General features: G+C 44.7%; 2 protein-coding genes across 2 annotated transcripts; both read right to left on the reverse strand.

Annotated features, from left to right (window-relative positions):
• Positions 1 to 6,764: 6,764 nt before the first annotated feature.
• On the reverse strand, positions 6,765 to 30,052 carry LOC149358136 (WD repeat domain phosphoinositide-interacting protein 3). Its single transcript, XM_089585070.1, has 10 exons — positions 29,817 to 30,052; positions 29,345 to 29,419; positions 26,175 to 26,276; positions 24,167 to 24,254; positions 22,787 to 22,881; positions 18,993 to 19,183; positions 16,800 to 16,885; positions 15,156 to 15,260; positions 11,934 to 12,055; positions 6,765 to 8,198 (listed from the first exon to the last, which is right to left on the reverse strand). Exons 1-10 carry the CDS (start codon positions 29,884 to 29,886, stop codon positions 8,086 to 8,088), a joined length of 1,047 nt encoding a protein of 348 aa, XP_089441196.1. The 5' UTR covers positions 29,887 to 30,052; the 3' UTR covers positions 6,765 to 8,085.
• Positions 30,053 to 32,132: 2,080 nt separating this feature from the next.
• TfIIB (transcription factor IIB) lies at positions 32,133 to 48,919 on the reverse strand. The gene is made up of 10 exons (XM_089585071.1): positions 48,774 to 48,919; positions 48,303 to 48,413; positions 43,727 to 43,808; positions 41,180 to 41,284; positions 39,940 to 40,026; positions 39,153 to 39,282; positions 38,178 to 38,287; positions 36,018 to 36,112; positions 34,185 to 34,261; positions 32,133 to 32,414 (listed from the first exon to the last, which is right to left on the reverse strand). Exons 1-10 carry the CDS (start codon positions 48,788 to 48,790, stop codon positions 32,281 to 32,283), a joined length of 948 nt encoding a protein of 315 aa, XP_089441197.1. The 5' UTR covers positions 48,791 to 48,919; the 3' UTR covers positions 32,133 to 32,280.
• Between the last annotated feature and the right edge of the window lie 3,038 nt (positions 48,920 to 51,957).

Raw genomic sequence — 51,957 nt, forward strand, 5'->3', positions numbered from 1 at the left:
TTCGGTCCTGGCACGTACCATATGCATGTACGAAGCTACACGCGGACACTGAACTCTGCACTCTCTCTCTCTATCCCGACTGTCTGCCTCGCTTGTACGCTTTCGCTCAATAAACAGTTTTGCCTCAGACTCCGACTGGAGAACACATCATCTGGACAAAAGCATTTTTCCGCGGGAAACCATGTATGAGCCAATTTTTTCATACAATGTAAGATTTTGCTATAACAATCACTATATCCGCAGATCACCCGACTGCAGTCCTGAATTTTTTTTCTGTTAATGTTTTTGCTGTCGTCAAAAGCGTTCCCCATTGGTTTTGCGATGGCAGTCGTAACTGTTCGATGCGATCGATGGAAACTATATAAAAGAAAGATTTTGCTACTTATAAGAAGAATGAACCATTGCCTTCAATATTTCCATAAGAGTGTCGTACAATTTTCCAGTAATTTTCTTTTTTGTCCGAGAATTTTGGACGCCAGGGTCTCTTTCTCAATTTTCGCATACATTTACGGCGCGTCAATGAGGAATCGTGACGATTATGCGACAACATCCCTGCCTTTAAGTAGGCCACAACTGGTTTGGTTTGGTTTGGTTTGGTTTATGGGGTTTAACGTCCCGAAGCGACTAAGGCTATGAGAGACGCCGTAGTGGAGGGCTCCGGAAATTTCGACCACCTGGGGTTCTTTAACGTGCACTGACATCGCACAGTACACGGGCCTCGAATTTCTCCTCCAAAGAAATTCAGCCGCCGCGACCGGGATCGAACCCGCGTCTTTCGGGCCAGCAGCCGAGCACCATAGCCACTGAGCCACCGCGGCGGCAAGTAGGCCACAACTGGAGCTTCTCTCAGGGCTTGTTGCGAAATTTCCGAAGCTCTTGGCGGCCAGACAGCTCCCACGCAACTCCCTCGCGCAGCATTTCTCTAAGAGCAGCAGTAATCTACGACATGTTCAGAATGAATTCTAACACAAAATACGCCATTCCAAGGAACATCTGCAATGACTTGAAGCTCGTCGGGACAGGGACTGCCAGAATGTCTTGTACAAGTTGCTAGTCAGTTTGAAGACCTCGAGCAGGGTATAAGGCTCTTCAACACCTTGATTCCGTAATGCCTACATGACTGCTGAAGTTTCGAGTAAGTCAAACGCTTTCTTGTAATCTGTGAAGGCTATATGTAAGGGTTGGCTATATTCTGCGCATTTCTCTATCGCCTGATTGATACGAGTGAATACGGCCTATCGTCGAGTATACCCTTTGCGAATGCCTGCCCGGTCATTTGGTTGACTGAAGTCTAAGGTTGTCCTCATTCTATTAAGAATTGCCTTAGTAAATACGTTGCAGGCAACAGAGATTAAGCCTAGCGGTTTGCCATTTTTAGAGCCCTTGATGTCCCCCCTTTCTTATGGATTAATATGATGTTAGCGTTCTTCAAAGATTCCGGCACGCTCGAGGGCATAAGGCTTTGCGTATACAGGTTGGCTAGTTTTCTTAGCACAATCACCTCACTGTCATCCAACGGCTGTTACCTGATCCTCACCGGCTGGTTTCCCGCTTTGCAATGTTCCTAAGGCTTTCTTTACTTTGATGCAACAGTAGCTTGGTTCGGGCTAGTTGGTAACGCTTCTTAGAAAACATAGCAAAATAAGGACAGAGACGACACAAAACTGGACGGGACAGGCACTGTCCCGTCCAGTTTGGTGTCGTCCCTGTCCTTTTTGCACTACGTTTTCTAAGATTTCTTTACTTCCTCTTTCGTTACTGGCGGGATGTACAATTGCTGTTCACTATACCTAGACCTCTCATTAACGTACTGATTACATTGGCTACTGTAGTTGTGTAGAAATGTTTGGCTACTAACTGTCTTGTCCAAATATTATGTATGACACTGCCCTGCTTGTCTCTTAGCGCATACATCTGATTTTCGCCCATGCCTAGTTTCCCCTTGACCGCTTTTAGGCTACTATTGTTCTTTAGAGCATTCTCGATTCTCTCCATGCCTTTTGTCGGTTACCTTGCGGTTACCTTGACGAACTTTACGAAGCAGCTATACCATTTACTGATGTGTTTCTTGGCCTGGAGGACCGCAATGGCCATGTAATATGAAGCTCAAACCGGGAGCACAAGCTGTGGTGAGAACTCTGAGAAGAATCCCTGTCGCCCTAAGGGTCAAAGCTGAGCTGGACCGCATGGAGTAAGATCGGGCTGCCACGAAAGTGACGGAACCTAAACAACATAGTCGTTTTTTCTGAAGCCGAACAAAATCAGATTTTGCCTTGACCCGACGCTCTGCTTCGCGAACGTTGCATAATGCCTGTGTTGGGGGACGTACTAAATGCCGGCTGGAGTAACGCGAAGTTCTGGACTCTGGATGCTTCGTCTGGATTCTGGCAAATAAATATGAACTGCAAGAGTGCGTACTTGTGTATCTTGAGCATCCCGTATGTGGCCGATACAAGTTACTCCGAATGCCATGCCCCCCGGTATTTCAAACTGCTCTGGACGTGTTCCAGCACGCAACACACGGAGTTCTGGAAGGTCGTAAGGGTGTGCCTGTGATCATGGATGACAGTGGTTGTAGTCGGGCTGATGACCGTTCGCCGCCAAGTTTTTCAGACACGGATCCACTATTTTTTTTTTAACTGCGACAGCGTGCCTCGTGGTCCTTAATAACGGAGTGGATTCCAAGAGTAGGCAAGCATATACCCGGGGAGGCAGAAAGTTATAGGTGGGCGGATGAGATTAAGAAGTTAGCGGGGATACGGTGGCCGCAAATGGCAAAGGACAGGGTTAAGTGGAGAGACATGGAGAGGCCTTTGTCCTGCAGTGGGCGTAGTCAGGTTGATGATGATGATGCCTTGTGGCATAAATTACATACTCAAAGCCGGTACGTCCATATAACTCACGATGAAACAATCTGTGCATATGCGGCCGTGAGATTGCAGTTTCAGTGCTATTTGCTCGCGAACACGTCGTGCGAGGCCAAGAAGTGTACTCGAAACCACTCCGCATATTTCACTGTCGGCTTGCTAGTCATAAGCTCGAGCGTACTCTTTAATATGAAACAGCAGTCAGCTGGGCTCTTGGACAAGTAAGAGCCACCGTTGAGGACCTTCTTTCATTTCGTGCTTCAAAATAAACTAGTTACCACCACCACCTCCGATGGCGGTTTTGCAACTGACAGGTACGTGCCGTCAGTTTGAATTTCGCGCACCCACATACACTTTCGATAGCGCCGCGTTTTAAATTCTGAAAAAGTATTCATATTCACTCTCGGCATAGATTTCGCGTAGGCGTTATTTTTTCTGGCAACTGCTTCTGCTGCTTAGCCGGATTCATGTAGTCTTCAGCGAAGTGATTGCCGCAGTTATTACAATGTTTGCCTTCAGCAGGGCACGCATACCTGGTTCTTGTGTGCCGCGAATCTACACCTCGCGCCCTCGCGCAAAGGGACATAATTTTAGCACAGCGCTTACCGCGACTCCGCTACCACGCCCCCACCGCGCACGCGCTGATTGTTTCCTACGAGACAGGCGGGCACGCTGATGATAGAAAAACCTTACTGTTGACTAGAGAGCCTACATGTACAAGGCGCGCGACATGTATGCTCATGTGGCGCCATCTGGGCGATCTGCGCATGCGCAGTCGTGGCCTCCACGATAGAGCAGAGCACGGGCGCCGCCGGAGCCGATCGCGGAGGCCACGGTTTGAGTCACTAGCGATAAGCACTTGGGTACTTTCTCCCCCTCCGTCCTAACTTCTGGATTCCGCTGCCTCTTATCTATGACTGTGACCGCATTCCGTGGGTTTACCTTGTTCCCCTTCTCTCCATAGCCTCCAGACTTCCTAGCCACCACCTGTGCATAGCTGTTCCTGTCCGAGCCTTCTTGACCTACTTTTCATCGCTGTCCATGTCAGTGCAGGCTGGCGCTGGAATGTCCATGCCAGTGCAGGCCCCATCCGCGTGCCTGGCGCTGGAATGTACGCTAATGTGGCTTCCGATGACGGTGTCAGCCATTTTCGCTTCCCTCATAGCCAGAGTCGCTTTGGGACGTTAAACCTCCATAAACCAAGGCATTTTTGCTTCCAACTGGCCAAGCTATGGTTGCTAGAAGCGTTCTAGTTTTCACTTCCAGCTAGGGAAGGAAAAGTAGAGTATTCGTAGCTGCCGAAAGCATTGGCACCCCGTGAAGTGCTGCTGCATAACCTGCACGAGGCAGGCAGAGCTTGCAGGTACTGCCTGTGGGCCTTTCCAGCTACGTTCGGCAGTTGGATCACGGATGCCTGGGCCAACATTCTCAAGCACAGTTGGTCGAGCTTACAAGAACTGCGAGGTATCGAACGCACTCGACAGTACTCAAGACGAGTTTCTATGGAAAGTTATCTCCGACAAGGAACTCTCAGAAGATAGCACATCCGACGACGATCACTAAAGCAAAGTACGAAATGCTGTGCACATAAATGTTTTTTGTGAGCTTTCCTTACTTGTATTATATGCGGACGAAACTTATTTTACATTCACCAATACTTCACAAACCATGTTTGATGAACCAAAAAACCTAAATGCATTCCTCCGCTTTATTGCCCCTTCCCTGAATCTTTTTATGAAGACATAAAAAATGGTTGTTATTCAGTAGTGGGCAGCAATTTTGCAAGATCCAAGGATAAAGCCTATGCTTGTATCACAGCAGTGCTTCTGGTGACTGCGGATGACATACCAGCAGGAAGCTGCAAGCGCCACAACTTTCAGAGCTTGCATTTGAGTAAGGAGCGCTCGTCCTGTATTTTATTCTGTATTTTCAATTAGTTTCCACTGCATATTTTACCATCAAACACAGTAATCCCCCCTCCTTCCCCTTCACTCCCTATATGTCCTGAAACTTGCACTATGACACTAATACAGTCAAACCCACTTATAACAATACCAGTTATAACAATATATTGGTTATAACAATGGTCAGTCGCGGCACCGTCAGCTTTTGCATGTGTTCTATGGTATTTTCGGCACAACCCTGTTATAACAATTATTGGTTATAACAATGGTATTTCCATGGCACGTCAGTATTTGTTATAAGTGGATTTGACTGTAATAATCTGTGGATTAACAGTGGCACTTTGTTAGATGACACAAAGTGCAGAGTTCATGACATAAGGCAAGCTTTTTGTCCATAAATATATGTATTTCCTGAAAGTACATGGTAACAAAAGGGACACTTCTTGTCAACATGTTGAATAAACGGAAATAGAGAAGCCACTCAAGGCGCTGAAACACCCCGCATACATGGGCCATTCATCTGCACATGCCTGAAAATCATTCAAACGTACAAAACTGCGAACACAGCATCTGATGCAAAATTGTGGTGGATAGGAGAACCTTAGGCACCCCTGCTACACTCAACTTGTCCACAACACCTCAAGAAAACTTGGCTGTACTGACATCATCCAACTATTCTTACATGACAGCTGACACATGGTCATGGTTAACAACATCAACTGCATAGCACACACACACACACACACCTCAAACCCTTTCTACAAAAGAGCACAAAGTTCCATGAAACACCCTTAGTGGCTTCACATGGTAGCAGTCATTCAGCATGTCACTGAGCACCGCCTTGCAAGCAATGAATTAAAAAAGAAATGGGAGCCAGTCTTTCAATGCTACTTCTCGCACAACCATTCCAGCAACATGCTTCAGTTGCACATGTGAACGCATATCAGACATTTGTTACTTCAGGCTGTGCCATAAGCCCAGTTCAACAACAAACTGGAATGAAAGAGTTGGTTGCCCAAAGAAAAACACCAGGCCTGAGGCCTTCACTGCATGTTCACTAAGCCAAAATGTTGCAAGATGACCATCATTCCCAGAGCTGGTTCTTTCTACAAGACATTGTTAAGTAAGAAAACATAGTAAGTCTTTTCAAGGTGGCAACTACAGCAGTGTTGTACCATATCTCGCGATTTGTCCAAGCGTGAACATCATGGATTGCATTTTAAAATCAAAAGGGCTGGTCAGGGGAACCGTCCGGTGCTCTGAGAGAGAGTTAATGCCTTTTGCCAGTCATTGCAAAACTGCGCTGGACAGCAGCATAATTTGGAACACTATAGGCTACAGGGGGTGGCTTAGTAACTATTGGCTGTATTCTCAATGTGCTTGGGTGCAACTGGCCCACTACAGCTAGCCTATACTTATCATCAAGCCTCACAGAACAAACAATAAGCCTGAATAAAAGTGATCCTTAAGGGGGGACACTGGTCTTGAAAAGAAAATTTTATTAATTTAGTCATAGTTATGAAATGTTCAGGGCACATGTATTTTTGTGCGCTGATTCTAGATATGTCATTTAATTTCATGCAAAACAATTCCTTGAGCACTTATGCACTTTTTATGCAAGTATTTTGCGGAGAGTTTTGAAGAAAATTTGCTGCAGGAAACTCGCTGAAATGTATGCCATTGGGTTCTCTTGACACCAAGGAATACAATAAGGGTAAAATTATCATCCTGGCTCTCATAGAACTTGAGTAATAGGGTATTGAAGCTGCCACTTCAGAAACAGGAATACACACTTTCCTTCTCATTTCTAAAGCAACAACTTCAAAACTATATAACTTAAGTTCTATGATAGGCAGGAAGACAATTTCACCCTCATTGTATTCCTTGGCGTCAAGAGAACCCAATGGCATACATTTCGGCGAGTTTCTCGCAGCAAATTTTCTTCAAAACTCTCCGCAAAATACTTGCATAAAAAGCGCATAAGTGCTCAAGAAATTGTTTTACATAAAATTAAATGACATATTTAGAATCAGCACACAAAAATACATATTCCCTGAAGATTTCGTAACTCTGACTTCATTAATAAAAATTTTTTTTTCAAGACCAGTGTCCCCCCTTAAGTTTCTTTTTTTCTAGAGGCAGCAGACATGGCAACAGCCACATAGCTAAATTCTAGCACTCAGTTCTAGCACAATCTAGCACAATGCCTTTTCCGTCATTTAAACTTCAGTGCCCCATAGGTGAGAGCCCAACAAGTAGCTGGCAGTCGCTATATTTCCTGTAACAAACAGAGAGATGTACTGCATAGCTTTCAAAATTCAAGCTGCAAGGTCACAGCAGTCCGCAAGCTTGCTCGTCCTCAACCGCCTCTGCTAACTATTACACAAACAAGCTCAGACCACAGACGAATAAATAGGAACAAACACAGAGGCCTGTGCTATCATGTGCACCCCTCGCTACAATTCACAAAACCAGTCTTTAGATACAAAGTGCATCATCGTTAACTACTGAGATTCCTAGAACTGATAATAGAACCAGGAACACATTTTTCTTTTTCACCTTGAAACAATGACCACCCTCGGCTAGTCAAGCCAACAAGGTTTCGCACCACAGCAGTTTCGTTAACTATCATAAGTGAAATGCATCGGATACTCCCCATGCAAGCGACACAAGCTACTCAGAACTCAGCAGTCAGAAAATGTTGCCTGCGAGGGACATTCGCCCACTGCAGAGTAATTCCACCGTCAGTGGTGCTTTCCAGGCACTCACGTGACCATCCTGGTAGAGGCATTAGATCCATTAACATTTTCGCGAGCCTAAGTTGCTCACTAAGGCGAAAACACGCAGTGCACATTTGCACAACAACCAACAGCTGCTTCTTGGCAGCAGAACAAGATGAAACAAACTCAATCTCTCACAACAGCGCCGCAGCCAGCCCTGCTTCAAGCACATACACCACAAAGCGGGCAGACAATGCTGATGGATCGCCCACAGCTAACAGGAATGCCAGAGCATCTATGGCTTGGTCAAACCACAGTCCCGTTCAATGTGAACAGCGACAGTCTCTCCTCTAGAACACTGCAAACACTAAGCGCTGACAAGCTACCGCGCGCGCACACGCACACTGAGGCACCGTTGTAATGCGGGCTTGCCACAGTGGTGCCATCGCCGTAGGCGGTGCTGCACAAATGGTAGTGCCGATGACGAGTTACACGACCACGCAGTCAGTTACTGTGGATCACCACACACACTGTCCTTGCCAGCAGAGTGACGAAACCTCTTCGTCAGAGAGTGCATAGAACCCCGGCGCCATCCTAAGAGCGGCCGTTGTCGTCCGACATGTCCAGGAACTGCGCGTACACGTCCCTCGTGCACTCGCCCTTGGTGTTGAACACGAACTTGTAGTAACTGCCGTCAGCACAGATGGCTGCAAGGGAAAAGTGAAACGTTTGTTGACGTGTTTGATGAGAGCTAAACAATTAGCGCCTCTAGAATGGCACATGGGAACTCCCAAGCACAAAGCCTGCAAGATTCACAATGTGTAACCTTTGCCCTAGCCATGTCAACTGCTGCACCCTTCAGACAGGATCAGGCTCTATTAGGCAGGAAAGGTCTACCTGTCAAGCTTCACAAAAGTGAGCACAGGTGCTCACTTTTTTGCAAATAGGAGGAACACGTAGGAGGAACACGTAGGAGGAACATGTAGGAGGGACACATAGGAGGAACACATAAGAGGAACATGTAGGAGGAACACGTAGGAGGAACATGTAGGAGGGACACATAGGAGGAACATGTAGGAGGAACACGCAGGAGGAACACATAGGAGGAACATAGAGGAGGAACACGTAGGAGGGACACATAGGAGGAACACGTAGGGGGGAGATGTAAGAGGGACACATAGGAGGAACACGTAGGAGGAACATATAGGAGGAACACATAGGAGGAACATAGAGGAACATATAGGAGGAACACGTAGGAGGAACATGTAGGAGGGACACATAGGAGGAACACATAAGAGGAACATGTAGGAGGAACACGTAGGAGGAACATGTAGGAGGGACACATAGGAGGAACACATAGGAGGAACATGTAGGAGGAACACATAGGAGGAACATGTAGGAGGGACACATAGGAGGAACACATAGGAGGAACACATAGGAGGAATACGCAGGAGGAACACATAGGAGGAACATAGAGGAACATATAGGAGGAACACGTAGGAGGAACATGTAGGAGGGACACATAGGAGGAACACATAAGAGGAACACGTAGGAGGAACACGTAGGAGGAACATGTAGGAGGGACACATAGGAGGAACACATAAGAGGAACATGTAGGAGGAACACGTAGGAGGAACATGTAGGAGGGACACATAGGAGGAACACATAGGAGGAACACGCAGGAGGAACACATAGGAGGAACATAGAGGAGGAACACGTAGGAGGGACACATAGGAGGAACACGTAGGGGGGAGATGTAAGAGGGACACATAGGAGGAACACGTAGGAGGAACATATAGGAGGAACACATAGGAGGAACATAGAGGAACATATAGGAGGAACACGTAGGAGGAACATGTAGGAGGGACACATAGGAGGAACACATAAGAGGAACATGTAGGAGGAACACGTAGGAGGAACATGTAGGAGGGACACATAGGAGGAACACATAGGAGGAACATGTAGGAGGAACACGCAGGAGGAACACATAGGAGGAACACGTAGGAGGAACACATAGGAGGAACACGTAGGGGGGAGATGTAAGAGGGACACATAGGAGGAACATATAGGAGGAACACATAGGAGGAACATAGAGGAGGAACACATAGGAGGAACATGTAGGAGGGACACATAGGAGGAACACATAAGAGGAACATGTAGGAGGAACACGTAGGAGGAACATGTAGGAGGGACACATAGGAGGAACATGTAGGAGGAACACGCAGGAGGAACACATAGGAGGAACATAGAGGAGGAACACGTAGGAGGGACACATAGGAGGAACACGTAGGGGGGAGATGTAAGAGGGACACATAGGAGGAACACGTAGGAGGAACACATAGGAGGAACACGTAGGAGGAACATGTAGGAGGGACACATAGGAGGAACATGCAGGAGGAACACGTAGGAGGAACATATAGAAGGAACAAAAAGCACAGGTGTCGTTTGCACAGTGCTGACATCTATGAATAACAAACAGCTGATGCACTCTATTACACTCCAAAATGATTCACCAATTAATTGAGCGACCCCCGTACCAATGCCATATACCTGTTCACCAAACTTCGTGGCTGCCCTAGCAAGACATCTCGCTTTGTTGACAAGCCAGGAAAATGAACAGTTCCGATAAATGTAACCCACCGTTTATTTAACATGCCAAATTGAATCTTTGAGAAGACAAAGTGATGTGATCAACTTCACTGGTTGGTTGAGAGATTTACTAACTGACCGACCTGCATGCACCAACACAATGCTGTGGGCTACAGCACAAACTAGTGCAGGACTCCAAATTAATTTCAAACCTCCCAGGGTTCTTCACAGTGCACCAGAATCTCGGTACAGAGCCGTTTCTGCCTTCAACCCTCCCACCGAAATAGGGCTAACCCAGCAGAAATTGAACTCACCAACTCGTGCTCAGCAGCTGATCATCACAGGCACTCAGACATGACGGCACACTTTAAGCTCAAAACGAGCCTTACCCATTACAAGGAAAGTAGACTGACATTTTAATATGGCTGCTTCCAATGGCTACAAGACAGTTACTTACATGCGGGCACTTTGGCGTGCACAACATTGTCGCCAAATGCAACACCATTTCTGATACAGTCGAACCCGGATATTCGAAGGGGATCGGGAAATAGTTCGATATAGCGAAAATTCGATATACAGATATAGGCTAAATATAGACTAAAACTGCACTCCCGATCATAACAAATTGTGGCTTACCGTTTGGAACAGCCGCGAATCACACAGTATGGGCACGCAGTGTGAAAGCGCTTTATTTTGCGGAAAAAAAATTAACTAATTTTGGGCTGCTTTTTCCTCTGGGAAATGAAGTTCAAAACACTGGTCTCGACCTTCTCGAGACTGTCCAGGTGCGAGAGCCCAGTGCCTTCCATTTCGCCGCAACAGCGCCAAATCAGGCTGAACGCTGACGCCAGTTCAGTGGCTGTGCACGGACGCGTTTCTTCGACAACACAGTTGCCTTCGTCATCGCTGGAATCGGCGTCTTGAACGCCAGCTATTCCGGCCACAATGTCCTCATCAGCGAGGTCGGCTACTGCTTGAACTTCGCTGTCAGCGTTAATAAAGACCTCAACAGTCACAGAACGGCGCCGGGAAAATTGGACAAGTCGCGAAACGCGTCGTCCAAGCACTCATCATCATCTAAATCTTCCGGACATTCATCTCCGGCCACTTGAAGACCTGCCTAGCCAAAACAGTTGGCTACTGTGGCCTGCTTCACGTCGCGCGTTGAAACACAGGCACACACAAGAAAAACACGCGAGGCGCAGATGGAGCGGTCCGAGCGAAGCCTATGTGAGCGGCAGTCAACGCGGCTGCTGAGGAACGACAGAGGGAAGAAGAAAGAGCAGGGAGAAAGATCAGTGATGTGGGCTTCGCTTTTTTTTTTCTTTTTTTCTGAGCTCTCTCTTCTCCCGAGACCCACAAGCGACCGTTTTCTCTCTTTTCCTTTCACCAGGAAGCATGGCTCGGAAACGTCGCCGCGCACTCCCTTCGCTGAGCTCCAATGACCTTGACCAAGCACACGCCAGCGGTACAGGAGGAGGGGGAAAGCTCGCGCCGGTGGGTCGCAAAGGGGGACAAAAAAAAAAGGCCCTGCGCCTGCTGACTGCGGAAATGCTCTCACTGAAGCGGCTGAGGACCGGACAGGAATGTCTTTGGGGAAAGCGTGCCTTCCAGGGGCGCGGCGCGGCGTTCGATATATCCAATGTCCGGCGAAAATGGAATTCGATATACAACGCAACTGTCCTATACTTTTGCATAGTATTTTCAAGGGGTTATCTGTGTGTTCGATATAGCCAATAATTCGAAATATGCGGGTTCGACTGTATGTTGCAAGTGTAAAGTGTTGGCTTCGGTTAGAAATTACCTCTGTGGAAAGAGTGAAAGCTGCCAGCAGCCTTTCCCAAGGTACGTACCAATGACAGAGTTCTGGTCCGATCCAAAGGCACAGATGCAATGGGCCCCCCCGGGCACCTGGAACTTTCCAAAGCTCCACTTGGAGCTGAAGTACTTGGGTAGAAAGCTCGCCGAAGCCCAGCTGCAGTCGAAATCGGCAATTGACACCGTTCAGCAAGAACTTGACTTGATTCACAAGTGTAATCACATCTCACAACCGTGGTTAATTCACCCTTTGTCCTGCCTAGGCCAGGCAACAGGAGCTCAGCAGAATCGCGGCACCAGGGTCGTTCTCTACAACAGTCATTTCTATTTAAAGGTGCACTGAAGAGGAATCTGAACTTGTCTTTTTGCCGCAGGAACTCGATCTACACGTTCCGAGCATTCTTAGAAACAGTGACTTATTGCCCTGTGTGGCCGATTTCCCCAATTAAAACGAATTAACGTCCGGCTCCCGCCTTTTTTTTTTTTAATTCTGCCTCGTACGGTGGGCGGAATCGACCAACGCGTGGAGCGCCTTTCAGCCAGTCCCGTGGAGGCTTTGCTTTCGCTTTATGTTCTTTTTAGGTTTCCATGAATAAATTGTTTCATTCGCAGATAATATAGCCGCAAAATAAGCCCGCAGAAATAAAAATACGCGCGGGCTATTTGCTACTACGGACTACTACGTATTACTCCGCCGATGGCACAGCGGCAAGCCGCCACGGGACTGGGTGAAAGGCACTCCACGCGTTGGTCGACTCCGCCCCCCGTACGAGGCAGAATTAAAAAAAAATGACGGGAGCCGGACGTTAATTCGATTTAATTAGGAAAATCGGCCACACAGGGCAATAAATCGCAGTTTCTAAGAAAGCTCGGAACGTGTAGATCGAGTTCCCGCGGCAAAAAGACAAGTTCATAATCCTCTTCAGTGCACCTTTAAGGGAAACGAGACATGAAATTTTTTGAGTACCAAAAACAATTTTACGACTACTCCCCCAAAATTTCACAGCTATTTCTCCAGAAGATTGTTTTCTAATACATATTTTTCATCCGACTCTTGTGACAAAAACTGCAGAGTTAAGAAAATGTGGCACGAGGCTGTTGTAACACTCACCGCGTTCCTACTGATGCGCTACAGGTCAGGACATTCTTAAGAATTTTTTTTTTCACTGAGCAAAAATTCTCGTCTGGAATTTTTGTGATGCAGTGATGAAAATTTGAAAGAAGAAATTTAAAATTTACACATTTTGACAAACAATGTCATCACCTGCACTATGGTCCTAGGAACGCAACAAAAGAAACTGGGTCAGAATAGATAAAATAGTCTTGAAGAAATCTGCTCCATAAGGAAAGTTTCTAAGCAGAGAAGCATAAATAAAAAAAAACACCCAATGTTCGAGTACTTCCCCACAATGCAGGGCCGCTGTGGTTCATTAAAGAATTTTTTTAGAGTACTTCATAGCAGATTTCAGCCATTAAACTTCGGGACGGCACAATAAAAGAAGACATGCAAGCAGATACAACAATTATCAAAAAATCAATTTTTCGGCCATTTCTGGGGATCTCAAAGCCGCGACCCCCCTTCAAGTGCTCATTACCTGAGGAAAAGAGAAAACGAATGCAAAGCAAGCTAAATTTACACACACAATCTCAATACAGTCCAACCTCGTTATAACGAAGTCGCATTTTGCGTGGAAATTCGTTCGTTATATCCAATATTCGTTATAAAAGTATGCACTCAAATTCCCGCAGAAAAGGTCGCTAATAAACCCAAGTAAAGAGTACTTTAAGATGGACAGCACAGGGTTGAAAAAATGCACTATTTTTTAATTTAACGCATGGTATAACTCGCCTTGCATTTCGTACTGGAAAGCAAGAGCGAACTCACAAATCGGCATGCATGGCCAGGTGCAAAAACTGATTTATTTAAAAACGACGTAATCTCCATTTGGCGGCACTTCACACTATTTGACAGGTTATATTTCTCGACGAAATCAACACAGAGCAGCGCTTTCCTGATGTCAGCTGATGTCAGCAGGTAGGTTCTCGAGGTACCCCCTCAACTTCCTGGCCATGTCAGCGGCCTCGGCGCTGCTGAGAGCTCGCACTTCGCCATCTTCACATGCATCGCTGTTTCTAGCATCATCTGCAGAAACCACCTGATCAGCAATTTCTTGGTCGGTCAGTTCGGGCGCCACAGCCAAGTTGTCATCTGCACAGATGAATTCCTCGAACATAACGTTCGGAACCGCCAGCTGACGCCACGTCATCTCGCCGAAACTGTCCGCTTGCCTCCCAGTTGCATGCGGAAGCTTTCGGCCTACTTCTCGCAGTTCTCGGCGCCAACGGCTGCTTCTTCGCCAGACAAGACGTGGCAAACAATCCGATGGCAGTCATTAAATCGTTGCAGCCAGCCACTGCTTGCATGAAAGTCATTGTGGCCTCAGACGGAAGTGAGACTTCTCGCCTTCATTTGAAGGACGGCACCAGACACAGGCAGGTTACGCTCTATAACGTCCTTGAACCGTGCAAACAAGGCATCTTCAACATCCTGTCTTGCTGTCATTCTTCACAGTGCCTACAGAGTGGGCGTTTGCAATCTTCTGCCTTGCGCTCAAAGATGGTTGACAGAGTGCTAGGCGCAACACCGAAGTCCGCAGCAATGACTTTTCCTTGCGCCCGCTGTCAACTGCCCTGAATATCTTTATCTTCGTTTCAAGCGAAACTGCTGTTTGTTAAGACGCGTTCCGCGACGGCGTCTACAGATTGAACTGCAGAGATAGCGCACGCGGGTCGGAAGCTGCGACAGCGGGGGTGGCCGGGGAGCGGGCGTCGGTTCGATCACGTGCCAGCCACGTGCTAGGCAGCCGTTGATGCTAGATTCATTCGGTCTCCCTAGATGGCATGGCGTGCCGAAGCGCGGGTGATTCAAAACGCATTTTAGGTGCGGGTGCTTCAAAAGATCAAAATTTAGAGTTTTGAAATTTTTTCCTACTTGTTTGCACATTTTGAGCCCCGTGAATACAAAAACTGCTTCGTTATAACCGATACAGAGTCAAATTTTGAATTTTTCGTTTCGTTATACAGATAGTACTCCCATAGAAATAAAGCATGTCCAACCAAACTTTTCTTTCACTTCGTTATATCCGATGATTCGTTGTATCCGTGTTCGTTATAACAAGGTTAGACTGTACCAGCTTACAAATTGAGTGATACCCAATTCCGGAGGTGTGGAAGAAGAAAATAAAAAAAAGGCTAACCTTGACTGCTTGTTCCTCCTGGTTGAATCCTCGACGGCAAAGATGTGCACAGTGCCATGGTCGCTCGATACACACATCAGAGAGGAATCCAAGTTGAAGTTGATGCTGCAGAGTGGAAGAGAAACCTCAGTACACTAACACCGCAACTCAGAGGAGCCTTTGAACTTGCCACAGCACTGTTCAAAAGCTTCATGAATACTAGAGAGGGTCGACTACTCAACAAATCTGGGACTACGCTCCCCACTGTGATTCGCTGACGCTTCAGACAAACTCACTTCCAATGCGAGCTAGCTACCAGGTGCCAATGACAAGCCAGAATACAGCAAAGCCAGATCTGCTGTCCCATCCACAAAACTAGACACCATTACCTACTTCACTGAGCTCAGTATTGTCAAATCAAAACATACCTCATTCCAATCAAGACGAAATAATTTTGAAAAAAGAAAAAGAACTTAGTCCAAGCTGTACACCCTGGATATAAACTCTTGAACAATTCTTCCTGTTTGAATACACCGCACCCTTACGTAACAAAACAACTGTACTAAGCAAGCAGAGTTACATTTGAAAAAAACTACCAAAGGGTTAGAAGGAATGGACTAGAGCAGAATTTTACAGAATTTTAATAGAATCACTGTAAAATGCTGCAATGCACATTTTCAATGTGGTGTCATCCAAATGAACCCATTGAGGAAGTCAAAAAGACAAAACGTCTAAGTCTTATTAACCAGTGCGGCTTTCAAGCACTAGATTGCAGTCAACTAGGGAAACCAGAGTTGAGTACCTGCAAATTTAAAGCGGCTATTAAGGGGGGATGTGGGGATCAGATCGCAAAAATCGCGAAAAAAGTTGATTTTTGAAAAGTACACTTTTTGGCATCTCCAACACTGTTTCTATGTTGTACCGAAATATTTCACCCAAAAAATAAACTTTAAGCACTCCAAATAAATATATTTGTCGGCATCTACACATATACAGTGTGTGCTAGCTTAGAACTTTCAGGACTGTTTTCTCGAAAGTTTGTTTTGAGCTTCATACCTTGTTCGTGGAAAGCCTAGCACAGCAATGGGTGCATGTATTTTTACCCCGTTTGTTTTGTTGTGATCACTGAAATGGGGTCTGCGTCAAGACAGTCTCAGACTTACCATTTAGGCTCGCATGTCTTTATTACATGGTAATTGGAGCATGATACATTCTAAACACAAAAGAAGGTGCATATTGTGTCCTTTAAAAAAAAAGAGCAGAGAAACTTGGAAAGAAAATTAAGAGAATCTTGATTTACACCACACTTCTTAGTAAATATTAAAAGCATTTACAGACCTGTAGGCTGTTTTTTGTCATGCTAGGCTTTCCACAAGCAAGCAACATGGGGACAACATATAAACGATAAAAGGGAACCTACTGAGGCTGTCATTGTGAAACTTTATGTCTAATTGTTTGATGCTGTTTTAAGCCAGTGTGCCAAATTTCATCACTCTAAGTCGAAAAATAGAAAAGTTGCCTTCAATCCCCTCATCCCCCCTTAAATGACAGCCTGAGAGATAGAAACCTTGAAGTGGGCAAACGGCAAGACGGTGAACTGCAACGCTGCATCTGTGAAAACAATTGAGCTAAGCTCCGTCAGGAAGACTACTCTAAGAAGCTCACCAGTAGATGCTGGCAGTGTTGGCGCCACGGCGCAGCTCGTTAACCAGGTTCCCCGTGGTCGTGTCAAACACCCGGATCAGCGTGCCCTGCACATGTGTTGATGTGTTGATGCACATGTGTTGATGCACATGTGTTGATGTGTGCATGCCTCATGAAAGGTCAGCTGTTAAAGTGAAGTCAAGTGTCACATCACTAACAGAGAAGAACGCTTCACCTGCCTCAGTACTCATTCAGTTTCCACTTTAGCATTGTAAAAAGCTCCCCAGAAAAATAGCGAGCAGCATAGGAACACAAAAACGATATGCATGTTCCGTCTGTTCAGAACAAAATAAAATTAACAAAAAACTGCAGTTTGCAATGGCTCATTGCTTAAAACTACTGATATCAAGGTAAGAGCTTTAAGGGGGGACACTGGTCTTGAAAAAAACATTTTTATTAATGAAGTCACAGTTACGAAATCTTCAGGGCATATGTATTTTTGTGTGCCGATTCTAAATATGTCATTTAATTTGGTGTAGAACAATTCCTTGAGCACTTATGAACTTTTTATGCTAGTATTTTGCGGAGAGTTTTGAAGAAAATTTGCTGTGGGAAACTCGCTGAAATGTATGCCATTGAGTTCTCTTGATACCAAGGAATACAATAAGGGTGAAATTGTCTTCCTGCCTATCATAGAACTTAAGTTATAGAGTTTTGAAGTTGTCGCTTCAGAAATGAGAAGGAAAGCGTGTACTCCCGTGCGTGAAGTTGCAGCTTCAGTACCCTATTACTCAAGTTCTACGAGAGCCAGGATGATCATTTCACCCTTATTGTATTCCTTGGTGTCAAGAGAACCCAATGACATACATTTCAGAGATTTTCCTGCAGCAAATTTTCTTCAAAACTCTCCGCAAAATGCTTGCATAAAAAGTGCACAAGTGCTCAAGGAATTGTTTTACATGAAATTAAATGACATATCTAGAATCAGTGCACAAAAATACATGTGCCCTGATAATTTCATAACTGTGACTAAATTAATAAAATTTTCTTTTCAAGACCAGTGTCCCCCCTTAAACATTGTAAAAAGAGCTCCCCAGAAAAATAGCGAGCAGCACAGGAACACAAAAATGATATGCATGTTCCGTCTGTTCAGAACAAAATAAAATTAACAAAAAAACTGCAGTTTGCAATGGCTCATTGCTTAAAACTACTGATATCAAGGTAACAGCTTTAATAACAACTAAACCAGACAACAGCACAAACAGATTACCTGTCTCATAAAAATGCTAAAAAGTTAAGCCTGGACCTCTAATACGGCAGAGCTTTTTACTTGCTTAGCAAAGAGCTCTTTCGCGATACAGGTGCAGCCATTAAGTTCAAACATTTGACGACAAAGACTGCTAAATGCTGATTCGATAACCTTTGAATGCATTTCCACTTCACAGCGAGCCTATGCTATCATACGAAATAACATGAACAGCATGTCAACCGGGTCATGAAATACTGCACAGATGAGATTAATGCGACAAAATGACACCACCGACAAACAAGCCGAAGTGAGCTGACAGCCCCGCAGAAAACAAACTTTTGAATGTGGCAATCTTGACACAACACACAACAGTTACAACACAACAGTTACAGTGGAACCTCATCAGTTCAAACTTCTGACTATTCGAACTAACAGTCTGGCCCTGTCAACATCACGCATATTAAAAAAGGCTCCCTTTAACTCTTTTAAACAAATCTGAACAAATTATTGGTCCGCTAACATTTGAATGATGAAAAATTGATCGTGGAACATATGCAAAACAGCTGTTCATACTTGCCATATCCACTACATTAGCTAAGCACAACTCCCGATAAGCTTTTATTTGCAGCCTTCTAAGAATAACAGAGTTTCTGTGAAGCAGTGCTTGTGACCAAGGGGCAATAGTAAATGTTGGTTTAGGTTGGTTTATGAGGCTTAACGTCCCAAAGCGACTCGGCTATGAGAGACGGCGTAGTGAACGGCTCCGGAAATTTCGACCACCTGGGGTTCTTTAACATGCACTCACAGTACATGGGCCTCTGGAATTTCACCTCCATCAAAATTCAACTACCGCGGCCGGGATGGAACCCGCGTCTTTCGGGTCAGCATCCGAGCGCCGTAACCACTGAGCCACCGTGGCAGTGCGGCGGCCTTGGATTCTTGGTAGCAGTCAACAAAGAAAGCACCTTTTCAGAGGCTGTGGCAAGCCGTGTGCCGCTCAAGTTGAGAGCGATGCAGCTGAGAGGCGCCTCGTGAGCTTCAATGTCCAGCGGTGCCTTCTCAGTCTGGCCCAGGTCCACAATCTGCACGTGGCCAGCGTGACGTCCAGGGAACGCCAGTAGGCTGTTATTGCTGTTCGGACAGAGCACACATAGGCCTGAAAAGAAAGACAAACAACAGACACAGGCTCAGTCTCCGGTTGTACGCATGGTTTATCATCCCAAAGCTGGTTTATCATCCCGAAGCTGGTTTATCATCCCGAAGCTGGTTTATCATCCCGAAGCTGGTTTATCATCCCGAAGCTGCTATGGGCTATGACAGGCACTGTTAGGCTCTGGGTTAATTTCAACCACACTGGGGTTACTCAAAGTGCACTGACGCCGTTTGGTGCGTGGGCACTTTTGCATTTTGCCTTCGTCAAAAGGCGCCCGCCACATCTCGGATTCCTTCCAGCAACCTAGATCAGAATCAGAATCATGTTTATTCAACATCATGTCGATGTTGGGTGCGTCGACAAAAAGCCAGTGAAAGGCTTGACGAGGCCGACACACCCCACAGAGGCATTGCAGTGGTACACAAACTTCAGAGCACTTTCGAAGAACAAACGAGCATACAAACAAACAAAATAAATAACAGATTTGGCATTAGCTATGCATCAATTCGGACTCCTTGTTTAATTGATGCCGGAGGGTGTAGCTCAGCATTTGATAGCCGTAATTGGTTCTCATCCTAGGCACATACCATTTGGGTATCGCTCGTGTAGAGTACTTTGGCTCTTTGCATTGTAAACCTGACAGCTTTGCCATAGGGCAATTATTTTTATTAACACTGGATTTATAACGCCGTAGAAGTAAAGTTTCATACAGCTGTGGTAGGCGGGTGATTCGAAGTTCATCGAAAATCGGTTCAGTGTCCTAGCCGAGGAGCATTCATAACATTTCGTACAGCTCTCTTTTGAAGGAGATACAAACGGTTAATATTTGTATAAGACGTGGTACCCCACACTAAAAAGCAGTAATTTAAAACAGAAGAAAATAGCGCGCTATACAATATCTCCTTAATACTCTTCGGCATGAAATACCTCAATCGACACAAAATACCGACAACCTTTGTCAGTGGCCACACACCAAAGCCACAGAGCCATTGCAGCACACTGAATTCTTTGGGAGTAATAATAGTAACAGTAATAATTGTCATCAGAACAGGAAAGACGCAGTACACATCTTAGAAAGAGACACCATAGCTGAGTACTCCAGATTAATTTCAGTTGCCTGGAGTTCTTTGCAGTGCACTGACATCACACAGCACACGGGCGTCCTTTGTGTGTGTGGCGATGGTGCCGCCGCAGCAAGGATGGAACTCGCATTCCCAGGGCTACTTTGAGAGACAATTTGGTAGTCAGGCATTGCAGTGTGACAATGCCTAAGAGTCATTTTTTCGAGACGGATATTGCTGCAAATGACCACTTAACAAAGGAACAGGGCCAGTAAAATATAACTACAGTCTAGCCCGGTTATAACAATACTGGTTATAACAATATATCGGATATAACAATGGTCAGTCATGGCACCATCAGCTTTGCCATGTGTTCTATGGTAAAATAAACTGCTTATAGCAATGCTGTCAAGGCACATTATTGGTTATAACAATTAAATCTGGTAATTGAGTGTCAACCATTACAGAAAAAGAAAAGAAATGCTACAACCACACCAGCAAAACCATGCTTACAACACTAAAGCGCGCATGCGTGGGGCCGACCAATGGACTAAGCTGGCGCAGCAACGCCACGAAAGCAAAAGAGGCAGGCGTCATCGCGTCAGGAGAGCTGCTGCATTGCTGCATTGGCTACGTGCGCCATGTGTACCCCTAATCAGTCAGTGCAGCGCGCGTGCATGCAGCCAGCGCGGTCTTTCTCTTGTCAGCTGTCACCGCACCCTTGGTTCTGCATGCTTCTTGAATTTCCCATAAGAATAGCTTCCAGAAAGCCGGCTTGATTCCTGTGACGTGGAGGTGCGCAAAGCTCCCGGTGGCGCAGTGATGGCGGTGCTTTGGTCATCGGTGAATGGTGAGCATTGTTCCGGTTCCCTGAAGTTCGAATTAATGAGCTTTTACAGGCATTAGAACAATCAAACCCCTCTGGGCATTTACTGTCAATAAATGCTCTGAAGTTTGTCACCCTTTCTTTTTTTTCGGCACAACCCTGTTATAACAATTATTGGTTATAACAATGGTATTTCCATGGCACTTGAATATTGTTATAAGTGGGCTTGACTGTATTCCACTTTGGTATTTCCTGCTCTTTTCAACGGCTGAAGCGATGCCTAACCCTGCGCTCACTCTTTGCTACTGGCTCACGCCCACCAACAGCGGGGGTACGGTGACTCTCCAGACAATGACGAAGGGCAGCGAACACAAAAGCAGAATACAAATGTTATAGCATAATGCTGTGGATGCAAGTGCAAACCAAGCTGTCGCATCACGTTCACTTCCACCTCCTAGCAGACCATTGGAGCGTGGCGCTGCGACCGCAAACTCGACCGCCTCAACTCTGGACACTACTTGGGCTTGAAGTATCAGCTGCCTTATGTTTCCACAGATAACGATAGCAAGCTGATATGAGAAACGGCTGGCTTACTGTGCAAACTCGTGCCCTCAAAAAAACAAAGTGGAAGCTAAGCAGTGGCAACCCTCCTCCTTCGATTTTTGACCGCCGCGATCATCCCTTTAAAGTTAGACGTTTCCCGTGCAGAACATTTAACTATGCGCATTCATTCTTACCACGCACAATACCTGACTGGAACACTCTGCCTTCACATATCGCAACCACCACTGATCCTGATAAATATTTTAAACTTATATCTTCAATAACTACTGCTTAACTTTTCGCATACATTGTTATTTTATTTGTTCATGGCTTCCTTTTTTTGCAGGGTTTGTTACTAAAAAGATTCATTGTATTAGTGTTCTGTTTGTATAATTTTAATACTGCAGGAATCTTCGTTCTTTGCCGCGCTGCCATTCTTTTGATTCTTTTTGCTTACTTATGTCATGCAAAGTGTCTTATTTGTGCTTTTGATTCATTCTTTTGCTTACTTATGTCATGCAAAGTGTCTTATTTGTGCTTTTGTTGTTTGTTTTATATTTGTGGTTTTGTTTTATTCTGTTCAATTGCCTGTGCCCCCCCCCTATGTAATACCCTCTCGAGGGCCTTTAGGGGTATTCTGTATAAACAAATAAATAAATAAAGTGCTGCCGAAAACCGGTGGGGGCGCCAAGGGAGGTGGCGACCATCCACCTATACCAAAGCCACCAAGGTTACCGTGCCTGCCTAAAATCTGATTCATACCCCCCTTCTCTACGGCACCCGACCAAACATTTTCTGGCGCCATTCCTGACAAACTCTGCTGGATCAGAACAGCGTGACCTGCACTGACGCCCCACCCCTTTCTGTTTCCACGCAGCAGCAAGCATTCCAGCCGACTCAGATGTCACAACGAATGAATAATAATATGATACAAGTGTTATGCAAAACAGATACAGTAATATCACAAGCCTACCTAGCACCCAAAAAAAGAGATACACCACGATGCCTATGTCAGATTTAACACAAACAAGATCAAAGAAAAAAATTTTCTTTTTCCTCGAAGTGATTTCAGTGAAGCACCTAGCTAGCCCTTCAAACAACTGGCAATGACGTAACAGAATTCTTAAATAAATGCAGAGTCAGATGCAAATGCCTTGGTCATGCAGGGTGTCTTACCTTTCTCATTGGGGCAGGTCTCGAAGACGTGCAACTGCTGTGGGTTCTGGGTGAAGGTGTACACCTTGATCACAGACTCCAGCACAACCACAATCCTGGCAAGGGGGGGCAAAAAACACACTCTCATCAGTCTAGACACCAACAAGATGAGCAAAACACAGACTGTGCAGAGAACAAGACGGGAAAATGAAAGAGCCTTTCAACTTCCCAGCTATCCCCATGAAATTACTTCAAGATGAGCGAAAGTAAATTTGTTTTATTATCTACAATGACATGCACCTGCCACTGATTCTTCCGTGAATGTCTGAGGCGCATGCAAGGTGACATGATCACAAACAGTACTGACTACAATACCTACTTGGTTATTGTGGTGCAAGCACTACAAATGTGTCCTGGACTACCTTTTCTGCATTTCTGACGTCAATCGTTGAGCCAGGATTAATAACAGAGCATACGCTTAAAACAGGAGTAAAGATAAATTAGTACAAGATATACAGGTGGCAGTAAGCTAACACAAATGTGAAGGCCTATGCAATTTGATTACATATTTTTCTGGACTAAAAAACAGCTTCATAAATTGAGCAGTAACTGCCCCAGTCATCTCAGAATACAATCAGCATTAGGAACAGTGGTTTTAGCTAGCTAACACATGCATGGGAAGATGCTGTATCTGAAAAACTACACGCTTGCCAGGGCACCATATGTCACCCTGCAACCTAAACGAAAACTAATGTGGCATGTCAACGGAGATGGTGAAATTCTCCAAATAAGGCAGTTTCCTTGTATACGCAATAGTGCAACTACATTTTCCCTTTTGTACAAGCACTGCTAATCACAAAAGAAAAGTGATTGTATCTCATATCTTTTTCTGGACCCTAATAAGAAGAGCAAGAAAATTTTCAATTCTAGGAACTGTGAGTAAACGCTATTTACATATTAAGAAAAGTTCCCAAAAACCAATGAGACATTGCTTCTTAGTCATTCTAGTTTACAAATTGGAAGGTTTACATTAAGCGGACGTTTTTCCACAATCTTATTTCACACCTCGACTCCAGAAGCACTGCAGCTCCACAGAAATGAACTTGCTCAAACATTCACTACAGAATACAACTGGTCAAGCCAGTCTCTTGCTGCTACGGGATACTTCAGTACAATTCACCTCAGTACGACGCAGGAGAAAGCGAGTCCTTCAGACCAATTCAAATGAACAATTCTGCCTCGCTAAGGTCCTCAACTAACTACAGTGTGTCTGAGAGGACAATGCGCTGCAGGATTTTCCAAGCGTCCAGTTCACCGACTGCCACGGCCACACTCAACAGGTAAAGTGTGGACAAGTGTGCACAAGAGTGACAAAAATGAGGTAAAAGCAAGTGTCATCACCTGTCTCGCCGCAGCTTGACCGCCTTCACATCACTCGTGAACTCCAGCTCAATGACGTGCAACTTCTTAAGGTCATCCCACACCATCACTGCACGAGAACAGAGGCCACAAACGTCAGAGTCACTTGGCAGTCTGTACATACATAACCATACTGGAGTCAGGGGTAATGCACAGTAATGTGCCGTTTGCATATGTAATGCTAGTTACAGGCTTCTTAAAATACCAGCTGCCCTCAATGGCAGCTGCATGAGCAAAGAAGTATCCAAAGCAAATAATGAGGGGAGATAATGGCTGGCGGCTTTGTGCTAGAAAAGCTGAAGCTCCGATACCTGCACTAAATTTCAATAAGGGTACAATAAGTTTCCTTGAAAAACGAGAAAACAGTAATAAAACCACATATACTACACTGGCCAGAGCTACAATCTTAAGCTATCACTCCTAGTGTAATCTTGCAACTCGGCACAGACATAGCAGGAAGAGCTATAAAATTTCCACCAAGAAGACCGGCAAAGTAGGTCTGATACGTGTGCATTCAGAGGAAGTCTGAGCCAACTTGCCTGGCAACAATGATGAATGAGACACTGTGGCTAAAATCTGACAACACCTTCCTTTCTTAGCAGTTAAAAAGTGGCTTCATCAGCTACACCAAGTCAATCGCATTTACTTTTTATGCGGCCTCTCGCTCAACGCAGTCAGGCTAGGATAAAAATAGCCTTCAGCCTGTTCCCAATATGCATTTGCAGGAGAAGATAATGGTTTCATGAACCACTTATCTGTGCATGACTACCCAGCCCACATAAATTAGTCACCTGGACAACAATTATTTGCAGAGGCCAACAGTAATTAAGAAAGCTGTTCTTGGCTCATTCACACACAAGCTTTCCCGTGTTCCAAATTCATTATATCAAGTGCTCAATGAAAATACATGATACTCTGTCAAAACCCAATAATGCATGAAAAGTATGCAGAGACAAATTAACAGAAGAAAAAAAGAAAAGAACCCAAGTAAGAGCCATGAAAAATTCAAAAACCGCGCAAGGCATTTCACACAACAAAAGAATGACTGCTTGCATGCGTAAAGATTCACCTGCAAGGAATACCACGAAAGGAAAGTTAAATTAAAAGCGAGCCGACAGTGAGAGCGCAACGGTGCAACAACACTCGGAGGAGGACATGGACAACACTTCGTGCACAGAGCCAGGCTAATGCAGGAGTGAAAACAAAAGCATTTGGTCAGAAATCTACAGAACCAGCTTTGAAGAAAAACAGGAAAAAAAAAACAATTCAAAGTGTGCTACAGGCATACGTTGTTCAAACTAAGCATACTGCAAACCGCTTCAAAATGAAAAGGCATAAAACATGATGTTGCTTTGCCATAACTAGCAATGAACCCTAAGTGCCGTTATTATTGTACAAGGATATCCAAAAGGTTCTCATTTGCCCCGCAGAACTGATGCAGAACAGTTCTCTTACGTCCCTTACAAAAATTTAAGATCTTAGACAGTCTATAAACTGTCTATAGACTTCTGTCTATAAAGTCTATAGACTCTCTATAGATAAATACAATAGAGCAGTCTATAGGCACAGCGAATGCTATAGACAGTGTCATACACTTTTAGTAAACTTTTGTCTGTAGACAGTCTATAGACCATGAACAGACAAAAAGAAATATCTATAGGATGGCAATAGAGTCTATATGAAGTTTATAGACTGACGATTTTTATAAGGGGTTACACAGAGGTAGGTGGTGCAGAACATTCCATGTGCACACCCTACACAAGAGACATAAAACATTTTCAGTTACTCCCGTATAGGATCGGTAAAACGCTTAATATACTCCTGTTGAGGACTCGTCCAAAACAAGTTCCTATCAATCACTTTTATCACAGTCGCATCCAAACATAGTGTGATAAAAAAAAAATGCAATCAGCTAGAAGCAAGGTTAGAAACAAAGCCAGCCACAGGTGAGCTCCAGCAGCTGCAGTGCAATGAGGTCATGTACACTAACCTTTGTTCGGAGGATACCTGGGCTTCTTCCCACCTCCAACGAGGGCAAGGTAGTTGCAACGGAACAGCATCTCCACCATGCCGATACCACCATCTGCAAAGTCTGTCGGGGCAGCACAAAATTCCAATAAATCAAAGATAATCTGGTGAATACCTACAAGCAAGCACTCAGGAAATGCACAGTCAAAGTAAAATGAAATGAAACCACACAGTCTGCTTGCTTTGTGACTGGTTCATTTCCGACTTCTACATTAGATTCGGAGCAGCTTTACCAGTCACATGCCATGGTATGTAAATCAACTGGCAATGCGACAAGTCATTGTGAAGCCTTAAAGGTGCACTGAAGAGGATTCTGAACTTGTCTTTTTGCCGCGGGAACTCGATCTACACGTTCCTAGCATTCTTAGAAACTGCGACTTATTGCCCTGTATGGACGATTTCCCTAATTAAATCGAATTAACGTCCGGCTCCCGCCTTTTTTTTTTAATTCTGCCTCGTACGATGGGCGGAGTCGACCAACGCGTGAAGTTCCTTTCAGCCAGCTCTGTGGAGGCTTTGCTTTCGCTTTATTTTGTTTTTTTTAGGTTTTCATGAATAAATAGTTTCATTCGCAGATAATATAGCCGCAAAATAAGCCCGCAGAAATAAAAATACGCGCGGACTATTTGCAAGTACGGACTACTAAGTATTACTCCACCGATGGCAGAGCGGCAAGCCGCCACGGGACTGGGTGAAATGCACTCCACGCGTTGGTCGACTCCGCCCACCGTACGAGGCAGAATTAAAAAAAAAGGGCGGGAGCCGGCCGTTAATTCGATTTAATTTGGGAAATCGTCCATACAGGGCAATAAGTCGCAGTTTCTAAGAATGCTAGGAACGTGTAGATCGAGTTCCCGCGGCAAAAAGACAAGTTCAGATTCCTCTTCAGTGCACCTTTAAAACAACGTACACTGTGCAAGATGTTGCGCAGTGCAGTGATCACATTTCACATTGATCCATAAGTGGATAATCAATACCAGAAAAGGTCCTGCATGAGAACAACTGGCACAGATTTCAAGCCATTTCAAGCTAGAAATGGCCTTACACAGTCAGAATTCGTTATTGCAACTGCTGTTAATTTTTTCTTTTCCTCTAGCCTGCTTGCATTAAATGCCCCAACAAGTGCCCATACTTTTCTATTGTGACAGGCACTTGTTACTTCAAAAATAAAATGTCACAGAAAATAGTTCAAGGTGAAGAGGACTGCCAACAAATAAGAACAAGAGTGCCTATCTTGCTTCCAATGCGAAATGAAAAAATTTTGTGATCATGCGACGAGGTCTTCATCGAGGGACAAAGTTTGTTTGTCCAGTGAGCAGTCCAAGCACTCCACATAAAAGAATGCTGACCTTAAAGGATATATAAATACTAACTACAACATGATAGCATGCGTACCCTCAAATAACGTAGGAATAGTAAAGATTGCTCACACAATAGTACAGGTAGAGGAGGAACAGTAAGGGAGACGAAAAAGATGTCCTATTCCCTCAGGATATTCCATATGAATAAGACCTAGATGAACTGAAAATTTCAAATGTACCCTTCCTTTCAAACTTTCAAGCTAATTTCAAGCAATTTCAATAAGCTTTCAACTAATTTTTGTGTATCTGACCCCTCTTTATTAATACTATTTCGCATAAAATACATACTGAAAAGTGATTTATTTATTAGTGCAGATGAGTAATTTAGATAAGAGGCATTTACTCTGATCAGCTTCATTGTGCCAGCCTATCAGTTGTGATGACAGCCATTCTTCCTGTTTTTGCGACAGCAGGCGCAGGAACAAGTGTCATTTTCTTTCACAGTTATTTTGCTTTGCTTTATTTTATTTCTACCACACACGTACAGTCACAGAATTTTACGTAGCACAAGTAACATATGCGATAAAACTGTGTGCAACAAACTGTGGTACGGAAGGCGAGAAAAAAGCCATGATTTTGTGGCTTGACAGGCCCCACCTCCCATAAAATATGTCATCCATGTTTTCTGAAGTTTAACGTGTTTCAGCAATCTGTGAGATCCTTCTGAGGTTACATTAGACTCCTAGTTGTCCAGTGTACAGAGCTCACACTTAAATGATGAACACGAGGGAAACTTCTACACGGGAAACTTCTACACAGAAAAAAGATATATGAGCAACCCATGCAGTACGTAACATTACAGAGCTGCTCATAACAATACAACGCTGTGTTTGACACACAAATGCAGACAATAACGCAGCTTGTCGCGGCTATTCTGTCCACAAGGGTTGTCTAAGATGCCCTCACCGCGGTACTTGACCGAAAACAGGCAGCTGCCATAATGATAGCGGCAGACAACCTATATTTACTCAGCTTCTGGCGTGCTTGCACTATCTATGGTATGTTGTCTGATACCGCACAGACATGCTCATCGGCTCTGGCCGCTTACACACTCTTTCGAATCTAAAAACCAAAATGCTCCGGCTAAGTTTCACCGCTCCTCACACAATGGCAGGAAAACGGTAAAAGTGAGACTTCAGCAAATGAATCAGATGCCTGTGATGCCTGGGAAAGTTACAAGCACACCCACAACTGAAAGTTCAATGCTTAAAGAATGATCATGTGTCAGCAGTTTTTTTATGACGATGACAGTTTGGGTCTTTTTTTTTCTTTTTCAAAGAGGATTTGACAGAAATAAATGATTCCTGAAGACACTAGACCACGAAAAGAAGTGTCAATATGCCAGAACTGAATGAAATGCGACCATAACTTTATCACCTCTCTAATTGTGTAACTTATAAAGTCGTTTCGTACACTAAATGCTGCTCTTCATGGGGCTATTTTTAGACTCCATAATAATGCGCGCCGCCGACGTCTTGTTGCGTCATTCATGTCCAAAGTACGACTACAGAGCCCAGCAATGGGTGAAGATCAGAGCGGTCACAAAATGCTGCCTCCACTACTTGAACGCTGAAGACACCAGTCGTTACGACAGGCGTCGATCAGTTTGTTGCTACGTGTGGTGTTCGATTAAACAACGCCCTTGCTTTTATACTGCCTGCGTGGCCGACAACCAACTTGACATGCAGATGAAGAACGGGTCGCCTGATTAAACGCCGCCACGGGGGGCAGAACAACAACAAAAAAAAAGGAAGTACAGTAGATTCCTTACCTTGCTTTTCTTTTTCTTTGAGCGGATCGCAGTTGTAGACCCTGAATCCGTTTTCCATGCCGCACGCGAAGCATCCTGTTACGGCGAGGTGAACAGTCGCAAGAAAGAGTTAACACTCAGCAAGACGAGAATAGCAGGAAGACGCTGTTACGACGCCAATACGGGTGAAATTTGCTTGAAGAGTTCACAGAGCGGTGACCTCTTTTCTAGACAGCAACGCAACAATGCGAATCCGAACAGAGACGCGCCGATGTCAGAGTCTCAAAGTGCGTCAAGTTACGGATGGAACGCGGAAGGCTGTTTCCAGTGTACAAAGTCGCCTATACGCTGGCTATTAGGCGCCGCTAACCAAGGAACCAAGAAGGCAGTGACAACAGTGACAGTCACGACGCGAACAAAACAGGAAAACAAAAAACCGGAACACGCAGTAGACAGGCGCACGCCTACAGTGCGAGCTTCTGACGCCGCTCACCTTGGTCCTGGTTGAAGCCGGCGAATAAGAGGCCGTTGCCGTAGCGATTACCGGGCCAGAGGTTCATCATCGCGACGCTATCACGAAGCAAACAATGTCAATTTTGCCGTGAAAGCAGCCGAGGACCACAACTTCCAGGCTCAACTACCACATCCATCACCAAAAATGAAAACAAAACATTGTCGCTGTACGCAGCATTAGTTTCGTACTCAGCATTGTTCGTTTGCGAACACGAAGTTGCCGTTTTACTCTACAGTCACCCTGCGTCTGCTATTTGTTTTAGTTCTAATTATATCTGAGCAGTCTCAATTTGAAAACAATTTGCCAACCAGCTACTCGTTGGCTGCGATTGACATTGGTACGTTTAAAATGCCGCAATCCAACGCAAGTCTCTTCAGTCAAGTTCTGGTTTCGTTTTCCTTCTTCCATGCTGTTGGAGCTTGTTAGTTTTGTTTTCATCACAAGGGGGTGGTGGTGAAAACTTTTTAATAAACAAAAGGAGAGGAGATACCCCTGCCTTCTTGTCCATCGTGTCTCCCCTCTTGTCCGTGTTCGTATTCGCGTTGTGTGAATGAAAGCACGAAATACCAGCTCAAAAATTGGCTTTGAGGAAAGGAAATGAAGCAGTAACTGCCTCCCATATCTCGGTGGACACCCGAACCGCGCCGTAAGGAGGGAGTGAAAGAAAGGAAGAAAAAGGTGGCGTACTGGGGACATCATCATCATCTGCGGAATAATTTCGACCACGTGGGGATCTTTAACGTGCACTGACATCGCACAGTAAATTGGTTTTTGAGGAAAGGAGATCTGTCTCGTATATCTCGGTGGACACCTGAACCGCGCCGTAAGGGAAGGTGGGAGTCAAAGAAGAGGTGCCATAGTGAACAGCCCACGCGCGTCTTTTGTGTTTTGCCTCCATCGAAACGCGACCGCAGCGGTAGGGTTCGAACCCGGGTGCTCCGGCTCAGTTAGACGAGCGCCTTGACCACCGAGCCACCGCGGCGGGTAACCATCTCCCAGTAACTAATTCTAAGCAAGTGTTTTCTAATTCGATTCTGGGCCCGCGCTTCACCGGCTTCGCGCATTAATCAATGAAAGCTGAATGGCATTAGTGGCCGAGAGGTCTGGAATGAGAGGCCCATTTTTACGTTTCACAGGCAACTGCCCGATTGGCACGTGCATACTCGACCTTCTTCCCACGGACTCCAGGGCCCGCTTGCACAAAGAAGAGACACAGCACAGTAGCAAGTTACACTCTGTAGTGGTTCTCCATCTCATCCGCGTTGCTATGCTGAAGCAGCCTTTTTTTCAAATGAACTTACTTGGAAACCTGCGAGCGAGTTGGATGCCTTAGATTTCTCAGCATAATGCTCTTGAGGTACTTCTCCCCAGAAGTTGCTGGTCAGCATTAATTTGCTAACAGCAATGAATGACGTTTGTGTCAGCACATATTGAAGTTAACCGCTGTGCTGACGTGGGCTTATTGGTCCCACACAGCTAATCCTACAGCATCAAGCACTGACACAATGCAAGAAGCACTTGTGCTGTGTCAGACTTTGTGCCATGGTTTGTGCTTGGTAATGTAGGCCTACCACGTACTGCCCATGCAGTGTTGTACAGTGCACGCACAGTCAGGGCTTTACAGCCCCACGATCTCAGGTAGAGAATTGGCATAACCAGGGTCTTCCAACACATCAGCTCGTATGCTTGGCAGTACAACTGACACCATTCCTAATGTGATCCACTTCATGTACGGTGCACAAGGCTTCAGCATGTGAAGACAACTAAACACAAAGTCCTGGCTACTAACTTTATTTGAACACGCGAACAAAAGGTTCACAGTTGTGCGAATCTTTGACCTATACAAGTAAAACCCCACCAGGAACGTGGAGATGTCTCTCATGTTTATAAAAAAAATGTTCAGGCACTGCACATTTGCCAGTCATCATATTTTGGAAGCAAAAATAGCAAAGACGCAGGCTTCAGTTCAAACTAGCAAAAAAATGTTTCATTAAGCATGCATTTCATTCTGACTTATCTGTTGACTTATCATGCTAGCATTGTGCTGCTTATAACCACTGTAAAGGGGGCACAGGTAAGGGAAACGCATCACTACACATTGAGATGCTCTCATTAGCCCCAATTAAAAATTCAAAGTAAAGGCATAAAGCATTACAACAACATGCTATTTTAATCACTTCAGTCTTTGCAAGCTGCTGACGCTAGCTTGCATAACAACACAGCCTGTACATAATCAACATGATGTCAAGTGGAGGAACCGAGGCCCAAAAGTATTGCCCATGTCCACACTTCAACGCATCGACACTATTCTTTCCCCCAAATACCAGAGACAATGTGCGCTTCAACTTTTTGTTTACAAATGCAAACAGAAATGTATGCCAGGTTCCTGTGATTTGAAACGAATGCATGAAGAAAAAAAAAAAAACGTAGAAAAGGGATTCCCTCATGACTGGGGCAACTGCTCGATGGGGGTAAAGAACTTGAAGTCCTCGGGGAACAACTCGGCAGCACGGGGGTACATGAGCTTGTACGACTGCCGGATGGTCACGTCCGCCACACCCGCAATGTCTCCGATTTCTGCACAGCAAGAAAGATGTCCAGAAAAAGGAACGGTCAGGGAAGCACTAGAGCTGAAATCGAGCTCCGACTGGAGCAAGACGGCTCAGTGAAACAATGTTTATTGACAGCGGGCAAGAAAAACAAAAGCGGGGAAGCACTGATACCTCGCATCTATACACTGCAATTAAAAATTCCACTGAGACTTTCTGGTATCGGCAGCTCAGCTTTCCCATGGCTGACCTGTAATGCACTGTGAGCAATGAATACGGCAGCAGTAATGTAATGAATGGCTGAACAAGGCGCAAACGATCGGAGTGGCATGGCCCGCGTTAACAGTCCACCAGTTTTCCGAGCTTCAAAATATTTAGCCATCTCTGCACAGTGCAGCCAAAGCCAGCCAATGTGCTGGGAAGTGCACCCCACCCATGTACCATGATTCTGAGTAGCGCAGTCCAACGAACATATGAAAACACACGGTTAATAACGGCTTGCTTTCATCCAAAATCTACAAATATGAACAGCGTTGTGTTTTCTCACGATCGAATAGTATAGCTAAGCACGGAAATACTAAGTTTGCCCACTGTAATTTGAGACCTGCGAAGCTTTTACCAAGGAGCAGCATACCATCTGTCAAGAAGGTGAAATTTCCTCAAGTTAGAAGTTAGCTCACGGACTTTATCACCCTGTCACAAATAATTTGTGTGCTGCTGTTCTTTGGTTCTCAGGTATGGTCTTACCACCACAGCATTTGGCAGGCCTCATTATACCATGGAAGCTCATGGCACCAACTTCCTGCCTCATACATACATGGTCTGTTCTGAAAGTAGTAGGACTGGTTTTTTCCTGGGCGAACGGGCGGACGAGAGGTGGTCTGCGCATGCAGGATCGTTGAAAAGGGATATTCGGAATGCTGGGGAAAATCGGCAGTCGGCTCTCGGCCGTCAAAGAGAGGAGGTCACTTTTACCGTGAACCCCTGTCGAAACGACTCGTCACGCAGAATCGTCGAGCGTTTACTGGATCAGCGATACGCGATCAAATTTTGAGTAAATCTTGGTAAAACGGGCAAAGAGACTCACAACATGATTAAGGAGGCCTACGGTGACGCCTCCATGGGTAGATCAGGTGTTTTTGATAGGCACAAGCTTTTCCGAGAAGGTAAGGAAAGAGTGGAGGAAGACGACCGCTTCAGACGCCCTTCGACCAGCAAGACCAACGAAAATGTGTAGCGAGGGAAACATTTACTTAACAGTGATCTATCAGAATGATTGCTGATGACTTGAGCATTCCTCAAACCCAAGTTTTTGAGATCGTGACAGAAAACTTATTCATGAGGAAAGCGTGCGCGAAGTTGGTGCCGGGAGTGTTGTCAGAGGAGGAAAAGGCCAACCGGTAAGATCTTCTTCGTCATCTGAATGAGGACCCCGATTTTTTGTCCCGCACAAGGCGGCAACGCTGCCTCAGCCCCCCTACAGCCTCGACTTGGACCCGCCAGACTTTTTTCTATTCCCGAGAATAAAATCGACGCTCAAGGGGGAACATCACGGATCGGTAGAGGTGGTTCAACAGGCCATGACGAGGGAGCTAAACAGCCTTCTGGTCCAGGCGTTCCTGGAGGCGTACGAAAACTGTAAAACTCATTGGCAGCAGCGTGCAGGTGCAAAAGGGTGCTACCTTGAAAAATTGTAATCGTTTGTACTATTCTCTTCAATAAATTTTGTTTAAAAAAATGAGTCCTACTACTTTCAGAACAGACCATGTATATGCAGTGGCAATGGGGGTGAGCTCACCTTTTTGAGACTTCTTGTCTTCGGATGCTTGGGATGCCATGTAGATGGCAGCTGCTGCAACCGAGATGGGGCTCCTCCTGCAAGTAGATGGGACGTGTTGGCTTCCCTCGCTTAACCTTCAGCAAACGCTTCCCAAATTTGCTGAGCACAGCATTCTGAGCACAGCACATTACAACACAATGCAATGATAATCAATCCCTCAGTGCTAAGCAGCCAATCCATGCGAAACTCCAATGCCAACACAACTCTAATATGGTTAACGATGCAATGTAGTGCATCAGCCCCTTGCTGAGAATAATTCAAACACCACCGTACTTGACAACGAATTTCTGGCCCTGTTCTCAGTAGAAGGCCCTGGCCCTGATAGTCTCAGTAGAAGGTAATGATAAACAAGTGTGACCGTATTAAATTAGACAGCCATTAATCAATCATTTCAGCCAATTAATAACTGTTTCAACAGAGTGCTTTGACAAGTATATAAGACATTTTCTTCCTGCACTTCATGGCATTTTTGTCACTCTGCACTGATTAGCATTACTTTGTATTAGATTGCACTGTGATGTATTGTACTGTATTTGTATTGTATTTCCGTGTCCCCCCCCTATGATAATGATGGGGTTCCTTGCGAGTTCCCACAAGAAAAAAAAAACTGCAGCGTAAAGAACCAGTAATCCATCACCAATTGCAAGTTCAACCGGCCGGATTGCATTTCTGCAATGGCAGCATAGGGCGTTTCGTAGCTGTATTTGCAAATATTTCACAATTCCACACTGTGTGCTTTCAAAGGGTCACACGTCCCATTCTAACGATTATAACGAAATAATGGACATAACGAAGCAATGACAATTCCCCTTGCAAGTTATAACAAAGTAATCGCCAGGCCCCTTCAACTTTGTTTTAATGAGGTTCAACTGTACAAAATGAAGCAAGTTCTTTTCATCTATGGTGGAACACAATATCATTGTTTACCTAATATCTCACTGGTTGTTTATGGGAGCACAGTGATCTGCTCTTCCTCTTAGCATCTTCAATAAACAACACCGGTGCACACCAATGCAGTATTTTATCTCTGATAATTGCACCGGTGCGCATACGGCTCCACTATACCATGGATACCTGCGCACTGCATTGGTTTCAAGGCAACACCGGTGCAAGTATTACCTATTATGTATCATTGTACATCTTAAAGGTGCACTAAAGAGGATTCTGAGCTCGTCTTTTTAATACGGGACCTCGGTCTACACGATCCAAGCACTCTCAGAAACGTCCAATTATTGTCCTGTGCGGCTGATTTCTCTATTAAATCGGATTAAACGTCCCGGCAACTCACCTCTGAAAGTAGAAGCCAACCAACGCGTGGAGTCCCTTTCGGCCAGTCGCGTGGTGGCTTGCCACTCAGCCATCGGCGGAATAATACATAAAGCAAAGAGTCCACACGTATTTTTGTTTCCGTGGGCCTAATCTGAGGCTATGTTGTTTGTGACTGAAACTATTTATTCACGGAGACCTAAAAAACAAAATAAAAGTGATAGCGAAGCCGCCACACGACTGGCTGAAAGGCCCTCCCCGCGTTGGATGACTCCTCCTACTCTCAGAGGTAAGTTCAAAATAAAGGCGGGAACCGGGACGTTTAATTCAATTTAATAGGGAAATCGGCCGCATAGGACATTAATTTGAAGTTTCCAAGAATGCTCGCAGTGAGTAGATCGAGTTCCTATGGTAAAAAAAACAGCTCAGAATCCTCTTTAGTGCACCTTTAAGAACAATGATAACCTTGAACTGGAAGTTTATCAAGGATGCCATTAGGGTTGAGCGCATTGGTGTCCTACTCACCCGGGAACTATGTCCAGTTCCACAGCCTTGCGGGCAATGTGTGTGGCCGCCTTCTGAACCGACGACGGCAGACCCAGGTTCGAGCAGAAGCGGGACTGGAAGAAAGAGGGACCACAGCCACTGTTTCTCCCTCGCAAAAGCAAGACATTCACATCGAGCGGCACACTGCTCCTGGCAACTCCAATGGACAGTGCAGAAATCTATACATACTACGCCAACCAACACTGGCAATAACAACACTGTCTCATCCCTTTCCAACTCTCATTTCCTAGTCAGCTGAAAAAGGGCGCCGGCTGTCAGTCTAGCACTTGAAGGGACACGCAGAGCAACTCCGTCCAACTTCTGTTTTTGGCAAAACCGATTCTGGGCCTACTTCAGGTTATGTCGACGCTTGTCCAAAAATAAAAAACAAACTCATTGAGGAAAAAACTGGCTCAATTTAAAGCCAGCAAGAAAACTTCGAGATAACAGGTCAAGATCAACTACATTAATCTGGGAAAACATAGATGCAGAGCTCTTCATGGCTGTGATCAACCGAGATTAGTCCGGTCGCTTCTCGCGTCACGGACAAAAATGATAACACCCCTTTCCTGCAGCCTTGAGCGCGAACGAACAAACACTACAATGATACGTGGCAATATGATGGAGTGATATGATGGTGAATATCATAAGGATGCTGCCATAAATAAAAAAAAAATAGTTGGAAGACCAGCATCACCTCACCCCCTTAAAGGGGCTGCGAAACACTGCCTGGGGGAATACCGGCTATACTTCAGGTGGGTTCTTTATGTCACACAGATGCTGACTTAAAAAGAATTACAGGAATCGATGCACAGGAACGGGAGTTATTCAGTGAAGAAATTTCAAAATACAAGCAAACAAAACGCTGCCCTCAACTCGATTTTGGCGGGGCTTCCCACTCCTATTTCGCTCTCCCAATGACGGCACGTGGCGCAACCAATCAAAACAGCCAGCCAGAGCACGTCGCGGAAGTTTGTACTCCATGGTTGCCTGCTCTCTGTGAGACTGGCAGCGTTGTTTCCATGCCAGAGCGCCCCTGGTGGTGTATTTTTATTTTACTTGCCTTGCAGGGCTTTTATCTAAGACAAACAAATTGTCTTTGTTGATATAATATAAAAACGCAGACAGGTGACAAGATGTTTCTCTATTTATTCACACAATTTGCAGTATATTTACTGTTTGTCCGGTCATCAAGCTCGCGCCAGATGCAGTCATATCCGCTGCTAAAAACCCGCCACTGTGTGGCGACACCATCAGAGCCATGAAGTTGTTTTTGGGAGGACATTAAAATATTAAAAAACGAAATATACGCGGTGTTACCGGCGCTAATAGCACCATTATAACTCACTGTATGCAATCAACAGGCAAAACAGTTAACTAAGATTGTGTTTCTGGGCCCCTTTAAAGGTGCACTGAAGAGGAATCTGAACTTGTCTTTTTGCCGCGGGAACTCGATCTACACGTTCTGAGCTTTCTTAGAAACTGCGATTTACTGCCCTGTGTGGCCGATTTCCTCAATTAAATCGAATTAACGTCCGGCTGCCGCCTTTTTTTTTTTAATTCTGCCTCGTACGGTGGGCGGAGTCGACCAACGCGTGGAGCGCCTTTCACCCAGTCCCGTGGCGGCTTGCCGCTCTGCCATCGGCGGAGTAATACGTAGTAGTCCGTAGTAGCAAATAGTTCATGCGTATTTTTATTTCTTCGGGCTTATTTTGCGGCTATATTATCTGCGAATGAAACTATTTATTCATGGAAACCTAAAAAACAAAATAAAGCGAAAGCAAAGCCTCCACGGGACTGGGTGAAAGGCGCTCCACGCGTTGGTCGACTCCGCCCACCGTACGAGGCGGAATTAAAAAAAAAGGCGGGAGCCGGACGTTAATTCGTTTTAATTGGGGAAATCGGCCACACAGGGCAATAAGTCACTGTTTCTAAGAATGCTAGGAACGTGTGGATCGAGTTCCCGCGGCAAAAAGACATGTTCAGAATCCTCTTCAGTGCACCTTTAAGAAAACAGCAGAGGGCACTGACCTGCAACTGTTCTTTTACTATAAAAAGAATGCGAATGTGCGCACATAGAAGATGCATGCAGGACATGGTACCGAAGCAAAAAGCACCAAAGCAGGAAACTGCACTTGCCATGAAGTCTCCCGTCGTGATCAGGTCCACGCTCGTCTCCAGTGCCTTGAGGATCAACTTGAAACACCGCCCAATCTCCTTTTTGGAGACTTTCGACACTGCACATATCTCTGCACGGGCAGAGAGAGGTGGGACCATGACGCAAACGGGACCACTGAACGGTTGTTGCCCCCAGTTTTGAGGGAAAAGAAACAATAATAATAAAAAAAACTCACCGAACTGCAAGGGTGCTTATGATCAAGAATATAACTGTTCCTCTCAACTTGTGTAACATCGAAAACATTACATTTTCCGGCCCAACTCCAGTACACAGCCAGATGAGGCGAAACGCCACTTCCAATGTTAAGGTGCGATGGAACTGTACTGCTCAAAGCGGTCACATGCTCGTAACAGTCACTTGGTTTTTACACATCGGAAGTCACACATTCCTTATTCGGTCATCATCTCAAATGACTTCGTTGCAGAGGATTTTAACGTGATACTAATAGGTGGCTCATCGACACGAAAACCCCGCGTAGCCAAAAGAGTGGCGCTACAAAACTCGTGATTGGTTGAAGTGGTGTGACGTCACTAAAGGTGGGAACATATGAAATGTTAGCCAGTAATAATTAGTATTGGTACTTACAACTGCACCAACTACAAAGGAATAGAATATAATTAGAATAGAATTAGAACAGAAATGGAATAAAGTTTGGATAGAATTTCAGTGCTTTCGCATTACTCGCACTCAAGTTCTTAAAGTGCTCCCGCAAAATTTATTGATATGGAATGCCCTTTGGGTAGCACACAACGAGGATAAGGTCTGAACAGTCCCTCATATGCTTGTTTAGAGAGAGTGGAGAGCATGCCCTAGAATATGCAACTTTCAGCGCAAACGCAAGATACAAATGTCTGCAACAGCTGGAAAATCAATACATCTGAAAATGCAGGGGTGGGGGAGAGAGAGAGAGGGAAAGGTGGGTGAGAGATACATGCCTTTGAAGGTTCGTGGTACTCCTTCCTGGCGGCATGCAATGTAGAGGCATGCTGACGCAATGGCATCGTTACTGCGCCCTTTCAGCGTCTTGCCGTCGTGAACCTGCTTGAACAGGAGGTTTGAGCGGTCCTGCAGATGAAGAGAGCCACGTTTATGAAGCGCAGTACCAATGTGCACACCCCTCGTGATTAGAAAAAAAAAAAAATGCGGCAGGTGAAGAAATCTGGGAAATCTTCGAATGACAGCACAACAAGGAGTGTACTTTAGATAATTAGCACATTTATGTACACCAACGAAAACAGCCAGCATAGCCCGAAACATGGAACTGGTGCCGTGCTGCCACCCAATCAATGTTCAACTGCAAAGCCTCGCAACAATTCGCATCTGGAAGAACACTCAGGGGAAAAAAAACATTGACAAAGCTTACGTCATGCTTATGACAACACTTACAGTGCATGGTTTGTGCTTTGTTAGCAACAATTCACGGAAGTTCACAGCATTCCATAACACCCCCTAACATGGAAGCATGTACAGGTATCAACACATGCATACTTTCATCAGCAACCGATGTTCGCTGGCAACCCAAGAAAAAGCAGCGATGGTGTCTGTGCATATGAGCATTTCCAGTATCAGATTTCTAGTGCCTGTACACATGCTTGATGACATGCTAGAATGTACTGTTTGCACATACTCAGAATGGAATCCTAAACGAGCTCATAGCAAGAATATCAGGGCCAGCTAACAGCACTCCACTACGCTGAGCAAATGCCAATTAAAAATCCTTACCACTATGGTCTTTGTGAGGTTGATCCTGTCAGCCATGTTGCTGATTTCTCTGAATGCATTCATGAGGGCTCGGTCTCCGCTACTCATCTGCAAGAGATGGGATCGGAGAGGAGAATCAATCAGTCGCAGAGGACCTTGAGATTTCGGACAAGACAGGCTTCAGATGGACAAGCCTCCATCCCCTGGCGAAAATCTTTCCCAGCCCAAATGGTTTATGGAACAATTTCCAGTTGGTTCCAGTCGTAACCAACTGGGTTCCAGTTGGTTCCAACTGGAACCAGCTGGGAATTGTTCCATAAACCAGTTGAGCTGGGAAAGATTTAGACATGGGTCGTCAGTCTTGCACAACACAGTCAGCGCATTCAGTGCTAAACAAGACAGGCAAAACAGTTAGCTCTGCCATTCCCGGTGAGCACATTTCTGTTCACAAAACTACATTAACTGATGACGACGGATTTTAATGGTACAAGGGAAGTTTGGCCAAAGAGTGCTGTGGAGTCATGGGCCCACTTTCCAAGCATTTCACCCCAGACAGGCTGAGCACCAGGTCAGCAGAAAGTGTTTAACCACAGTAACAACTACTTTAATTGGCAGCATAATTTCAGAAATGGCCTTTTCAAGCACATTTATCAAAGAAAAGCCACAGTGCAACCTGCCAAAGATGCAGGAGGTCTGCTGAGAAACAAATTCACTCAAAAATCTAAACCCTAACGGCAAAACAGCTGAGAATTTGCAGCCATAATTCTCCACTGGCAGCCAATTTTTTATCACTGCCTGTGCATGCCTTAGGCATTCAGAAATCATAAATATTAGCTAAATTCAATTACACTGCCAGCTCATTTTTCAAAATAAACCTTTCAGTTTTTTACATTTATGCCATGCAGGGACCACTAGTGATGGAATCCTGGAAGTTCATCATTTCTATGTGATGCATTCAATGCTTGGGCATTACAGGGTGAAATCAATCAACACAGACGCTCTCGAGAGCCACACATCCTTATGTGCAATTAATGAAAAGCAACTAAGTATTAAAGAAATTTAGGTATAATAAATTGGTTTCACGTAGAGAAAATGCACTTGCATTCCACTCTTTTATTGTATTGTTGATTCTATTACAATTCCCTTCTTTATTCTAATCGCTTGTGTTATTAATTTTTGCTACGTCCACCTTAGTCATTTTCATGAGACATCTATGCCATCACATAAAAATCAGCATCCCCATGGGCTCGAATGCACTCACCGTCTTACGGTTCTGGTACTTGGCTGTGCCCGACTCGTCAAAGCTGGCATCCCCCGTGCCTTTGCCAATCATTGTGGCCAGGTCACTGCCATTCAGCAGAGGGTTCTGCAAGGCAGTTCACTCAATGTCACACTCCTCCAAAAAACAACGAAGCACTCTAGCACAGCTAGCAGGACAGCAGTAAGCATTCAACTAATCCACAACAACACAAGGTGCGAAAGCTTTGACGCGTGCACCATTTGACCACTAACCGAGTAGACTTCAATTCACAGATCAATAATGTATCAATAACGTTAATCAATAATGTGATCAATAATAATAATAATGTGATCAATAATGTTTGACCAACACCGTTCCCACTTCGAGTTATTGATCAATTCGCTCTCGCCCTACCATAAGCTTGCCGTCCCGGTTAGCTCAATTGGTAGAGCGACTGCTCCGGTGTAGCGGTGGTCCCGGGTTCGATCCACGGACCAGGACGAATTTTTCTTTAACTGCGAAGTTTCTGAGAAAGCTGTATAGCTTTCCTTTGTAGCCGTGAGGCTGCACTCGGGTGGATGTCAATGGGTAATTACTCCCTTATTACAAATCTACTCCACCTTGGGGGATTCCCCTAAAACATTTGACCAACGGATCAATAATCTATACATTTCATTTACAAGCATGCATGTATGCACGCACGCACACACACTAATTACAGCCAGGAAACAAAGTGCAAGCATCAAACACTACTGCTTCTGCCCTCTGTCAGGGCCTGGCAACACTTTCAAAGGGCAGCCGTTTCTCAATGGCTTTGCCTTCCACTCCCTTGTCAACCATTGCAGGTGCCACTTGCGATTTATGTAAGAGAAAAAGTTTTTTTCTGCACAATTAACTCATACAGGGCTCAAAAAGAAAGTTACAATCGTTCTTCTTAATTCTTTCACAGCAGCTAAATGCACTCTACCTCCCTGAATGGACCCTGAAATCGTGAGGGAAGCCACAGAATAGTAAACACACCATCTCAGCACTCTGCATGCATATTTCAGACTGTGCTGTGACCATACTTGTCTCAAACCAGTACCAAACAAAGCTCTTGATGATGGATAGCTGCTCCAAAATGTACAGGCCTATTCTGACACACTGTGAAAATAGTTTGCAGATGCGTTGCATGCCAACGTCTTTCAATTTTCATGGCTAAAGCCACACAAATTAAATAACAGATCTCTACCTGGTTCGGTATGCGTAATTTTTGATGCCCTGAGGCTGTATGTGAGCTATGGGGACGCCACAGTGAAGGGTGCCAGGTTAATTTCAACCACCTGAGGTTGTTTAACTTGCGCCGACACTGTACTGACAGCGCGGGTGCTTGAATACGTTTCTTCTATGACCATTCACTTTTTCACTCACTATGAAGTTTCTATCATGAACAGCACTGCCTCCAACTAGCCCAACATGGACTTCTGACATTGCGCACCATGCTGGTAGTTTTGCATTTCACCTCTATCAAAATGTGGGCATGTGGTAAAGATCCAATCCGGCAACCTTGGCAAGTGGTGGTGTTAAGGGGCAGGCAGAATCATCCTTACCGTTACAATGAACATGTCGCAATTGTTCCACCTGTGTTATACCACCTGTTAAGCCCGTTACACCTAGTGGCACGGGCAGGGGCATATTATTTTTAAGGGGGACACTGGTCTTAGACCTATTTTCCTTATTTTTAGTCTAATCCTAATGAAACTGTGCCACCTTGCTCAGTTTTTTATACTGATTTCAACAATGAAATTAACTTTCTCATAAATTGGTTGGTTCACAAGATTATTAATTTTAATTAGTCATTCATCAGTACCTCTGTGCAAAAAAAACTCCTCAATAAAAAATTATTTTCAATCTATGGCTACGTAGTATGGTGAGTAGAGAGTGCCATAATCAAAACCACTTTTCCGTTTTACCCTCATTAGTAATTTCACAGCACTTGGGATATCAGTGTTCAAGGTGTGAATGTAATGAACCGATAAACTCTGCGAAATTTTAAATTTTTGAAGTGCAGTTGAACAAATCTGCTTCGTTTATTGCACATACTATGCCTTCAGCTTCCCTTAACAAACAATGTGACATCTCTATCTGTCCTAGATGTTGAAATATCGACATACTAAGACAGCCAGATGTCCACAATTTCCATGCCATTAAATTGTCTGCTCCTGCATAAATTCAGCCCACACGATGATCTGAATTTAATATTATGCTCAAAATGATGATTTCTTGAAGGAGAAAATTGGTACAGTTGGAAAATAATAGGAGTAGATTCCACAAATGTCATTTCTTGAAAATCAGTTTTTTGGTCTCAAAGACCAGTGTCCCCCCCTTAAGTCCTTTTCACAAGCCCCAATATATTTTTTTGTGTTGCACAGTCTAAACTGCCCCAGAAGGCCAGTCGAATGCCAAAGCCACTGAGTCCCTCTGATCACATACACCCCTTCAGAATAGTTCATCACTGTGGCATATCCAAGTAAAAGGAGCACTGCGATAGATGCATGTGAGCATGCCACAGTGACCCCAGGTGCTTGCCTCAGAGGCTCCCACACGGGCTGGATCGTTGTTGCTCTTCTCGTTGGGAAAGACTCGCCACTCTGTGCCCACGTCCACTATCCTGTCAACAAAAGGGAGAGAAGAGCACTTTTTTTTTGTTTTTTTTTTACATAGCAGCAGTGCACCTCACATGCAAAGAGAGGCACAGAATCAATTCTTACTGACAAAAAAAAGTTAGATGGAGTCGTCCTCTACTCTGCATTCTTAGACATAAACTAAAAATTGCCCCACCTGAACTTAAAAAATTAACCTACTTTTCAATAATAAGACCATCACTAGAATATGCGCACACCGTCTGGGATCCCTACACTAAACGTAACATCGAGGCCCTTGAAATGATTCAACGCAAAGCCGTCCGTTTTATTTTTTCAAAGTATCGTGTAACTGACTCACCAATGACCCTCATGCGAACTCACGGTATTGAAACATTACAGCTGCGCCGGAAAATTCAAAGACTGAAACTACTTTTCTTACTAAAAAACCATAAACTGTCCATGAATGCAGACCCCTTCCTTAAACCTAACACTACGCGCCAAACACAAAATCATCATACACAATCATTAACCCCTTACAGTGCTAGGATTAATGCCTTTAAATACTCATTTTTTCCACGCACCATTGAGGAGTGGAACAGGTGTCCGCCAGATCTCTTAACCAGAGCTGATTCTTTGGACTCAATGTTTTCTTCACAGCATTTAAATTTAGAGTCATTTATTTCTACGTTTACTTTTTGTATTTTTGCATCTGAGCCTTGTATTTATTGCTGTATTTTGTGTTACAACTTGTATTTAACATTTTTCAATTTTGCTAAACCTGTTCTTTTTTGCATATATTATGTATTCGCCCCTCCTGCTTGGGCCTACTGTAGGCCTGCAGTATGTTCTAAATAAATAAATAAATAAATGCACCTTTAGGGAAAAGCAGTTTCCATGATGTTCTCTTCTTCACTACCGCTAACCAACTGGTATAGTTCATGCCATGACAGCAGCACACAATATACATAGGGCCTAGAAAAGGCAGCAAAAGCCAGGGCGTTTCCTAATCTACTTATTGCCAATCTTTTCCTGCGTACACTGTGGAAGCTAGCCTGTGCTCCTAAGATGGTGCCTATGACATCACATGCAAACTATCTACCTGTCCCCACCACATCCAGAAGACTGCACACTTACAGGAAAGACAGAACCACTAAGGTGCTCATAAAGTTTTTCCCTCTCAAAGTTTAGTGCTCCTGAAACACTTCGAATTCCACAAAATACTGAGCTCAGAAAAAGGAAGCTGTTCACAGTATTCTCCGCGACTAATCTTCTGCAGCTGCGAAAACAGCTTTCGAGAATTTAAAACTGAAAAAAAAAAAAAAAAAGCGGGAGGGGCAGTTCTCCGATGATGACTTCCGGTCCCCACTATGGAATCCCCACCAAAAAAACACAATGCTCATCAACAACTGATGCATTGGCCTGTTTGTGCAGTGCCCCATGCAGTCACAGATCCTTCGTCCTATTCTGATTAGCTGCTGGAACACATGACAGCATTATGGAACTTCATGCATGGGCTGAGAGCTTACCAGCCGATTTGTTTACGACCTTCTAACTATCGCAGAAGTGAGCAATGACAAACAATACTGCTTTCCTAAGCAAGTTTGTATTCTCAGAGTGTTGCCCTCTTTGTGTCTGAGATTCGAAATGTGCACAACACAGACCAATTACACATATAAACACAGTGCGGTATAAACAAGCAACTTGGTCATGCTACCATCCTCTGCCTTTTAATACTCCACTGTCTCACAAGGCCAACACTAAGAAGAGAATAAAATAAGTAATGTACTTCGTGAGAACTCTTTTATATAGTGTGAATTTTCATTTCAAGAATTAACATTGCTGAGGCACTGAATAGTGTGACAAAAGAACTTTGTCAGGCCCTGTTTCACAATTGTAAGTGTCCACTCTGTTGTCCTTAACCCATATATGTCTAGCTTCTTATATGTACGATAGGACACCACATTTTTGTGTAGTAACTGTAAAGGTTTCCTCTGTAAAAGCTTGTGTCCACTAGCGTAGGTGATCCTCTGTAAAAGCTTGTGTCCACTTTTTTTTTTTTTTTTATTCACTAGCGTAGGTGAAAGAGGCTCTAAACTTTTCCTGTACAAGCGCTGCATTGTGTGCGTTCAAAAACAACCGCCAGTCTCCTCTGGAAGCAGGAAGCAGATTTGACCCCATCGACTACATTGTGATTCCGCAAGAAAAGCAAACAAGATTTGTGCATTGTCATGATAACATTACAGGATGCAATGAGAAATGTGTTGTCAGAGTCAATGTCAAAGCTTGACCATGCGTAATAGGTAGTGCATTTGCTTAGTATCCCACCATAGTCGCTCAAAAGTTGGCGCTGAGGAAAATACTTCCATCAATAAAAGAATTCTGTACTCCCAAGAGAAATAAACATTCTATATAAAAAAGCACTTTGGTGCAATTTTCTACATTCTTAAAGGGGCCCAGAAACACAATCTTAGTTAACTGTTTTGCCTGTTGATTGCATACAGTGAGTTATAATGGTGCTATTAGCGTCGGTAATACCGCGTACATTCCGTTTTTTAATATTTTAATGTCCTCCCAAAAACAACTTCATGGCTCTGATGGTGTCGCCACACAGTGGCGGGTTTTTAGCAGTGGATATGACATCACCTGGCGCGAGCTTGATGACCGGACAAACAGTAAATATACTGCAAATTGTGTGAATAAATAGAGACACATTTTGTCACCTGTCTGCGTTTTATATTAGATCAACAAAAACAACTTGCTTGTCTTAGATAAAAGCCCTGCAAAGCAAGTAAAATAAAAATACACCACCAGCTCTGGCATGGAAACAACGCTGCCAGTCTCAGCAAGAACGAGTTACAGAGAGCAGGCAACCATGGAGTGCAAACTTCCGCGACGTGCTCTGGCAGGCTGTTTTGATTAGTTGCGCCAGGTGCCGTCATTGGGAGAGCGAAATAGGAGTGGGAAGCCCCGCCAAAATCGAGTTGAGGGCAGCGTTTTGTTTGCTTGTATTTTGAAATTTCTCCACTGAATAACTCCCTTTCCTGTGCATCGATTTCTGTAATTCTTTTTAAGTCAGCATCTGTGTGACATAAAGAACCCACCTGAAGTATAGCCGGTATCCCCCCAAGCAGTGTTTCGCAGCCCCTTTAAGTTCAGGCACGCACGGGTTAACGCCAGAGCGAGAAGCAAGCGGGTCTTGTTTTCAATTTCATCATCATGAACTAATGTGAGAATAGCACTGCCAAAGATTGACAAGTCGGAAATGCAAGCAGTGCAAATGCAGTGCGATGCAAGTGACAACAAGCCGCTCCTGCGTACAGCCACAAAACGCATTAAGGCTGAAACCTGAGACCAACTTATGCAGCGTTTCCCTAAAAGTGCTATTTGCATCATAATGTCTAGCATACCATTAACTGCTGCTAGAGCTCTGTCTAAATGCAACAGTTACTTTTACTGCAGTTCTGCCTATGCCAAATTCTAGATGGTTATGATGATGATAATCAGGTTAGCCTCTCTGCAGCGGGCGAGTGCAAGTTTTGAAGCCTAACTGTTATGTAGCCTGTTTCTTTTGGTTTGGTTTACTGGGATTTAACGTCCCAAAGTGACTCGGGCTATGAGGATGCCATAGTGAAGGGTTCCGGAAATTTTGACCACCTGGGGTTCTTTAACGTACACTGACATCACACAGCACACGGACCTCTAGAATTTCGCCTCCATAGAAATTCGACTGTTCCTTTTGGGACCACCATCTAGAGCCAAACGTCCCTCCAAGTTTTGATCAGTCTAGCACTAGTCTAGCATCGCAACAATGCATGATGGTCTTGTTTTCGCGTCTATTATATCTCGGGTCTGCATCGGTTAGATTAGGTTTGTTGTTAGAAAACTCGAGTGGCAGTTACTGTTACATATGGCCATGACTCCAAGAGCAATCAATACATTATTTTTTTAAGAGTGTCTAGCATTCAGTTCAGATGAAAAAAATAACTGCTGCCAGAGTACCAGAACACAGCATCACGCTTCGCTGTCGCTATGGGACGTAACTGAGAGCGGTTTTCGTTACGCTCGAACAGAACTGCAGTTGTTATTCCGTCTAGACATAAATCTTTCCACAGCCTATTCACACTGCGTGACCAGTCAAGTGTTTCATCGCGAACCAGTCATAACTCGCGGCAGATTTTGCAAACAAAAACGGTCATTGGCAGGAATCTCAATCATCAGCAGGTTTACGGCAACTTGCTGTGCGCTGCATTTAACCTTGGATTTAAAAAAAAAAAAAGGGAAAGAGAATACGCACATACACCAGCTGACTAGAACAGCAGTTCCCTTGAGACAACAACGCAGTTGTCTCCCTCCTAGGCGTTACCGCGGTACAACCGCTCTTGAAGCTAGAAGCAGTTTGCAAAATGTAGTCGAGACTATGCGGGGACTTATAAGACCGGGTGCGACACGAATTCGCGCCTCCGCGTTCATCGAGACATAGCCCGGTGTCCTCGGGCAAGCAAGGCAGAAAACAGGCGCACCTGTCACCAACAACAAGGCCGCACTGCGGACAGATCATGTCCCCGGCCCTGTAGTCCTCCACCAGGACGGCATCCGGGTGGTCGGAGCAGAACACCCGCGAGTTTGGACCGCTGCAAAACAAGACAGAACGCCCGCGGTAAGTTTCTTTTCACGACAGCTTCTACCAATATCTGCTTGAAAATCACCATAGCGCGCACCCAGGAAGAGTCCTACTGTGCCACCATTGTGAAAATAAAAGTAAATAAACACGTGAAGGCGGCAAAGAAAGTGAGACTACGATAGAAACCTTGGTCGAGAAAGCTTTGAACAAATGGCGATAAGCTATGTAATCGCTCTCGAAGGCGGTAACCGCTTGATTCTCTCATTGTACTGTTCGGAGGAACAAAGTTTACTTTCAACAACGCAGTGAGGCTAAAAAATATCTTTACAACAAGGTGACCGCGTGATAATGACCAAATATTTCCGCTCACCGAGAACCAGACGCCATATCCTTGACTGTTTTGCAGCTCGTCTAAAATTGTCTCGGGATTGCTTTGTATTGGCTACTGTTGACCCATTCAATGCGATGCACTGATGATGCTAAGGAGAAAGGGGGGAGTGAAAGAAGAAAGAGAGAAAGAAGTGCGGTAGTCAGAATCACCATGTGGACTAAATAATTTATAATTTTATTATCAAATTTTTTGTCATGCTGTTTCAACTTTAACAGAAGGAATGAAAAAACTGCCATATAATCGCTGCTTCTAAACTCTATGGTCGGATACAACTTAAGTCTGCAGGGAAGCTCCGCCCACATTCAGCCTCCGCGCACAGAATTTCTACGCAAAAAAAAAGTAGTCCGTTGCTTAAACGTTTCTTGTTACGTAAACAAGAAGCTTATCACAAGAAAAAAATTACAAGCTCTAGGATTTTGACGTGTGGATTGTTTTATACAGTCAAGCATTAAAAAGCTGATTCTGTTAACAGTTGCAGTTGGCCAGCGGAGTAATACAAGACGACGCGGAGTAATACAAGCCTGAGTCGCTTTGGGACCAAACTATGGTGCATGCTATGGTGGCTACCACAACCAAACCAAACCAGCTTCTACATTCATTGTCATTCCGTCTCTTGAGACAGGCTGGCTTAGCGAGGTTAGCCCTGTAGTGAATTCGTCACAGTGGTTATATTAACTCTATGCAGTCGTCGGTTGAAACCGAAACAGCTCGAGAAAGAATTTCGATTATAAATTATTTAGTGTTCGTAGAAGAATACAACGTGGCAATCCACGTATAATAATGCCTTACGCATTATTACAAAAAAGAAAACACGCACCCAAAAGTTAGGTGTCTATACTCCTTGAAGAAATCGGAACTATGGAAACAAGACAAACACAAATTAATGATGTCTTGGCTGACGGCACTTGCAGAATATTTGCGGAGCCTAACTTGTGTTTGTTTTGTTGCCCGCCTCCGTCCTGTGCCTTTTGCGCATTGCCAACAGGCCTGCAACTGTCTGAATTTCTAAGTTTATGCTTCTTTTTTTTCACGATGGTATATCAGGCATGGCAGTTGACGAGCGTTCGACCCGTAACCTGTCGTGTGTTTGTGTGTTTCGCGCAACTGCCATGTCTGAAGTATTGAACCAACTAGCCCGACAATATACAGAATGTTGCGCAAATCAGAGAAAATCGAAAAAAAATTCTCTCGGCTTAACCGCGCGTATGTTCGGGCTCAAATTTCGCACTGAGGTTGCATTTAGTGGTCAGTTTTGTTTTATATTACATTTAGGTGGGGTACTTGCCTGATTCGGGCAGAATTATTTGGAAATCCGCATCGTCTGTGGCGACGGAGAACCAAATCAAAAGACTTCGCAGCAATGGTACGCGTAGCGCCATCTCGCAGCCATCGGAGAAACGAGCTCTCCACCGGGGAGGGCGGTGGTATGGTGGCTAGAAGGGGAGCTCGTTTCTCCGATGGCTGCGAGATGGCGCTACGCGTACCATTGCTGCGAAGTCTTTTGATTTTGGTTCTCCGTCGCCACAGACGATGGGGATTTCCAAATAATTCTGCCCGAATCAGGCAAGTACTCCACCTAAATGTAATATAAAACAAAACTGACCACTAAATGCAACCTCTGTGCGAAATTTGAGCCCGAACATACGCGCGGTTAAGCCGAGAGAATTTTTTTTCGATTTTCTCTGATTTGCGCAACAGTCTGTACAGAGCGTTCCGTTTCTATATGTCCAGGCCGTAAAAAATTCTCCTGCACAAACTACTAGCCTATTAGGGCTCAATCGCCAATCACAAGGCAGCTTATGACAGTTTGTAAAGTTTTATAGGAATTTAACATCTAAATTTGCCTGGATTGTACGGAATTGGTGAAAATCTGCAGTTCCCTGCAACAGAATTTTGTTGCGGCGAGCGGAGCAGCCGATTCGACAGGCTGCCCCACCTGGCGAGCTTCGAGGAAACCAATGTTTCTGCTCGAGCTGAGGTGAATCGCGCAGTTCCCCAGATGGCGCAGCCTACCAAATCGGCTGCTTCGCTCGCCGCGACGAAAATTGTGCTGCAGCCGACTGCAGTTTCTGGCCACTTCAGGACAATCCTGGAAGTTTCGGCGTGAAATTATTTATAGAAAAACGCAGACTACTATAAGCTACCTTGTGGTTGAGCTGAAATATACCAGTCGGTTGAGCAGAATGTTTAATAAGCCGGAGAGATAAAATATGGGACACGCGGCATATCGCGCTTCCAGTGCACTGTTGTTCCATTTTATGCGTTTTGTAGCTTGCTCAGCCCTCCTTTGTATTCAAGGACTGCAGCATGTTTTAAACAAGTAGTCAGGCCGGAATGAAACGCGAACACGCATATGTCATACATTTCTGCTTTGCAGCGAGATATTCCTTTACAACCTTTTTTCGATTATGCATTTCAGTAGGCCCTTTACCCAGACACATGAATCAGGCTAGTTGTGCACTTCAGCTGAAAGTAGGCAGGTAAAATATTTTGTTTTCTTGACATGCTCTGTTCGCGTTTCATTCCGGCCTGACTGTACATAACATCCCGTCTTGGAAGTGAAAACAGGGTCTTCGTCGCAATAAGGCAGCATCGATCCAGGCAAACCTGATTTGCCCGTCGAGTCTCAAGGCATTCTATGTACAAACTTTAATCACGCCTAGAAAAGCTCAAAATACTCTTGCTCAAACAGCATGTTGTGGACTGTACTACGTACATTTACTACTCAGTAATGTTGGCATGTCAGCAGTATGAAAAGGTAGTTTTGTTAAAACTGCTGAAAGTGAGGATATGGGAAGGTAGATTTTACAAGGCAACAACAGATGAAACAGCAAATTTTATGCTAGGATGAGCATGAGCTTTCCAAAGGCAATGTTGCAAAAAAAGAAAAGCAAGAACGAGGGCATGCACCCAATTCTGTCCCCACACGTGTAGAGCTGCGTTCATACATTTTTACCGTGGCACTTGTGTTATCCCTTTCAGTCTAGATTTTAGCACTTTGCTGTGCATGTAACACCAGGCAAACCAAACAAAAGATGGTTTAGTTTGGTTTGGTTTATTGGGGTTTAACGTCCCAAAGCGACTGAGGCTATGAGAGACGCCGTAGTGAAGGGCTACGGAAATTTCGACCACCTGGGGTTCTTTAACGTGCACCGACATCGCA

The sequence above is a fragment of the Amblyomma mixtum genome, chromosome 3, assembly GCF_055824585.1.
Source record: "Amblyomma mixtum isolate Tamu chromosome 3, ASM5582458v1, whole genome shotgun sequence".
NCBI classification, from domain to species: Eukaryota; Metazoa; Arthropoda; class Arachnida; order Ixodida; family Ixodidae; genus Amblyomma; species Amblyomma mixtum.

Excerpts from the sequence above, each read along its gene's own strand:
- LOC149358136 (XM_089585070.1), bottom strand. The coding sequence starts at position 29,886 with ATGATGAACCTCTGGCCCGGTAATCGCTACGGCAACGGCCTCTTATTC. Across the intron at positions 15,261-16,799 it reads AACACTGCCAGCATCTACTG|CATCAACTTCAACTTGGATT; the intron begins GTGAGCTTCTTA and ends TCCACTCTGCAG. Across the intron at positions 8,199-11,933 it reads GGACCAGAACTCTGTCATTG|CCATCTGTGCTGACGGCAGT; the intron begins GTACGTACCTTG and ends TTTCCCTTGCAG.
- TfIIB (XM_089585071.1), bottom strand. Across the intron at positions 39,283-39,939 it reads ACCTCACAAAGACCATAGTG|GACCGCTCAAACCTCCTGTT; the intron begins GTAAGGATTTTT and ends CTTCATCTGCAG. Across the intron at positions 34,262-36,017 it reads GAACTGGACATAGTTCCCGG|GAGGAGCCCCATCTCGGTTG; the intron begins GTGAGTAGGACA and ends ATCTACTTGCAG.